Below are 63,748 nucleotides of genomic sequence, written 5' to 3'. Positions count from 1 at the left end.
AACCCAACAAGAACTTAGTGGAAAACTGAAATCCCTCAAATGTAAGAAATCCTGTGGCCCTGACAACATAAACAATGAGATGCTTAAACACAGCTCTCCTGAACTTCAGACTGCATTACTCAAACTCTTCAATCTGACTCTGAGTTCAGGCGTTTCTCCTGAGGTCTGGAACACAGGACTCATCTCTCCTATCTTTAAAAGTGGAGACAAAACAGATCCTAATAACTACAGAGGGATGTGTGTAACCAGTAATCTGGCAAAAGTATTTTGCTCTATAATCAGCTCTCGGATTTCATCTTTCTTAAAGCAGCACAATATCATCAGCAAATCTCTAATTGGCTTCCTCCCTAAACATCGAACCACTGACCATATTCACACACGACACACATTAATAAATCAACATGTACACCTAAAGAAAGAGGGGAACATATTTGCATGCTTCATAGATTTTAAGAAGGCTTTTGACTCCATTTGGCATAATGGATTGTTTTATAAAATCATTCAAAGTGGCATGTAACCCTTAATTAAAAACATGTATAACCAAAATAAATGTGCAGTAAAAACTGGTCAGCAAAGGACAAATGTGCCTCAGCCCCACTTTATTTAACATATAAACTGGCAGATCTACTGGACCAATCAGACAGTCCAGGACTACAATTATTCCTCACAGAAGTCAGATATTTACTGTATGCAGACGACTTGCTAATTCTATCTAAAACACCAGAAGGTCTCCAGAACAACCTTCACATTTTAACTGAATACTGCCTTGATTGGAACTTAGAAGTCAACATCCAAAAAACTAAGATAATGATATTTCAGAAAAAACCCAGAAATCTAGAACATAAACATATTTACTTTAAACAACACCACACTTCAGCATGCTTCACAATATAATTATCTTGGTCTGGTTTTAACTCCCACTGGAAATTTCAATTTGGCAATAAAAGCATTACTTGTAAAAGCCCGCAGGGCCCTGCATGCCATACGAACAAAACTATTCAAAATAGACATCCCATCAGAATCTGGACAAAGATTTTGGATAGTGTCATACTGCCTATTGCCCTGTATGGAAGCGAGATCTGGGGCCCAACGAGTAACTACAGCCATAAAGATTGGCACAAACACCCTTTAGAAGCTCTGCATGTAGAGTTCTGCAGAAGCATCCTTCAGGTGCACAGAAACACACCTAATAACGCCTGCAGAGCGGAGTTAGGCCGTCTCCCCCTAAATCTAATCATTAAAAAAAGAGTTTTAAAGTTCTGGATGCACTTAAACTCTAGTTCTGAAGATTCTCTTCATTTTAAAGCACTAGACACACAAAAAATGAGTGCCCAAAAAAGTCATCTTTGTGTACTGGTGTCAGATCTGACTAACAAAGCACTCAATATCACCAACCCTGAAAAACCTGGAAGAATCAAAGAAATGATGAATGAAGAGAAGGAGACATACATACAGCACTGGAAAGAACAAACCAAAGACCAAAGTGGTCTCCAATGCTATCTGAAACTCAACAGAGAGTACAGTCTGGCTGATTATCTGATCTCAGTCAGGAATATAACTCACAGACATTTACTGACGAAGTACAGACTGAGTGACCACCAGCTGGCCATAGAAAGAGGACCACATAGAAAGACGTGGTTACCTAAAGAAGAGCGAATCTGTAACGAATGTAGATCTGGATCAGTTGAGACGGAGGAACACTTTCTCCTCCACTGAGACAAATACACGTCCTTAAGAGACGCACTGTACAGTCAAATACAGCAGATTATTCCTGAGTTCAAATTAAGAATATTACTCGCTGAAGGACCTGCTTCCTCTTTGGTAGCACAACATATTTATAAATGCCACAAACTAAGAAGTAAAGATTGAACACATCTGCATTAATGTTTATATAAATATATATATATATATATGGATGTATTTTACATTTGTTTTGTTTTGTTTATTTATGGATATATATTATATATTTTTGTTTTTATTATGCTATGTACAATGCTTTGGCAATATGTATCTAAGTATGTCATGCCAATAAAGCAAATGAATTGAATTGAATTGAGTGTGTGTGTGTGTGTGTGTGTGTGTGTGTTTGTGAGAGAGAGAGAGAGAGAGAGAGCCCAAAAGGGGAGTTGTTTAAAGATGTGATTGGGTTAGGCCAATGTCAATTAAGAAAATAGCCAACGGGCTGCTGATTAAATGTCTCATGGGCCGGTCGGTCTGGGGGGGGGGATCCTAAGACGACTTTTTTTGACAAATACATTAAACAGCCGCAAAGACCACAGCGCCGTCAAAGACCACAGCGCCGTCAACTATTTAGGCAGAAAAACTATAGGCTGCTATGAGTTTTATGGGCCGATCAGACAAATATGGTATGAGAAGATTTATAGGCCCGGCCCAAAAAGTACGTCGGCCCAGCGGGAAAATGCCCGGTCTGCCAGATGGCCAGTCCGCCCCTGCCCTCAATACCACGACTGAGGTGCCCTTGAGCAATGCACCAAACCCCCAACTGCTCCCCGGGCGCCACAGCATTGGCTGCCCACTGCTCCGGGTGTGTGTTCACTACTGTGTGTACACTTGGATGGGTTAAATGCAGAGCACAAATTCAGAGTATGGGTCACCATACTTGGCCACACACCACTTCCCTTAATTTGTTAACTTAAGTCAGTCAGTTAGGTGTGTTTCCACTCTTTGCTTTCCAGAACAGTTTTGTCCCATGTAGCCTACCGTACACCTGTGCACTTTTTCTTGAAGTTCGCAGATGGTTTGCTCTTCTAAGATCTTCGAGAATCAGTTCTTCTATGGAACGGTTCCTGTAATCCCAGACTGACTCAATCTGAAAACAGATGTTTGTGATGAGTTTTCTGTGGTTCCTCACAAGAATCAGTGAAGCATCTCAAGTGTCTGGCACTCAAATACTACTTTAGTCATAACTGCACCATTCTTCCCCAAAAATAATCATTTCAAAGTCAAGAGTTTGTTTTATTCAAAAGCAAAAACAATGGTAGACCTATTTCAGCTCGGGCCACTTACCCACATATTCTCACAGCCCTTTGACTGCAGGCAGGAACAGGTTAAGGAATGAATGTTTAGACAGAGCTTAGTTTTTCTTCCTCTGTGTGCAGATGTGTGTGTGTGAGTGTGTCACAGCTAAAGCTCATTACTCTTTTAGAAAGAGTTTTAAATATGCAGATCACACACACATGCATCTTATCAGTGTCTAACTGTGAGCAGCTTCTGTTCAGTGGTAAGACAGAAGATGACCTGAAGCACAGAGGAAATGATAAAGGAGGATTCTTCAGGATTTGAGGTCAGTCGCTGAAGCAGGGTGGACTTCCTCTCCATGTCTGCACACCCAGAACGGGCTGAGAGCCAGGGACACGGTCATAAACGCTTCACTCTCGCTGATCAGTGCAACTGCTGCACAAACTACAGGACTCAGATTCTGCTGTTTATATCAACTACAGAGTTTCGGCATCAAACCCAAGTCAACGTGATTTATTACTACTTCAAATTACACAAATTAATTATATAATTTGATATATATATATATACGTAAAAATTAAATGGGGCCAGTTATACTTTCAATAATACGATTTCCGTATGCATTTGTTTGAGAAATATTCACAGTTACAACATCACTCAGCTCCTGGAAAAACCTCCAAAAGACTAACCTTAATCACATTCAAATATAACAAACATACTTCATTCTGGACCATTTATCCTTCAGTCGACCAGCACATTGGTCTGTCCACACACACACAGGTTTCCATATTTATGGGTTCATTCTATAGGTGCACTTGTTTTTCTACTGTCCAAATTGTATTTTCTATCCCCTCACCCTAACCTACACCTAAACCTACCCCTCACACAAAACTACAGGCATATTTAGATTTTCAGAAAACTTCATTTTGTATTATTTATAAAGCTTGTTTCCTCATAGGGACAAAAAAAAAAAAAAAGTCTTCCCAAAAGGTAAAAATGTATTGGTATTACTTTACTTGTGGGGACATTTGGTCCTCATAACATAGTGAATACCAGTAAGCACACTTGATTTTTTATTTCAGTGGGGATTTTCCATTGACAGAAATCAGTCAACGGAATATATTTCCATCTTCCTGCTATTAATCTAAGAGTCCTGCATTCAGTTACAGTAAATGCAGCTCAGCTTTCACTATAAACAGACACTGTCTGCAATGATGCTTCAGTAACAAGATGAATAAAATCAGCCTTTTACTGTGAAAAAAATCATATGAATTACACACAAGTGTAATTATTTAGCTCTGTGACTGACACTAATGACAAGAATCTCACTGATAACACATGACTGTGATACACCTGAGATTACGAAACGTGAATCATATTCTAGAATACAATCACTCAAAGTGGTCTTTAGAATGCTGATCAGGGCTCATCCTGAACAGGAAGTGAGTTTGCGAGCTGCTGCAGACAGGAAGTGCTCCCCCTCCTCAGTTTCTCTGCAGGGTATCAACCAGTATCTTATTGTACTCCAGCAGTTGTTTGTTGACGTTCTTCATCACTGGGCGGTAATCGCTCTCTACAGCTTTGGAGGCGATGACTGCACAATAGAGTCAAGGAGGGTTACACATCAACTGTATTTACACTTCTCATAGAGATCCATGCAAGATACGAGGATACATTCTTTCATCACAAAGTTGTTCTGCTCAAGATGTTGCCACTTCCTCTCCATGTTGGTCAGCTGGAAAGAGAACAGAGAGCAAAACATCAAATCACAAACATGACACCAGAAAGCGGCACTCCCGTTTAGCTCTATTTTACTCTTGTCATGCAGATAAACAGTTTCAGTCACAAATTCAACTCGTCGACTTTTTTTGTATAGCGCTTTCCACAATACACACTGCTTCATAGCAGCTTTACAGAAAGTCATACTGTTATGTCTATAATACCTTCTATAAAGCACTGTACAAATAAAATGGAGTTGACGTAATGCTTAAACAGAGCAGGTTAAAAACTGGGAAATATATAACGATGGTCAGGGACGTCAGATTCACAGATAGCAGGAGTAAGCATGTTTCTGGGGGTCTGGCATCCATCCCCAGGATATTTTAAGCCTCCAAAATGTAACAACAGGTGTCAAATTGAAATTATGTTATTTTTGGTAAAGGTTGGCTAAAACTATACCGGTCTGTGTTAGACACTAATGTACAATAAGACTTCATTATTATCCAAAAGAAGAATTGAAGTCCACTCTGTCCCCATCCAGTCATCCATCATCCATCCAACAACAACAAAAGGAACCAAAATGACTGTGCTGTGTAGCCAAAATATGTCTTGGATGTTATTTTAAGTGAGAAGACATGCAGGTCAATCACCGACCATTTTATTGATCTCATATCATAGGGCTGAAAACACAGCAAAAGAAACGTATTTGATGTCACTGAATTTCCAAAATTGTTATAACTCCACAAAGATCTCATACAGAGATGAACTCGCTCAGATCCTTGTGCCTGACCTGAATTAATTACAAGATGAAACGGTTGATGAAATATATTTATCTCCATTTGAGAACTGAACTGGTCTGTTTTATGACAAGGTTTGCGATCGTCCCATATTTAAAGATGAAATAAGGAAGACTTGTTTGCGTTCACAGAATATTTTAGAATGCTGCTGTCTCCAAAAACCCTGTTTTCTTGAGTGCATGTAAACATGGTGCCTGAGAGAAACCCACCAGATCACATCTCTGCAGTTCCTGCACTAAAACAGTTATGGGAGAAAATCAAAAGAGTGCATGTACATGGTGAACTCATGATTATTCTCTGTCTTTATCAACACAATGCTATGTCTGGACAGATCGGTTTCCTCTGTAAGACAGAAACGGTCAGTCAAATCTCAGCAGAAACGCATCTGAAGCTGAATGGAGTGTGTCTCTCACCTCTACGTGGGTCTCGTTCTCTTGTAACTGGTTCTTAAGAGACTCATACTCCTCGTTCATTTTGTGTATCATCTTCTTGAATGTGTCCTTCCTCTGAGTGAGTGATACTCGATCCTCCTGCAGTCTCTGATGGGACAAACGGCACCAGTGAGTGCTGCGAGACATCACTAGAACTCTATAATGTGACGTAACCACCACATATATACTATATCATGTTATATATCCATTTTTATAGGGGTTAATATAATTGATGAGATAGGTTACAGTGGAAAAAACAAACATTGCGATTGTGTTTTATTCATCATTGTCATCATCTCTATTTTGTTGGGTTCAGCAGTGTTTAGTACAATGAACTGAGTGACTGTCAGGCGTCCAAAAAAGGGCAAATCGTGGAAGCCTGTTTAGCAGAAGCATCTGGAACCTTAACAGCACAATACTTTGGTGTTTTAAGAACAACAATCTGCATGATTATGACTGCAGACACAAAGAAGAGAACAGTTGATGAAACCTGAAAGCGAATGACATCGGACACAAATAATCATGGTGTCCAAACAACACAGAAGTACTGCAGCACAGAGACAGAAAACCTCAATATTCACTCTAAAGAGCTGGTTTCCACAAAAACTTCACAAAGCCAGCACCCCTGAAAGAGCTGCAACTGCTAAAACTTTAATCAGACAACAATGCTAAAACGTGAAAGTGATGGTGTCATGATCATGAAACCTGAACTGTTGAAGCACCAAGATGAACTTAAACATCTGCCAGACAAATCACCTGACTGAATATGATCACTGTGGACAGTTTGAGAGAGAACAGTGATGGTGTGATCTTACATGACTAGTCATGTTACAGCCCATCTCAAAGACACACATCAGCAATCAAGAATATCATACATTTACATTTCAATGCTACTTAAACATTTATTGGCTAAATTGGAGGTTGAAGAGGTCATCAGATGCTCATTTTCCACAAGCTGATATGATTCTTTAGGGTCTTAACCCTTTGGGGTCGGCTGTATCGCCGGCGATACGAACTCGTTTTTTTAAGATAAGTGCAAAAGACACTAAAAATGCTCTGTTGATTTTGGTCACACAAATAAGTGTTATACATCAATCGAAACTGTTAAGTGTCTACTTTTTTTTGAGTACACTCACGATTACAACAAAACTTTGTGGTTTTGGGGAAAAAAGAAAACAAACAGGATGCGCTCTCGGTCTTCTCCGTCTCCGCGATCTGTTTATAGTAACGTGTCACTAAAATGAAGTGTAACTCAGCGAATACTCAACACAGAAACATGAGAGTTATATCTATAGAAAGCCTGGAGTGTCTGCTTTCAACTGAAGTAAGTGTTGTCGAAAACAAATGTTCTGTGATAAAGTAATCCATATGAAACCGACACGATGTTCAGTCTGTCCAGTCTAACTCATTATTTCTAATGTGATCCCGCCCCCTCGTGTTCACATGTAAATAACCACGTGACGCGCGCGCTTGGAGACGCCCAACAACAAACACACAGTCACGAGACTCTGCTGTTAGTTTCTGGAAGAAGCCGCGAGTAAAGGCTGGATTTACCTCAGAATAAGAGCAAGAGTTCATCCAGAAGACATCGATCGATCTGAGTAAGTAAATGCTTGTTTTTGCATTAGTTAGCGTGTTATTGTGACAAACCTGAACGCGTTTAGTTGGGTTTTCCCCAAACGACAACATGATGAATGCTACGCATCTAAGAATGTTTAATGTTCACAAATAGATTTAATATCGTGCTAAACAATAACAATTAGTTTCTCAGATATAAAATATCCTTTTTTTAAATGGTACAAAGTACATCCTTTTGTAGTTCACAGCATACGTGAGTCTATGGCTGCAGAATCATAACAGCTTCTATAAAATCATGCATACTAGGCTATATGACTGCAAAATCATAGTTGTTTTTTTTTTGTTTTTTTTTCCCCAAACTGTTGTTTTCATGCTCTATATAAAACAATAAAAAGTCTATAACATGCTTTGGTTAAGATTTCTTAATGGTAGTGTAAAAAACACTCTTTTACCCTGTCAAAACAGCTCTGTTCACAGTAACCTGTTCTGTTGCATGTCCCTTTAAATGCTAATGAGCTTAGCTGACCCAACCCCCTCTCTTCTGTGGGGCGACGAGTCATTCTCATGACATTGTTTACTTTAGCTGCATTTAGCCACGAAACTTGCTAATGAAACAACGGCAGACTGATGAAACTCACTCAGGGCGGGTCTAAGTTAAAACACCAGTGTCAATCACCAATCGTAGGCGGGGCCTGGGTCTGTGTGACGTCACACAGCTAAGAATCTGAGAACAGCTTGATTTGAGAAAGGGGATATTATTTATAGGCATTTTAAAAAAACACTGGGTGGATTTTTATCATTATAGGGTGGATGTGCCAATACACATTTATGTTCAAACAACATGTAAAAGGGAATTTTGCATCCGATGACCCCTTTGAGTCATGTTTTAAGCCTTGCCCGTTTGAATCCACATTTTCGTGCTAAAACTGATATTTCAGAGTGAACAGAAATGGTTCTTAAACTAACAGAGCTGCTGAGTGTGTAAAGGGTGTATTCCTGACCTTCTTCCGGTCCTCTCCGGCAGCTCTAAGAACGTCCAGATCTCTGTATGTGTGGATCTCTTGCGTCATGAGCTTGAGCTGATCTCTCAGAGTTTGCAGCTCTGCGCTCACTTTGCCTTCCAGCTGCTCCACTTTCAGCAGATCCTGCTGTAGACGCTCACTTTCTGCATGAAGAAACACGTCACAATACATCACTACAACATCAGCTTTTCTAATATGAAAGCTGTATTTGGACTGTGCAGAGCTGCTGTTTATCCTACAGGTGTCACTACAAACACATACGGAGTCACCTCTATTACTCTCTATAGCACTTCACACAATACAGATCGTTTTGCAACTTCACAGTAATACACAAGAAAATAACAGAATCAGTGACACAAACTTCATTAAATATGAGACAAATCCAAATCTGCAGTAAAGCAGCTCTTCAGAAGACAACAGTGCCATTAAAGCGACACCAAACATCATGAAGCTTTACCCATTAGGTGACTTTTAACATGATGACTTTGGCTCATTTCCACGATCATTTTTGTGCCACGTGAACATGTGTAACTACAGTGTGCTGCTTGTGAGGAGAGCAGGAAGCAGTACAGAGTTCAGAGGTCATAATCTATTACCTTTGGAAACGATTACAAGCAGATTTGGCTACTCTGTTAAAGAGAATCACGACACACTGAAACAGGCTCCGCTGCAGACACAGAAAACGGATGTGCCTGCTGGTCAGTGTGAGACTGACCCGCTGAGATGCCCGTCCTCGGGGACATTGAGCCCTAATCTGTGTCCCACCAGAAGACCTGCTGATCTGAGTGCTGGGGGGGGGGGGCATTATAGGAAGGAAGTGGAAGAGGCCCGCTTCCCTCTGATAGGCAGAGGGCCCAGCTCACTGTTTGGAGAGAGAGAGAGAGAGGGTGTGTGTGTGTGTGAGACAGTCAAAAAACCCCATCAGCACTTCTGAGCATTCCTTCTCTAGGGGTCCTTTCACCAGCGATCCAATCTGACCATCAACACACAGACACAGACACACACAGATACAGGGACTCTCCATAGGCGTAATGTCTCTATCTTTCCCTTCACCCTACCCCTAGACCTTGACACTCAAACAAAACATTCAGGATATTCAGATTCTCAAAAAAATAAAAAAAACACTGTTTAGTATGTTTTTTAAACCATTCAGCTTACAAGGACACAGGAGGTGTAAAGCTCATGTATTATGACATTACACACATTTGTGTCCTTATAATACATACAGTGGGTCAAATAAGTATTTTATACACTGCCGATTTTTCAAGTTTCCCCACTTATAAAGAATGGAGAGATCTGTAATTTTCATCGTAGGTACACCTCAACTGTGAGAGACAGAATATAAAAATAAAATCCAGAAAATCACATTGTATGATTTTTGAATAATTAATTTCCATTTTATTGCATGAAATAAGTATTTGATACAATATAAAAATAGAATTTAATATTTGGTACAGAAACCTGTGTTTACAGTTACAGCGGTCAGAGGTTTCCTGTAGTTCTTGAGCAGGTTTGCACACACTGCAGCAGGGATTTTGGCCCACTCCTCCATCCAGGTCTTCTCCGGATCTTTCAGGTTTTGGGGCTGTCGCTGGGAAACACTGAGTTTCAGCTCCCTCCATAGATTTTCTATTGGGTTCAGGTCTGGAGACCGGCTAGGCCACTCCAGGACCTTGAAATGCTTCTTACGGAGCCACTCCTTAGTTGCCCTTGCTGTGTGTTTGGTGTCATTGTCATGCTGGAAGACCCAGCCACGACCCATCTTCAATGCTCTTACTGAGGGAAGGAGGTTTGTTATATCTCACGATACATGGCCCCATCCATCCTCCCCTCAATACGGTGCAGTCGTCCTGTCCCCTTTGCAGAAAAGTACCCCCAAAGATGATGTTTCCACCCCCATGCTTCACAGTTGGGATGGTGTTCTTGGGATTGTACTCATCCTTCTTCTTCCTCCAAACACAGCGAGTGGAGTTTATACCAAAAAGTTATATTTTGGTCTCATCTGACCACATGACCTTCTCCCATGCCTCCTCTGGATCATCCAGATGGTCTTTGGCAAACTTCAGACGGGCCTGGACATGTGCTGGCTTGAGCAGGGGGAATTTGCGCGCGCTGCAGGATTTTAATCCATGATGGTGTAGTGTGTTACTAATAGTAACCGTTGAGACTGTGGTCCCAGCTCTCTTCAGGTCATTGACCAGGTCCTCCCGTGTAGTTCTACGCTGATCCCTCACCTTTCTCAGAGCCAGAATTCTTGCTGGTTGGTAGGTGATCAAATAATTATTTTAAGCAATAAAATGGAAGTTAGTTATTTAAAAATCATACAATGTGATTTTCTGGATTTTATTTAATATTCCGTCTCTCACAGTCGAGGTGTACCTACGATGAAAATTACAGATCTCTCCAGTCTTTGTAAGTGGGAAAACTTGAAAAATCGGCAGTGTATCAAATACTTATTTGCCCTACTCTATATACCAGAACACGCACAGAAGAGCACACACACACACACACTTCACATATTTCCACAGCTGCTTTAACCTCTGGGATTTGAATTACTGGAAATATTTATCCATGAGCAGCAGTCATTATACAGATCACTGCATGTTTATTAATGTCGCGTAGTGCAGCTTTGACTAACAGTTAAAGTTACTCCTCACAGATATTGCCTCGCTCTCTCTCTCTCTCACACACACACACACACACACCTCACACACACAGCAAATGTCTTCAAAATCTGTGTTTCTGCTGGACTGTGAATATGAAATAACACAAGATAAACAAACAGAGACGAACAATGTCTGACTGCTAGGAAGAGGGACACTCAGAAAAAGCTGTGGCACGTTTCTCAATGACTCTGAGGAGATAAGACCATGTTGGGGAATTAGAGGAGAACGTCTTATACAAAAGAAGAAAAGGATCTTCTCTGGGCAGCAGCTCACACCTTAATAAATGACAGAGAGAAAGAGAGAAGGATCTTTAGCTGTTAATGCTGTTATTTTCACACAGTCTGATCTGACTGTGTTCTGTGTTCATGGGTTAGTCTCAAGTAGATCAGCAGACTTACAGACAGCAGTGAGCGAGGGACAGCACTGGAACCAAACAGCTTCTCACACACAGACAGACACAGCAGAGAGAGACTGACCTGAGGAAAGGCCTTTCGCTGTGCTTTGAGACTTCTGCATCTCCGTCTCTTTGAAGCTCAGATCTTCCTGCATGGACCGGAGCTCTTGAGCTGTGACCGCCGACAGCTGCTGCAGACGATTGATGTTCTGGAGAGAAAAACACACTGGATGAACACGACATCTGAGTCTCTCTTCTGATCCAGTCTGGCCTGATGTGAGTTCAGATGTGCCGTACCCTGCTGGAGTGCTCCAGTAAAGCCACGATGCTGCTCTGTGTGTCTCTGATCAGCTGCTGCTCCTGAGATTTATTCTCCTCAAATGAGTTCAGATATGCTGCAAGAAAACACACGATCAGCTCATCAATCAAATAATCAACACATGGACATTTAATTAGACCTGAGGTGTCCAAACCAGGGCCTGCGGGCCAGAGTTTTTGTTTACAGAATGTGTGTGTGTACTGTGTATATTTATTATGTATATATAAATACACACAAATGCATACATACATGTATATATTTAAGAAAAATGTTGTTTATATATTAAATATATTTTTAATATAATTTAAATTATATGAATATAAAATTATATACATGTAAATATTTTCTAAATATATACTGTATGTGTGTATTTATATGTACATAATATACACAGTACACACACATATTCTGTAAACAAACAAATTTTTGATGCAATTAATCGCGATTAATCATTTGACAGCGCTAGTAATTACATGTCTATATTTTTATTCATATCATAAATAAATATATTTAATATATAAACAGAACTTTTTGTTTTTAAATATATACATAAATTTGTGCGTATTTATATATACATAATATATGCGTGTGTGCGGTGTATATTTATTATGTAAACAAAAACTTATTTTGGATGAGATTAATCGCGAGTAATCGTTTGACAGCACTAAAAAAAACAAGTGAACAAGTTTTTTATTACTAAAAAATTATTTAAAGTAATAGATTTGGATTAAATGCAACATTTACATTCAGTATTTGTGTGAAAGTGACAAAGACTCACAGTCGATTTCCTCTTCTCTCTTCTGCAGCTCCTTGTACTTTTGGGTTCGTTCCCCTGTAGATATTAATAAATCACATTATAAACCACACTATGTAACCCTTTTTATTCACACTATTTATACCAGCGCTTCTCAACTCTGGCCCTTGAGGTTGACTTTCCTGCAGAGTTTACCTCCATCCTCGATCAAACTCATCTGCCAGTAACTTTCTAGTACTCCTGAAGACCTTGATTAGCTGGGTCAGGTGTGTTTGATTAGGGTTGGAGCTAGTCTCGCGGCTGAAGGTCTGGAATCCATGGCAGCTTTCTTTGGCCAAGGCCCGCCCATGAGGCCTTTCGACCGACATGTCAAACAAGCAATCGCAGTTCGTTTCGTTCAGCGTCACGTTTAGGGGCATGGAAATGTTGCCAGAATAACAGACCGGTGTGTAAAACTCTCGGACGTATTTTAAAGACTCTATGCTGCGAAGTTGAAATTTTTCACATACTTTTGAAAATCCAACGTTTAGTTGATCTTGATAAGAGCGTGTTGTCACAGCTGTAAACACAACTGCTTTCTTCTTTCATGAGGGGGTTTGGCGCCACGGCAACTTTGTTTCCAAGTGGAACGTTAAAGAACACGACACACACGTCTCCCGGAAATCCTGTATAATTCAACCAATCCGACGAAGTGTTTCCAGATAAGTGTGCCGTATGCATCAGATGTTCAGCCAGTGGACCGAGAGCGAGACGTCTGAGGCTGAGACTAGGTAAGAGCTAAACTCTGCAGTACCACAGCACTCCAGGACCGATGCTGCCTAACCCTGGAGTAGTGCATAAGTATACACAAAAATTGGGAAGCAGACATCTTTGGTCTGTTCAATCACGCTGAGGTACTAAGAAGGAAGTATCATAATTAAAAATTATTTAAATTATTATTTAATGCTAGAATAGATATTACTTCAGTTTGTGTCCAACTAACAGCAGTATCTTGAAACTTCCATAAGCATTCTGAATATCAGCAGTCATAGTAATATTTGTTCTATTAAAAACACATTAAAGTTATTTTATGCATTAATAAATATGAATGTAATGCACTTATGGCTGAATGCTCCATCAGTACAGAGCCAGGAAAATCAGTCCAAATAGTCTGATCGAGTCCTTACCCTAGTTGTCAAGTTCACAAAAATGTCTTTTTTATTTTAGATTGTAAAATGCACTTTGTATGATCAATGAATTGAACCAGCAGCAGACACAGAAGGTCCAGCGCACACAGCTTCGTTGGTCATGTTAGAGGTGTTTTCATTTGATCAAAATATTAATTTTACAGCTTGCCATTAAACTTCAAATGCTTCACTGACTGTGTGCACAAACCTCAACCGATAAAGAGATTGTGATCAATCTGACAAATAAATTCATTTTGATCAAATATTTTTAGGTTTAAAATTAACAATATTTCATTGAAATGCAATATACAATGCAAGACTATTTTTGAGACGTACATTAGATACTGATATAAGTGTAGCAACTGTACACAGTCTCATTAAAATAAAAATGCGATGCTTAGATGGGCCACCAGAGCCTGAATCAGGCTTGTGTCATCTACTAGTTTCCCCTTCACTATTCCATTCCCTCTAAATCAGCACAGACTATGATCATCCCAATCAAATGAACGTATAGTAAACAGCACCTTGATGTTCCTCCATGTCAGCGTCTAGTTGTCGCATCTCTTCTGTGAGATGGCTAATTTTCTCACGTACCTCGGACAGCCTACATAAAACAGGATGTTAATTTCAGGTTTCTTTATGTATCGATCATAAGAGGCACAAATAAATTTGATAAACTGATACAAAATTTGCAAACAACACGTGGGCATTTTCAGTGCAATGATGTGCATCTACTAACCAACTGTGAGTGAACATACACATTTGAACAAAACAAACATTCATGTTTTAGAAATACATACTGTCGTTCCATGCTGGCTATTTCCTGGTTGTTTTCTTTCACCTAAAACCAGCAAAAGAGCCATCATGAAGTAAAGTCACTTGAAATATTTCAATGCAAAATATAAATAAATCATATAGAGACCTGTTTGAAGAGGCTTTCTCGCTCCTCTTGTGGAGAGCCCATGCTCCTGTCTTCCACCAGCATGGCGTCTCTGCGGGTCTCCAGCTCCAGTAGTTTCTCGTGCAGCATAACTGCTTCTTGTTTGGCCTGAGAGTGAACCAGATCCTGCCAGCACAAGACACAAGAGTATGAATGATTGTAGAGCAGTGATTTCTAATGTGACATACAGTGTACAAATCAGGCAGTTTTTTCCACTTCATTAAAGCTCTCCACAACTGAACTCATTTTAGGCAGCTGCCGTAAAAGGATTCGACAATAAGCACAGAATGTAGGTCTACTGTCACTCTGTCAAAGGTTTCAACAGTGAAGCAGCTGTGTATAGTAACCTATAACAAACATGTCTGTTGAGTGCATGAATAAAGTTGCATCTAACACACTAACAAAGTAGTAAAGTGTTTCCTTACAACTAAATAAAGTCCTGATTCATCAAGAGTTCACTGGTGTGTGTGTGTGTGTGTGTGTGTGTGTGTGTGTGTGAGTGTGTGAGTGTGTGAGTGTGTCCACTCACCGCCTCAAACGTCTCCTTCCTACTCATCAGAGCGTCCAGTTCCTCTTGAAGGGAATCCAGCTCCTGGATGCAGATGAGAGGAGACGGCGGATGCGTCGTGTCAGTGAATAACAGTCGACTTCACCCTCATAAATCATTCATAAACTTCAATTTAATGTTTGGAGTTAGTAGTGAAGCTGTTACCTGAAGTAAACTAGACTTTATGTAGACCTGCGTTGCTTACTGATTTTTGTTTTTAACATTAACATCCATTTGGCATACACCTTTATCCAAAGTGAACCTACACTGTAAAAAAAAAAGTTGAGCCAACTTAAAATTTTAAGGCAACCAGCTTCAGCAGATTTTTGAGTTTTCTCAACTTGTTGTTTTAAGTTTATACAACAAAAAGTTGAGAATCTCCTACAAAAATAAGTTGAGAGAACTAAAAAATCTGCAAAAAGCTGGTTGCCTTAATTTTAAGTTGGCTCAACTTTTTTTTTTTACAGTATATGACACCCACCATGTTTACTGTTAATGTAATATATGATTCAGTTGAAAACATCCTTTAAAAAGTAAACTGAGGATGTTAAATGCAAGTTTTTTCCTTGTATTTTCTTCTCTCCCCAGGCCAGTAAAATGCAATCTGCCCAATTGTGTGAAAACAATGAAAAAGTAACAAAACAAAAAAGTTAATATTTATCAAAGTAAGCTAAAACAAAGAAAATCAACATTGGTTCAGGTACTATAATGATTCAGTAACTCACTGAACACCAGTCTATTTTTATTGAAAAATAATAAAAAGTATAATAAATAAATAACAAAAATAATTTCCTCAAATATACAAATATAAGCAACACAACACAACATACTAACATTGTTAGTAGTCCAGATCTTAAAAATTTATAAAATACCAAATTCCACCCATTTCCCACCATACTTGGTATCTTCCACTCCCATAATGCATCACAGAAAAGGCATAAAAATACTAACAAAAGTTCTTTCAAGTCTTTTAACAAGTCAGGATGTGAAAGTCAACAGTTAGTTGAAGCAATATAAATTAAATTTATAATTTATATGGCCAGTCTGAGACACCATAGATAGTTGTGTGTGTGTGTGTGTGTGTGTCCAACCACTCTCCACATCAAGGTTTTTTTAAATCATGTATGGGTTCATATCTTTATCTAAAGTGTGTTAATGAAAGGGAATCCGGGGAATGGAGAGCCAATGACACATTAGTGCTGTTACTTGCATTCTGCTGAAATAGTTAGCACACTAGTCCTTAGTGTGGTATTACTGGGAAATGAGACAAACCTGCATTCGCTCTTCATTGGTGGCTTTCATCTCAGTGTACTTGGCCTGTTTATCAGCAGACATCTTCTGAATTATGTTTTGGGCAGCCTGTTTCTCTTGAACTATATCATCCTCCACAGCTCTGATCATATCCTCTTTCCTAACAGAGAGAGAGAAAGTTGTTAGTATAGAGAGCATAATCATCCATCATCATAGGACTGAATGTGTCTGCAGCTTTCATCATCCTCTCGACACTAGGAATCACAGAAGCCGCACTCCTCTGGAGGTACAGGTATATTCTTCAGGGAATCCAGAAGAGGAGCAGTGTCTACAGGTGTTTTCACACCTAGCTCGTTTCAGCCCTCCAAACACTCTCAGAGCTCGTATATGTCAACAAACCAAGTGATCTCAGACCCTCTAAAACAGGGGTGTCCAAACTACGGCCTGCGGGCCATCTGCGGCCCACTATCACTCCTGTGACGGCCCGCAAGGGATTTTTACAAATGAAACGAATCTGCAGAAGGTGGGCAAACTACGGGCGTTTTCATCCAGCCCGTGAGGCAGTTGTTCCAAAATAGCTAATTTGATGCAATATCAGTAATATCCAATAGATGGCCCTGTAGCCTATAGTGTAGTACATAACCCCTGATTTACACTGTCCCGCCGCTCCGACGCAGCCACTCCAGTCAATCCGCAGCACGTTTCAGAAGCGGCTCTCCGAACGGCTTCACCAAAGATAGGCGCCTAGTCTATTTTTGACAAACGCCGCATTCAAGCCGCACATCGAATACAAAATAAAAAGTCAAAATAGCTATATACACTACAAAACTGGCACCATTGTAAATAAGTTACATGTTTTAAAAATGGGAAAGTGTTCAGTTGTTTTGAAAAATGCCTTGTATTGGAACTGTTTTAAAAATGCTTAAAAGACTTTCCAGTATCAGAACAAATGCCAAGCGTTATCCTCCTGCTCACGGGTGCTGTAATTTTGTGGGGAAAACATGGAAATAATTTGTCATTTTATCTTGCAAAGATATGCTTTCTTCTGTTTTCCACACACATTTTTATGAAAATGGATATAGTACTGTTTGTCTGGATTATAAATTGCATTTTTTCATCTGAAACGTGCTGCGATTTCCAAGGCGACTTATATAAAGCAATCAAGTTAAAGCGCAAAGCGCGCACATTAGGATTGGTGATGAATGAGAAAAGGCAAGTGAGTTTGTTTTGAGAATATAAATACATGTTTCTAATGTTTGTAAATGTTTTGTTTATTTTACCTTATTTCTGAATGAAATTATAAAATGTGTCTTATACATCGACTTGTACACCGATGCAACTTATCTGTGTGCCATTAGGTGCTCATAAAAATAGGTAGAGATGGTACAAGAATAGAACTGCCATGTATGTACAAGTATACATAGTACAGTAGTAAGTGAGTGCCAATTTAGAATAACAAAAAAAAAATAAAAATCAAAGCTTCATTTGTCATAAACTATGCTCACTTAATGTGGAAAACTTGATGTGGCCCTCGAGTCAAAAAGTTTGCCCACCCCTGCTCTAAAAGGACCGAAAAGCGAACTGTCGTCAGACCACTGTACGGTTCGTTTGTGGTTCGAATTTGAAATAATTTAAAACATGAAAAAAAATGTGAAATTAAAACCGCTAGTAGGTGACAGCAAAGACTTTGGTGACAGAAAGTGACCATTAATGAATGAGTGAATCACTGAATCATTTATTCAACCGATTCATTCAGGAACAGAGTATTTGACTGTGTTAATGAGTGAATCACTGAATCATTTATTCAACCGATTCGTTCAGGACCAGAGCATTAGACTGTGTTAATGAGTGAATCACTGAATCATTTATTCCACCGATTCGTTCAGGAACAGAGCATTTGACTGTGTTAATGAGTGAATCACTGAATCATTTATTCAACCGATTCGTTCAGGACCAGAGCATTTGACTGTGTTAATGAGTGAATCACTGAATCATTTATTCAACCGATTCATTCAGGAACAGAGCATTAGACTGTGTTAATGAGTGAATCACTGAATCATTTATTCCACCGATTCGTTCAGGAACAGAGCATTTGGCTGTGTTAATGAGTGAATCACTGAATCATTTATTCAACCGATTCGTTCAGGACCAGAGCATTTGACTGTCTTAACGAGTGAATCACTGAATCATTTATTCAACCGATTTGTTCAGGACCAGAGCATTAGACTGTGTTAATGAGTGAATCACTGAATCATTTATTCCACCGATTCGTTCAGGAACAGAGCATTTGACTGTGTTAATGAGTGAATCACTGAATCATTTATTCCACCGATTCGTTCAGGAACAGAGCATTTGACTGTGTTAATGAGTGAATCACTGAATCATTTATTCCACCGATTCGTTCAGGAACAGATCATTTGACTGTCTTAATGAGTGAATCACTGAATCATTTATTCCACCGATTCGTTCAGGACCAGAGCATTTGACTGTCTTAATGAGTGAATCACTGAATCATTTTCTGAATCAATTCATTCAAAAAGCGGATTCATTCAATAAGTACACCGTCCATTGCTCAGAGATGAAAAACAGTGCTGTGATCTTTGTTTGGAACTATTTTCTTTGGCAAAATTTAGCAAAAACAAGCAATAAGTCTAAAATGTAAGTCACTTATTGCTTTACTGAACTTGTATGAAATGATTATTAAATGTGTTCATGCTGATATCTGCAGAAAAACGGTACCCTTTGTGTGATATAGATATAGAAGTTAACTATATTATATAAATATCAAAAGCATACAGAAGCATTTTGCCGTCTATAATTTAGAATGCCTGGAATTGTTTAATACATTAATAAATCAAGTGCGTGCACTCTGTGTGTGATTTGATGATATAGCCTACTTAATAATGTCATATCACACATCATTACAACAACACTTACCCTATTATTGCAGAAGATATACTGTATATCACACACAGATATACTGTATATCATCCGCGATTGTGCGCGCACTAGTTTGCATGTATCAGAGTAAAAGTATACGTTTTAATTAGGAAATGTAGTGGAGTAAAAGTAAAACTTGGCTGAAATATAAAAACTCAAGTAGGCTACAGATACTCCCAAAAAATAACTCTCCTCTCATTCTGAGGTAAATCCAGCCTTTAGTCAGCGCGTCTTCTTCCAGAAACTTGTTTGTTGTTGGGCGTCTCCAAGCGCGCGCGTCATGTGGTTATTTACATGTGAACACGAGGGGGCGGGATCACATTAGAAATAATGAGTTAGACTGGACAGACTGAACATCGTGTCGGTTTCATATGGATTACTTTATCACAGAACATTTGTTTTCGACAACACTTACTTCAGTTGAAAGCAGACACTCCAGGCTTTCTATAGATATAACTCTCATGTTTCTGTGTTGAGTATTCGCTGAGTTACACTTCATTTTAGTGACACGTTACTATAAACAGATCGCGGAGACGGAGAAGACCGAGAGCGCATCCTGTTTGTTTTCTTTTTTCCCCAAAACCACAAAGTTTTGTTGTAATCGTGAGTGTACTCAAAAAAAAGTAGACACTTAACAGTTTCGATTGATGTATAACACTTATTTGTGTGACCAAAATCAACAGAGCATTTTTAGTGTCTTTTGCACTTATCGTAAAAAAACCGAGTTCGTATCGCCGGCGATACAGCCGACCCCAAAGGGTTAAGTACTGTAACGAAGTACTGTATTATTACTTCGTTACAATACACCACTGTGTGTGTGTGTGTGTCTTGTGTGTGTGTGTGTGTGTGTGTGTGTGCGTGTGCATGTTTATGTGGTTTACGAGGACACAAATGTGTATAATGACATGGGTATGACAGAGGTATTACAATATGAAGGTGGTTTATGAGGACACTGCCTATGTCCCCGTAATTCAAAAGGCTTAAAAAACATACTAAATGGTGTTTTTTTGAAAATCTAAAAATGCACAAAGTCTCCTGTGAGGGCTAAGTTTAGGTGTAGGGTTGGTGTAGGGCAATAGCACACACAGTTTGTTCAGTATAAAAACCATTACGCCTATGGAGAGTCCCCATAAACCACAAAAACCAACATGTGTGTGTGTGTGTGTGTGTGTGTGTGTGTTGTTTAAAGATGTGATTGGGTCAGCCCAATGTTAATTAAGAAAATAACCAATGGGCTGCTGATTAAATGTCTCATGGGCCGGTCTGTCTGGGGGGGGAAATCCTAAAACAACTTTTTTTGACAAATACATTAAACAGCCGCAAAGACCACAGCGCCGTCAACTATTTAGGCAGAAAAACTATAGGCTGCTATGAGTTTTATGGGCCGATCAGACAAATATGGTATGAGAAGATTTATAGGCCCGGCCCAAAAAGGTATTCAGACAGACCATGATATAATATTACAGAATTCTTTAAAAAAATTATAATAATAATTACCAAAACTGAACAATGAACAGAGGTGCAAAGAGTACGAGAATATTTTATTCAAATAAAAGTACCATTACATTAATGAAATTTTACTTAAGTACAAGTAAAAGTACCAGTCTAAAAATCTACTCAAGTAAAAAGTAGCCAATTTAAAATTTACTCAGAGTAAAAATTACTTAGTTACTTTTTAACAGCGGGGGGAGGCAAAACTGGGATAGACCAAGGGTGTCAAACTCAGCTCCTAGAGGGCCACAGCCCTACACAGTATAGATATAACCCTTATTAAACACACATTATCCAGCTAGTCTAATCATTTAGGCTTATTTGAAAACTACATGGTATGTGTGTTGGAACTAAACTCAGCAGGTCTGCAGCTCTCCAGGAACTGAGTTTGACACCCCTGGGATAGGCCTAATCTCAGACTAGTTGTTTTTAATTAAAATATTCAGTTATTTAGAATAATAAGACATTTGGGCTGTTACAAGGCAAATTAAATCAGTATCAACAAAATTAATCTTTGCAATGCAGAGGAAACACAGACGCTGCGTCTGAAGTGGAATTTAGATGTATTTACACACTGTTTCAAGCAGGACATGAATGCATTTAATCTGCAGTTACAAATGCAGAAATAATGTTTTGATATATAAGACATAAAATGTTGAATACTCATATGAAAAGAAAAAAAAAAAAAGATACTTTGAATGTGAGATTAAAACCGCCAGTAGGTGTAAGTCACTGTTAAAGTGAGTCATTGCGACTGAACCGAATCATTTAAACAGTTGATTCATTCAGGAACCAAACACCGTCATGTTGCTCAGAGACACAAAACAGTGCTGTGGCTGTGTTTGGAATTATATTTGTTGTCGAAATAGAGCAAAAACAGGAAATATGGTGTCTAAAACGCAAGTCTCTTTAACTTCTTGTTTATTGAACTTGAGATTGTTTTTAAAATCTATACGTAATCATGCTGATTTTTGGAGAAAAACGGCACTCTTTGTGTGATATTGATTTACTATATGAAATGATATAAAAATACATTTTCTGCCCCTATATCTTCAATTTTGTGATAATTTTAAATGCATTTTAACAGACTGAATCACTCTAAATGCGCGCGAAATATTGATATTGTCAAATCGCACATTGTTAAAACAACAATTACGATATTATCGCAGACAATATCGCACACCCTGCACCACTGTCTTTTTGGCTAATTTGTGCAAAGCCTTTTGCTAAACTGCCAAAGCTTAATTTTAACCACCAATGCAGCGATGCAAGTATTTACCTCTACATGCTTGTCGAGAGTTTATAAGCTGCTAGTTTGGTCTCCCTAGGCAAACACAGCTTACACTGCATAATAGAGCATAAACATGGCCAGGAGTTCACTTCCTTTCCTTCGAGTTCAGCTTCAGCAGAATACAACAAGGTTTTGTTTTCAGCTGGGTCTGCACCACTAACGCCTGTCTGTCCGTCTGCATCTTTCTTCTGACTTTAGCAACAGTTTGTTCTCCGGCCCATTATTTACTGCAGTACTTTCCAGGGATTAATTACTCAGTAATTAATGTGTTTTAAAATGTAGCGAAGTACAATACTTCAAACAAAATATACTTAAGTAAAAGTAAAATTACAGATTTTAAAAATTACTAAAAGTAGAAGTACACAAAAAAGCTACTCAATTACAGTAACGCGATTAAATGTAATTCTTTACTTTCCACCTCTGACAATAAATACAACTTACTGTGAATTAAAAAAAATGAGCAAAGAAAGGTAATACTATCTTATCTGAGAAAAAAGAAAGCTGAATTAACTTTATACATAATGTTCCCATTTAAGTATGAATGTGACTGAAATGCATTGATAAAGCTCTGTGAATGTCTTGACCGGAGATATGGTCAGGGATCGGTCAGACTCCAGCGTTCCACTGCTGGGATCTGAGCTCTTCACTTCAGTGCTCAAGAGGACCAAACGAAGAACCAGGTTGAGTCACTTTAACTGAAATGGGTTTGGATCTTTTCAAACTAATTATATGTGAAAACACCCAGTCACTTTACTGTACATCTAAAAAAAACTATAACAGTAACCGCAATAAACAACTTTGCTGTCATTAATAATCCAAATTTAGACAATTTACAGTTCCATGGCAACTTTTCTTTACAAATTTAGATAGTTATTTCAGTTTATTAAAAACACTCTAGAATATATCAGCCTATAACGAGAGACTAAAGATTATTTTCATGATTGTGTTAAGAAACTTTGAAACTGTACCAAAGTTCACTTTGTGAATTCGACAGAGACGTTTATCCAAAGCAGCTTACATTGCATTTGAGGAACATTTTTATCAGTTCATGCATTCTCTGGGAATCGAGCCCATGACCTTGGATTTGCTATCATCGTGCTCTACTGCTTGAGATACAGGAACAGCACAATAACACTCATAGTTCACTATCTTAAGTCAGTGACTCTGGTCAATCTTTAGCCAGTCTTTTTATTACAGAGAGCAAAGGTTTGTCTCTGTCAGAGCTCTTTTAAGCATGAGTTAACATAGACGACTACACCGCACTCAAGGGTAAGTGACTCTAACATTCATATCTATAAAGTTTTAACCCTGGCAAAAGTGAAAAACTGATGTTTTATGCAGATTATGAGGCAAAGATACTAAATGCTATCATAACACTTTAGATAGACTCAAAGAAATGTAATAGCAGCCTGTTGAAAAACTGATTACATTATGAAAACCTGGAATAATGCCATATAATGGTCACCACAGGCTTTTCTTTACTTCAAAGGTCCAAAGAGGCTGTTCAAATGATCTATTAAATGCTTAAATGCAACTTAATTTCCATGTATGGTTAAGCATAACCTGTAACAAAACAAAAAATAAGTATAAATTTTGAAGCGAACGAACCATAAAGCAAATGGAGACGACGGGCTGTCAGGTGTGTCAATCAAGACAGATGGGCGGAGCTTCACAGCAGAAGACAATGTTGGGGGGGGATAAACCTCAAATGGGGCGCACAGGACGCAAAACACTGGCACGTAAATATCCAACAGGGCTTGAGTGGTATACAGGCAGTGCAGGTGAAAGACGAAGGTTTTTGGAGGAGGTGAGGAGAAAAACAGAGCTACAATTATCACTAGAGAGTCTTTTAAATCCAGTAATAGGAATTACAACATCACTATTACGACAAATCCCAAAAAACACATTCATATTAAAAGAAGTGGTAATTCAATAATTTGTGACTATATTTGACAACATACTTCAATGACCTCTTCTAAGTCTCTGTTAGAGACCCTGAGAATCGCACACACGAGAGTTAGCGCAAATCATATGACACTGATTCTGCAATTGAGGCGGTGCTGGTTTAAAAAAAAAAAAAAAGTTCCTTTCCAGCCGGTCTGTGATTATAAGATGAGAATGAAACAAGCATCTGTCCTTAATGCAACTGAACATGCATCACAACAAAAAAACACCCTCGCTCTGCTAGAAAACACTGGGTGACTTTGTGTCTCATGCCAGCCAGAGAAGGACATGAGTATCTTTGTGGCTGATGACAGATAACATAAAACAGCAACAAACACAAGCAGAGAGACACGGGACAGCAGCATGCTGATAGCAGAGTGACTCGTCTGCACAAAGATCCTCTTTGTGTGACACTCATGAAGAGGGTTTTTACTTTCTCAAGAACCCTCTCTGCTCTTTATGACCACAGCTCACAGCAGACAGGACAATTTAGCAAGAACTGTGTTTCCTCTTATGGACAGGACACTGTTTGTTTGGTTGATGCGGTCCTCTTATCACAGCTAACAGAGATCATGGCCGGGAGACAGATGCATGTGGTGTGGGTCGCAGCGGTTCTGATGAGCTCAGGTGTGATCGCACGGCAGGTGAGTGTCATTCACACTCAGTTCTGTATCAAAGTGATATTCTAAATCACAGCCAAATCATAGACTGGAGAAATACAAGTTGTTGTGAAATACAGTGTCCTCACGGCTCATCAAGCTTACACTCCGATGTCAAACAAACGTTCACCATTTGTGTTTAAGGTGGACATGAGCAATGCGTCTCTGACAGAGATTCCTGAAGATACACCTACAAACATCACCGGATGGATCCTGAGCAACAACTCACTTGTGATGTCCCCCTCGGATATAAACACCTTACAGAAATATGGCAAGATTACTGTGCTAGACCTTTCTTATAACCACATACAGACGTTGCCTCCTGGAGCCTTTGACAAACTCACAGACCTAGAGACGCTTAAACTGAGCGGAAATAGCTTGCAGACCCTTGACAAAGACATCTTCAAAGGACTGACGAACCTGAGGAGTCTGGATCTGAAGGACAACCCATGGAACTGCTCCTGTTTGCTCATAAGCCTCATCAAAGAGCTGAACGACTCCGGCGTATCAATAGGTGAGAACGAGCGCTTAGGGTGTTTTTATTTTCAGATACAGTGTATATGCTCTGACATATTTAATGTTTGTTTTGTTTGATTTATTGATCTGCAAAATCTCGTGTGGGTCTTGCAGGGAAAGAAGTCACTTGTTACACCCCCCAGAAAACAGCTGTGCTTGATGGAAACCCTTCCTGCTCAATTCAAGCCACAACCGTGAAAACATCTGTGGAGAAATCTCCAGCTACCACAATGAAAACCATATCAACACCAACACCAGCGTCCACCATCGAGACGAACAACAGCAGTCACGTCAACAGCTCCAGCAAAGGTAAACACGCCAGCAGTAACACGCCTGAACGTCTCTAAAACACATTGAGCTTAAACAGAGAAGCTCCAATAACAAAATCAGACGGAGTTACAGGATCCTCTTATTGGACACAGGATAAATAACTGTGTAGCCAGGAGAAAAACATTTCTCACAAACACTGTTGAATATACAGCTGATGTCAGTGGACTCTATTATGCCGGTCGCAATAATCGATTTATCGCACAATATATGTACATGACCTCAATTTTTGGTGATGCAATATATTGCCCATTATTCTTACATAAAAATTAATGTCATCATGTTTTTTGCATTGCACTTGCACCTGTGTCTTTTGCAGCTTCTCGTACATAACGTGGTGTAGTCATGAGCTGCTAGTTCACATTTAAAAACTGCTTCTACAGAAAGAGTTTCATCTGCAGATAAGGCCTTGTTTAGGGATCTGATGGAGATCTGACGGCTAAGTAGTGACTGTGTTTTTCAGCAATAGTGTGCACCCTTAATCTACAGAGAAAAGAAGGTCAGGGGGAAAATCTGTAGATGGATATATCTCCATACAAGTTCTTTGTGCATTTCTCTTTTTTCTACTTGTTACTTTGCACTTTTTGTTAGAAAATATTTATTTACTGTTTATTTAAGATTTTTAAGGTATGTAATATTTTGATACTTAATTTCCATGATTAAGAATTAAAAGTTTGTTGTCATTTGAGAGTGTGTAGATCTTCTTGCATCATGCTGTTATATTATGATTATATATTAAGTGGCATAAAATGGTCTTAAAATGACAATAAAATCGTTTAATCGCAATTATTTCTGGGGCAATATATCGCACAATATAAAGTTGTTATCGTGACAGGCCTAGACTCTATAGAGGCTGATGACATGTTTCTCCTCAGGGTTGATGGTGAGGGACGGTGAGACACAGACAGGAAGCCACAGCTGGAAGTTCCTGCTCGGAGTCGTGGCTCTAACCCTCAGCACTTCCACGCTCATCGTGTGCGCCGTCAAATCTCCCTCGTGGTACAAGCTTCTGTTTAATTACCGGCACCAGAGGCTCCGTGAGGACGTGGAGCACAGTGTCTTCAATACCGGCCGTTTCTCCAACTTCAGTCTGGACACAGAGCAGACGGACACGAGCGCTCAGGAGCTGGACACGGGACTGAGTCTACAGCCCTTTGAGGATGATGATGACGGCTTTATAGAGGACGGCTACATTGAGTCGGGGAACTACAGAAAACACACGGATGCTGACGGATTGCAGAAGAATGAAGCTATGAGCTCTTGCATTAAACTGTGAGGATCCTTTTATTCCAGTGCAATATGAAATAGCCTTTAAAATATCACTGAACTGGAAATACAAATGCATGCATCTCAGCAGGTTAAAAAATTGTGTGTAAAAATTGTCTATCACAGCACTTTATCATAAAGTAATTCAAATTTTTACTCAAAGCTCTCTCTTTTTTAAAAGCTTTTCAGTGATCCTCCAGGATGTAAACTGAATGCATATAGTTGTTCTGCAATATGTAGAATCATTTTAAAAGAAGCTCTGGCATGATTGAGCTGAAAAGCACTCATGAGGAGATTTAGAAATATGTCACAAGTCAGCTGCTGCCCTCTTGTGCTCAAACTCTGCCGAAAACAAAAGCACTTACTCTCTTCTCTCGGTGAATATCACATCCATACTCTGAGCTTCTCTGTCATTCTGTGCTTTCAGCTAAAGAGACAAATATAAGATGAAATTAGCAGGAACATGAGAAGATCAAAGAGGAAGATGTTGCTGTTTAAATAATGTGGTCTCACCATGATGATGTCATTCACCACTTCATCCATCTCAGTGTTTGTGTTCAGCTTGTCAACCAGCTGGTAATTAAAAGATTATTTAAATAATGACATCATGCATCCCAAAATCTAACTCCACAGGTTTTACGGATTCAAAATAAAGAGACGTGTAGTACTGTTTTAAATTAGTGTACCATGTTGTAATCTGCCAGCTGGCCTTGAAGATCTTTGATTTCTCCAGCTAGGACTTCTGCTCTGTTCACAGAAAAAGATTTAAAACATTACATTAATCACTGCATCCTGGTGTCATCAATGCTAAACCACTGAACAGTTAAGGGGTCTTATTAGAGAAAAATCTGTAAAATACAATGAAAATATATAGTTAGATCACACATGTCATTTTAAAAGACTTTACAGTTTGGGATCACAGTGGTGATAAGGACATTATTCTACATTTGCAATATTACATCAGATTTCTATTTCAAATAAACAACGTTCTTCAAACTTAAAAAAAGAAAACTATCATGGTTTCCAAACATTTTCAGTGGTGATTCTGATCAAAATAAGAAATGTTGCTTGTAAAATATATTAAAACAGATGAGAGTTATTTTAAATTGTAATAATAATTACAGTTTTTAATTATTTACTATAAAAGATCACTTGATATTACCCATGTATTGTAATATTTAGTTGATTTTTGATTCTGGTGGATCTAAAAGTTAAATGACCTTTTTTCATAAGAAAGATAGACTGAATTCTCCTGATTGAAGGTGTCGATGTCCTTCTGTAGTTTGCTGGACTCCATCGTCAGCTCATTTATTTTACTCCTGAAACAAACAAAGACATTTTTATCAGTCCATCTTATCTGAGATGTGGTTAAAAAAAAGAAAACCTTAACTCTTCATCATTTCACTTAATTTACCGTAGTAACCCAAGGTAATATGACTTATCCAGGATTTGTCTCTGTGGTCCTAAAGGAGTGAAAATAAAGCAGTCAGTGCAGATCTCACATCACTTTAATGTTTGTTAGAAAAAGGAAAGTTCGTTCACCCTTGATGCCCGTCTTCATCCCGCTGAGACCCTGCTGAGTCACCGGCCGATCGGCCACTTTAATCTGAGCCGATAACACACCAGGAGAAGCCACGGGTCCAGCTCTGCTGCCTGGACGAGCGGAGCCCGGGACCATCTGTGACACACACATATATACATATAAGTGAAGTGAGTGAAGTGACATACTGCCAAGTTTGGTGACCCATACTCGGAATTCGTGCTCTGCATTTAACCCATCCAACGTGCACACACACAGCAGTGAACACACACAGCAGTGAACACACACACACACAGCAGTGAACACACACACAGCAGTGAACACACACACACCGTGAACACACACACACAGCAGTGAACACACACAGTAGTGAACACACACACACACAGCAGTGAACACACACACAGCAGTGAACACACACACACCGTGAACACACACACACAGCAGTTAACACACACCCGGAGCAGTGGGCAGCATTTATGCTGCGGCGCCCGGGGAGCAGTTGGGGGTTCAGTGTCTTGCTCAAGGGCACCTCAGTCGTGGTATTGAGGGTGGAGAGAGCGCTGGACATTCACTCCCCCCACCTACAATCCCTGCCGGCCCGAGACTCAAACCTATGACCTTTGGATTACAAGTCCGACTCTCTAACCTACGACTACGAATTAGGCTACGACTTCCCCATAAATCGTAGCCTAATGGTTATATAAACCCCATATATATATATATATATACACGCACACACACACACACACACAGACAGACACGTCACTACACTCTTATAATGCTGCATGATATCAGAGCGCATGACTGTAGTAATGGTTGCTGACCGCAGTGCTGACTCTGACGGATGTCTGCGGGGGTCTGATGGCTGTAGGCGGTCGTCCAGAACCCGGTCCAAACGATCCTCGGCTCACGGGTCTCTGGCTTGCCATTGTGGTCTGAAAGGTAAAGTTGAAAAGAAAAGAAAAACATAGCACATTAGAATATATTAGATTAGAGCAGAGTATAATACAGCACAGTAGAACAGATTGCAGATTAGTTTTTGTGAAAAGAAATACTGAATATCATAGAGTCAGTGTTAGGATGAGCTCAGATGAACAACACTGAATAAACATCATTCTGTATCCAGGAAACTTTACTTTTACACCATATTTATATATAATTATATATATATATATATATATATATATATATATATATATATATATATATATATATATATATATATATATATACACACACACATCTCAGACTTTACACTTGGGAAACATTACTGATCTATTTTTATGTCAACATTTTTACATACTTATGTACTATGTATTAAATGAAATATATGAAGTCAAAATGAAATTATGAAAAATTCCGGTTCTTGAATACTAATAAGTTTAGAAACACAAGTTAATGCCACTTTCTTTAAAGACACAAAACATAAAACAGCTGTAATTAGATGAAATGCATGATTATAATTACCCAAAGAGCACCATATTAAATTACCATGGTAACATTATTAATATAGTTTACCCAAAGAGCACCATATTAAATTACCATGGTAACATTATTAATATAGTTTACCCAAAGAGTAAAATATTAAATTACCATGGTAACATTATTAATATAGTTTACCCAAAGAGTAAAATATTAAATTACCATGGTAACATTATTAATATAGTTTACCCAAAGAGTAAAATATTAAATTACCATGGTAACATTATTAATATAGTTTACCCAAAGAGTAAAATATTAAATTACCATGGTAACATTATTAATATAGTTTACGAGGTACATGTCCGATTCACTGAAAAGAACCGACTCAAGTGAATCATTCACCAGATGTGCTTCTCCAAACACAGCATTCTGAATAAATACAGAGTAAAATACAGCGTGTTTCAGCTACAAACCAAAGTATAAATCAAGGTAAAGTATGAAAGAAACCCGAGAAAACAACACGCAGAGTATCTTTTACAGGCTAACACATTAGCAACAAAGCTGTTTTCTTTCTTCTTCTTGCTCTCAAGCGGGAAATCTGACCAGTGATTTAATGAGTGATCGCTTACCTTTACCTGTAAACAAGCTGTTTGTTTGTTTGTTTGTTTGTGCTCCTATAGTGTAGCTGCTTTAACAGCCGAACCAAACGCTCGCCTCTGAGTTACCTAGCAACCCCGGCGCGTCATCGCGAGACTTCGAGCGAGAAGTGCGCAGCGCTGCCCCCTGATGTCTGGAAGTGGCACAGCAGCGCATGTACTCTAACATACAGTTTTTACAATCACTTTGCTACTATTTTCAGAACCTTGATGTCATTTTTCAGAACTCTAGACACAAAACACTAAACATTTAACTAGGCAGTCTTTCCCTATAAAAACTGATCCATTCTCCGTACCTCTTATCCTCTGTTGGATCGCGGGATATAGAATATACATATATATTGATACAATTGTTCAACATTCAAAACAATGCAGAGGTAAAACAATATATTGTAATACTAAAATGCAAATGTATATAGTGGATAGCGACAATATTGTGTACCAAAAATGAAAGCATTTTGAATGTTATTTTTACGTTAGGTCAAGTAAGATTTATTGTCTTTCTTCTACTGTATATATGCTGAAACACAGCCTACAGTGGAGAGAAATGCTGTAGCTACCTCTGCAGTAAAAGTTTAAACAAGTATAAAACTACACACAGACAACCTACTGAGAGGAGTAGACTAATCTAATTATACTAATAGACTACTATAATCAAACTAGTTTAAGTTCAGGTGAGCTTTATTGTGATTCAGCTATGTAAATGTACCAAAATATAATCTAAACATTAATATCCCTTATGAAAATTTGCCATGGTTTTACTAAATAAATACCATGGTATTTGTAGTAAAGCTGCCTATATTGAAATGGTAACCTGCAAAAAAACCACACTGTAAATGGTTACCACACTTTTACAATAGTAAAAACTATTTTAATTCTCATAAGGGATATCATAGTTTATCATATTTATGTTTATATATAGTATAGTAATATACATGCCTTGTACAACATTTAAAACTAAAAGTGGCCTGTAAGGAGATATTTCCTATTTCAACCAATATACCAGCAGATTTTAGTCTGACAATAGCCTGTTTGGAAAAATTCAACTAAAATGATGTAGCTATTTATATATGGCCGAGCAACATTTTAACTCATGAAGTTAAGAATAAAAGGCTACCGTCAGGAATTATATTAATAGCTCTTTAAAATGCAAACGTTGGTCATCTGAGTCACTCCTAGAAGAGTCCTCGCTGTCCAGAGTGTGTCTTCACCCGTGTAGCACGCTGTTTATTAAACCACTGCTTATTAAAATGATGAATTTAGTATTATATCAGCGTGATCCTATCACTTGATCCTTCTGACAGGACAAGAGTGACACCAAAAAATAAATATTCATCATTTTGCTAAGCTAAAAAATACGTAATTATTTTAGACAAATGATTGCACAGTTACATCATTTAAAAAAAAAGTTTTAGATATTGCACTAAATAATGTGATTTGTTTTAATTTTTTTATTAATAATTAATGACCTCTTGGGTGATATTACTATATCTGATACTAAATTAAATTGTCTAAGCTTTCATTTTTGGTACACAATATTGTTGCTATCTATTATACATTTGCATTACAAATGTATACATTATACATTACATTGTGTCACAAAATATTGTTTTACCCCTGCATTGTTTTGAATATTGAACAATTATATCAATATAAGAGGTACGGAGAATGGATCAGTTTGCATAGGGAAAGACTGCCTAGTTAAATGTTTAGCCAGGTCACCTCTGATTTTTGAACTAATCAATCATGTTAACAACTTTACAGACTTGTTGTGAATTTCACTGACACTGTAGTAGGGTCGCTTTGTGAAAACATCTAAATGGTTAATTATAGATCTAGTAAGACAGAAACTCACCTGTTCCCCACTCATATTGGTCTGAAAAGGTAAAGAGGTGTTTCAGGTCTCGGGAGACTAACGTAAATTGACCAACAGCGCCATCTGCTGTTTTGGAAAAGAAAGGTGCCTAATTGCACATGTGAGAAAATCTGCCTGCACTCGTGTGAGAAAATCAGCCTGCATGCATTTGTGAGAAAATCAAGCCAAGTTTCCCCATAAAAAGGCAAATGAGTCTCACAGTTGTAACACACAATACATATATTTGTCCATACCTCTGCATTTTCTCTCAAAGAGTTTTGTATTTGAAAATCACTTTGCGTTTGTTTGAAAGTCGAGTTTTTCTTTGCAAAGCAGATTGTGTTTATTTGCAAAACACTGGATTTGTTTGATAAATATTGGCACAAAATTCGCTCCATAGTTATCACTTATATATAACACAGGCTGTCTAATGTTCAAAACATTGCATTGTGCATTCACATCTTTAAAGAAATCTTGCACAATCATTGGTTCAAAAAACAAATTTACTGTGAAATACCATTGAAACATAACTATAGATCACCCACACACAAGCAACTGATAGTTTCACTGTGTCATTGTTCGTACAATCATTAAATATTGTAGAACAAAATAGGTGTTACAGGTTTCATTATGGTACTACATGTACAGTAAATACATCTCTGTAAAAGTACTGCAGTAGTAGAGAGAATACTACAGAAACAGTGGAATCATTGAACAAAGTTTGTAATATTAATGCAAAACACTACAGTGCAATCACAACATAGGTTTATTTGAATCAAAGCAAAAATACAGTAATTAGCTATGAAATAGAAAAGAAAAGACAGTACTGTAAAACATCAAATTCAGTGTTCCTCAACTTGCTTGTACTGTAAGAAACAAAACAGGAGTGATTACTGTACTTCTACATTGTCATCAACTCTGTGTTGTGGATTTGGCCACAGGTTCTCATCTACATCACAAAGGATGTTTTCATTAGCCAAACATCTTGGAAAAAACCTTCGGGCATGGCCAGTCCAGGCCTGACACTGGTCTGCTGTGATGTCATTGCAGGCGTCATCCATGGCCTGGAGAAGAGTGACTTGTTCATGAGGGAGCCTATCGTGAACCTTCCATCTCCATGCGGAGAACAATTCCTCAATCGGGTTAAGGAAGGGAGAGTATGGGCGTAAATACAGGCCTGAAACCATGCTTGCACCACATGAGCATGATGGAACCTGACATTGTCCCACACAATGACATAGGTCACACCTTCAGCTCTACAAACCTGATCGAGCTCATCAAGAAAGGTGACAAGGAGAGCTGCATTATATGGTCCAATATGAGGTCTGCGTCCACCACACCATCTTCTGATATAGCCGCACACATGGTAATGTTGGCCCCACGTTGTCCAGGTACTTGGATGGTTGCCCGCTGGCCAATGAAATTCCAACCTCTCCTCCTTGTCTTGGCCAGATTAAAACCTGCCTCATCCAAATATATGAATTTGTGATGGTCGTCATCAGCATCCAGCTCCATCACCCTCTAAAAATACATTTTGGAAAGAGATTTAGAGATTACTGTACAATGTAGAATTTTTGGGAATGTTTTTACAACAGCCATCTTGAAACTGAACTTACCTGAACATACTCAGTCCTCATTTGCTTCACTCTGTCTGCATTTCTTTCGAAAGGCACACGGTATAGTTGTTTTATAGATACCTGGTGCCTTTTCAGTATGCATGCAATAGTCGGCAAACTTATGGATCCCACATTGTTGAACATGTCTTCATTGTCCAAGATATGCTGGCGAATTTCTGTAAGGCGAATATCATTTCTGGCCCGAACCAAATCGACCACAGCCTGCTCTTGTTGGTCAGTTAGAATTTTACCTCTGCCTCCACTATTTGGCCTGGTCACAATTCTACAGGGAACATTAGAGTAAGAAGACACTTGGTCACATCACCTATTCTGTGATACACATTGGTATGCAGTCATTTGACAATTGAGAGTAGCATAATGTTTAGTGCATGCTGATAACTTACCGGTTCTCATTGCGGAAAGTTCGAATTATTGAGGCCACGGTTGACCTTCTGAGGTTTGGTTGTATCATTGTAGCCGCCTCAGTCATTGTCATGCCATGATATGCCATGGTCTACAACTATTGTCCGAATTTCATTGGACACTCTATGCTGTTGCTGCCGCTGTCTTGATCCGTGGCCTTGTCCTCTACCACGTTCCCCCACACCTCTCAAATGAGGCCCACGACCCCCTCTCAGAAGGCGTGCCTGTCCTCTACCACATTCCCCCACACCTCTCAGACGTGGCCCACGACCACCTCTCAGAAGGGGTGCCTGTCCTCTACCACGTTCCCCCACACCTCTCAAACGAGGCCCGTGACCACCTCTCAGAAGGGGTGCCTGTCCTCTACCACGTTCCCCCACACCTCTCAAACGAGGCCCGTGACCACCTCTCAGAAGGGGTGCCTGTCCTCTACCACGTTCCCCCACACCTCTCAAACGAGGCCCGTGACCACCTCTCAGAAGGGGTCCCTGTCCTCTACCACGTTCCCCCACACCTCTCAAACGAGGCCCGCGACCCCCTCTCAGAAGGGGTGCCTGTCCTCTACCACGTTCCCCCACACCTCTCAAACGAGGCCCGTGACCACCTCTCAGAAGGGGTGCCTGTCCTCTACCACGTTCCTCCACACCTCTCAAACGAGGCCCACGACCACCTCTCAGAAGGGGTGCCTGTCCTCTACCACGTTCGCCCGCACCTCTCAAACGAGGCCCACGACCACCTCTCAGAAGGGGTGCCTGTCTTCTACCACGTTCCCCCACACCTCTCAAACAAGGCCCGCGACCACCTCTCAGAAGGGGTGCCTGTCCTCTACCACGTTCCCCCACACCTCTCAAACGAGGCCCGCGACCACCTCTCAGAAGGGGCGCCTGTTCTCTACCACGTTCCCCCACACCTCTCAAACGAGGCCCGCGACCACCTCTCAGAAGGGGTGCCTGTCCTCTACCACGTTCCCCCACACCTCTCAAACGAGGCCCACGACCACCTCTCAGAAGGGGTGCCTGTCCTCTACCACGTTCCCCCGCACCTCTCAAACGAGGCCCGTGACCACCTCTCAGAAGGGGTGCCTGTCCTCTACCACGTTCCCCCGCACCTCTCAAACGAGGCCCGTGACCACCTCTTAGAAGGGGTGCCTGTCCTCTACCATTCCTTTGACCAACACGTCTTCCTCGTCTTCCTCCCACCACTGCTTGACCTCCATTGTGACCTGGATCACCTGCTGGCTCCATGTTACGTATCACTATGCTCTTGCAATTGGATCCCAATCAACTCTTTATATACTCATTCCACAATGTGCACTCAATCATCAGTAACGAGTTGGTAGAATTGGACAAGCAATTACAAGGGCCTGCATCTATACAGTGCAGTACTGTCAATACTGTAAATAGTCTGAAAAGGTGGTACAGTATTTGGGACCATAGACACAGTGTCTGATGAAGCATTATGATAAAATATTAGGCTACATCCATGGATATTGTAGTCTAATTGGTTCATGCTCCACGCTAATTGGTGACAATGAATCTCGTTACAGTATCTTGAAACTTTCATGATTTAAACATGGAAGATTGTTTGTCTGTTTCCATACAACTATGCATTAAGAGTAATGCAACAGTTACTTATCATGTTGAGCAGTTGCATCAATTGATAGTTAGATCATTGTAAGGAAATGGATAGACACTCATTTGAAATGTAATGTGTGAATTTCCTTTTGAAATAGTAGTACTTTGATGTTAAGTTGATGCATATTGAACAGGTGATTTCTGTTGAATGAACAAATGATCTAAGTTTTATGTGTATTGTATCCAAGCAATTGAGAAAAGGGTTAGAGTTTTGAAAAATATGCATTTTGAGCATTGGTTGTGAGTTTTGTGTCTAGAGTTGTGAAAAATGACATCAAGGTTCTGAAAATAGTAGCAAAGTGATTGTAAAAAACTAATAACTATTAAAAAACCTTCTAACTACATTTGTACAACAACCCAGTTATATGCCAACTTATAATGGCGTATCAGCTGCTATATAGCGGAATTTGGATTTTGGGTTAAAGTTTGCTGCTTAGAAACAATCTGTTATTGTTGTATTTCTTTTTTTTTTCAATTCAATTAAATTCAATTCAAGTTTATTTGTATATCGCTTTTTATGATACAAATCGTTGCAAAGCAGCTCTACAGGAATTTAAGTTTCCACAATATATTTATATATTGCAGAACCTTAATATGTTTGACTTATGGCAAAATTTGGTAATTCTGTATGTTGTCTGAGCATTGGCATCCTCCGAAGTCCTCTGAGGGGTTGGCATCATCTTTTCTCAGGTGTTCGGTCATCTCAGATCATTTAAGGGTTGGATCCAGACTGAAGGTTGTCATTCCTAGTTACCACGGGATGTTAATCAACAGAGAAACAAATAGAGACATAATTAGCGTAGCTGCTGTTCCATCTAAGCGAAAATGATTTGTTCAACCCAAGCTAAAGAATAATAATATTGTACATTTGATCAGATATAACTGCAGTACAACATTATAAGATGCATTATGTGAATGCTTGGCTAAAGAGATGTGTCTTTTAATCTAGATTTAAACAGAGAGAGTGTGTCTGAACCCCGAACGTTATCAGGAAGGCTTTTCAAGATCTTTTTTTTTTTTTATCTCTTTTTCTTTTAATTATCTATCCTAACAGAGCACTGATCAGCTACAAGATCAATGATCATCATCTTACAGTAAGTTGAAGTATCTCTTGCTCGAGCTGTGCCATCTTATTGTCCAAAGAACTTGTAATATATGCAGAATAACTCTGGCAAAACAATTTGATTTGAATTTTGCTAATGTCCCACCACTGGCTCAGGGACTTATACTGCATTTTTCTCTCTCTCCAGATCTTCCAGAAATGAGTGAAAGAGTGCACAAAGTTGTGATCTAATAATAATCTGCTATTAAATTTCCAATAGGAATACTTGTGCTCTCTACAGTGATGACATCAATAGATAGGAAACTATGATCAAACAAAGCAGTAGGAAATATACAGCTGCTATAGAATTGACCTCTTTTACTTTTTTGCACATAAATCCTATCCAGTCTAGCCCCAGATACCATATTGGAGTTTACTTTCACCCAGGTATATTGCCTAACCTGAGGAAATGATTCTCTCCAAACATCAACAAGATCATGATAAACAATCAGAGATCGAAGCACGTGTGTGCGTGTGTGTTTGTGTGTGTGTGTGTGTGTGTGTGTGCGTTTGTGCGTGTGTGTGTGTGTGTGTGTGTGTGTGTGTTTGTGCGTGTTTGTGTGTGTGTGTGTGTGTGCGTTTGTGCGTGCGTGTGTGTGTGTGTGTGTGTGTGTTTGTGTTATCTGGGAGGTAGTTGACTCAGGCCCACACTACAGTATAGTAGGTGGCGGTAATTCACCTTAACGTTGGATGCCGACCGCCATTAAACAACAAAGAAGAAGAAGCAAGCCCAGCATCTCTGCCGCTTTCTGAGCACGTGAGAGAAAGCTCTGGATTTTGCTAGAGAGGAAGTAGCTACAGAAGCGATCTTCACATCAATTTAGAGACAACAGAAAGACAGTATTTGTGATCTGATCTATAATATGAAGGAGCTTGCGAAACAGATCGATGCAGACCCACGGAGCATCAAAGTGACACAAATTAACTTCCTTGTTTGAAAATATATCAGTTCCTTGCCTTGGTGAGTGACAATTCAAACATTAACTTGATATTTATACAAGAAAAGTGCCGTGAATCTGATACAGGTGTGTTTATAGGCCGTGCGAGCTGAAGTTAGCACATGGGCTAAAGCTAACACAGGTGCTAATGAGCTAACGAAGTAACATAAAGTACGCTATTTAAGAGTCAATAGCTGCGCCCCAAATGACACACTATACACTATACACTATACACTTATACACTTATACACTATGCACTTATACACTATGCACTTATACACTATGCACTTATACACTATGCACTCAACCATGTAGTGTATGAATTATATAAGATTATTTTGTCATTAATAATATGAGTCTGATAGCCCCTCCCCCTTCATGACGTAATTAAAGCTGCTACAGTTGAGTTAATGAAGTGTTCATTATTACACACTTCATTTTTTCGGTTATTTAAGTGCATCATCTGGGTATTTAAAGTGCACTTTTTATTTGTGTAAGTGTGAACACACTGCTGTATTTCTGCTACACACCGTCATAGAATAGTGCATGATTTGGGACGCACCTGTGTTCAGTAAGTGTTGAGTTAATGTGTTATCTGAAGTGCATGCATGTGATTTGATGATGAAACAGTTTGAACTGCAGATGTATTATTGTTCTGTCTTGTGTTTCTACAAGGCTGGGTTTATTTGTGAGATTTGAGTTCTTCTGATTATTGCTGGACGCACCAGGAGCAGTTTGTATATGGAACTGTTTTCTCTGTTTTGAGCATCTAACTGTTTGGAGAATTCTTTCTTTCTTTACCTTTGGACAAACAGGACTCGGACTCATTAAGATCATCTTGTTTTTTCTATTTTGTCCCTTTTGATTTCCCAGCGAAAGACATTAACTGTGATCCTGAACTATTCTAAAAGAATCAACAGTTCTCTGAACTCATCTATTCAATTCATGAACTCAGATTAACTCAATTAATTTGTCAAATCTTGAGCCTCTGATTCACATTCGACAGACTTGAGTTTTGAGGAGAAAGTGATTCATTTGCAACTGAAAGTGTAAATTCAGAGCTTCATTCTGTCTGTTGAATCTAATTGATTGTCTATTTGATCACATTTTTTGAGGTTTTCAAGCACGTGTGGATATTATCATTTATTGTACTTTAATTAATTGTGAGTGACACATTTTGAGCAAAAAGCTAAAGAGTACATTTTTTCCTAATCCAAAATCAAACTGAATGAGAAAACAAGACTTTGTATTGATTGTTCAGTCACCTGCTGTGCTGTTCCTCTGATCAGTCGGCCCATTCTGAATGACACGCTACAAACAGCTAGCAACGCTCAGAACGATTGACAACATATTTGTTCTGCTCGTGGTTGCCATTAATATTTGACTTGTTCTAAGTCAGGGGTCTTCAACGTTTCTCAGGGTAAGGACCCCTTAGACGACAGAGGCGTGGAGCAGGGACCCCCGATACAAAATGTGTCAAGCAGAGCTACATATAAAGCATACAGCCTTCAATATTAATATGAACTAATCATATTATGATTAAGAATAACACATTATGCTTGTGAATTTCACCAAGACATATTTTGCAATAATGTAGTCTACTTTATCGGAGATCGCGCGTGTTTCGAAAATGCTAGTCAGCAGGTTTGTTTTGTTTTCATCAGCATGGGTTTGAAAATCATATTTCACTGGTTTGGACTCATACTAGGGCTGGGCGATATGGCCTAAGAAAAAAATCCCCAATTTTTTTTACAAAAAATCTGATTTACGATTTAAATCAAATCTACAGAAGAAATTGTTCAAAACAAGTTTTAACTTCATTTTGTTTTGAGTTTCCCTTCTTGGATTTAATCTGGATTTCCCCCTTGGTGATAAAGTGCAATCAGAAACAACAAGCCAAAAACACAAGATGACAGGCCCTGCCATAGTAAAAAGTGCGCTTGCTTTTCTTTTTAGGAGCGCGTCAAATAAAAAAATAAAATTCTGATCAAAAATTAACCTTCCCATTACGAGGTGATATTTGACTCCTTAAAGTGATTTACAGGGAATTTAGTTTTTACCTTTGTAATGGCATTTTTCTAACTTTATTAAAAGTATGTTATCTTTTGTCAAATTCAAAAAAAATATTAATAAGCTTTTGATCATTTCTAATTAAAACAACAGAATAAAAACAAGTAGAATAAGATACCATTCAAATGAAATCAGTATTTAAGAAATAAATGTGTACTACAGAGGTGGCACAGAAGAACACAAGTGGCCTGTAGGTGTATTTTCAGATGTTTAATGAGGCTCAGAGGTTGCATAAGTGCAATTAAATTCATAAATTCATGTTGAGGTTAATGTTTTAAATATACAATTTTGAATGTAGAAATATTAAGGCCTGGTTTCACAGACAGGGCTTAGAATAAGCCAGGATTAGGCCATAGTTCAATTAGGACATTTAAGTACTTTTTATTAACATGCCTTAGAAAAAAACATTACTGGTGTGCATCTTGAGACAAAAAGGCACTGATATGTTCAGTGCAAGTTTATTTCTGTTGAAACAACTCAGAATTACATTTTAGTCTGGGACTAATCTTAAACCTTGTCTGTGAAACCGGGGGTAAATGATTTAAATAACAGAAAAGATACTTAAAAATTAAACTAAAACCACCAGTAGGTGGCGGTATGTCACTGATTTGATCACTGAATCATTCATTAAATTGACTCGTTCAAACAGCTGATTCATTCAGGATTGAAGTAGACTGTCTTTATGAGTGGCTAATTGAACTGTCACTCATCTTAGTTCATCGCGATCTCACAAAACTGCATTATAATCAACGAAGCTGCTCACACTGTGTAAATAAGAGATGCATGCACTGTCTACACTTCTTTGGTTATGTGATGCATTACTCAACCTGCAAAAACATATAAGTAGGTTAGAAACAGTTAAAGCTCCCTCAGCACAAACACAAATATGCTGATCGGGTCAGTAACTGGTGGTCCTAAATATTTGTTCATAGTCGCACGCAGTAGTTTTCAGTCGCAAATGGGATCACGAGCGCAGGGACGCACTGAAGTTATTTAACAGTAATCAGTTTTTCCACATGTTCATGGCCGTTGTTCCACAGTTGAAAAGAGACGGACATCAAAATTGCTGAGACTGCAACGACAAACGCTCATGTTATCAGTCATGACTTAATGGGGAAAAATAGAGCAGACACTGAACATGGTCGAAGCATTCTAGAGCACGTGCGCCGGCCGCTTCAAATGGAGTAAACTTTGAAAGGCTGCGCGTTCGTGTACAAAAACGAAGTAACGTTAGGCCTTTAACATCATGATGTCTATCAGCCATCAGGCATTGTCTATCGGCCAAACCCTATATGGCAAACGCGCGGGGGGAGGACTGAGCTCATTCGGAACTACGGAAGCTCAGAGGGGAGCATCGGCGCATGTTAAAAAGAAAACCGGTTTTCATTCAAACAAATCGATGTAAACTACACATTCGAGTTAATCGATAAAATCGATTTATCGCCCAGCCCTAACTCATGCTGTGGAGAATTCGATATGAATATATTCATAAAGCTGGAATACTGTGCTTTGTAATAGACCTACAACTTGAGAAGCAGCAGCAGTCGTCCAGAAGAGAAAAAAGAAAAAGGTGCTCCTCTCAGAAAATGTACAAATAAAGATGATTTTAGATTACTATTTGGAGCATTGGGGTCTCTAGAAGAGGGCTTAACTCATTTTTGTGAAAACCTCAAATTCGACCAAAACTGACATTTTTCACTACTTTTGCCTGTAGCTGAAAATTATTGGTCATCTCTTGCTTTCGTTTCGTGGCGCTTATATTTAAAATAGACTTTCTGATGTTTTTTACCCATATTTTAATTTTTGTAACAAAATTATTTGTGATCAAACATTAATTGGTGGACCCCCTGCAGTGCCCCGGTTGAAGACCGCTGTGCTAGAACAAGACATTAAACAAGATGTCTATTGGGACAAATACATCAAGAGCTTTTGGCAGGGACTCATTCTGAATCAGGGGCGTCGCTGGGTTCAGAAGAGATAAAGGTCTTAGCCCCTAAGAACAAGTACCCCCTCCCCACTCCACCCCACTGCCTCCCCCCAACTCATGGATTATTTGCAAGGCAGTAAAATTATTCAGTGTTTCCTCTAGGATTTTTTCCAGCTGTAGAGGCAGGCTGTATTTCCACCGGGGGGTTGTCACAATGACACAATGATTTTCCCGTGGACCATGCCCCTTTTCTTCTGTCATATATAGCAGCATGTGTTTATAGGCAGCTGTCCCTTTAAGACCGAATGCACGAATCCAATATAATGATACACATGCTATTTCTTTCTAACTTGTTTTCGTTCACTGAAGATGAGTGACTGCGTTATCGAGAATGATTGTTGAGACGTCCATTTTCACATAATTCTGTATGTATGCATCTGTTCAAACACAAGGAAATGCGAATGAAGAATGAACTCGGTGTTCGCTCGCTCTTATAAATCTATGCGCGGGCGCCGTGTCCGGCAGCTGTGGCCACAGAAATCAGCGCACGGACACTGAAATAAGTTCTATTCGCCTCGTCTTGCGCTGGAATGTCTTAAAATCACTCAAATGTGTAAATTGGCAAGATAAAACACATACAAATGATAAACGTTCACTCTATGATGGTTAATTTTTGCAATTAGTCTGTTAATCACATGCGAACCGAACCTTGAGGTCTGGTCCGTACGGACCACGGATCAACTGCGATCAGTTTCACAACTACTGTGTAATGTTGGAGGTTGAATCGAATCGTTACACATAACGTACACCACTACTATGATTACACTTAAGTAGGGCTGGGTATCAAGTTCGATACTTTTTAGGCACCGACCGAATTGCCTCGATACCACCGAGTATCGAAAAACGTCTTGTCGTTCGGTACCAAATTTCGATACCTAAGGGGTTAATCTCATTAACGTCAGTGAGCCAATAATCCTGCAGCACTAGGTGTGTTTGACTAGAAGTGACGCGGTGCTGATTGATCAGTGTTTGACATCCGCGAGAGTGATTCGAAAGCGTACGGAGCAGTCTGCTCTCTATATCGCGCAGTTTCGCTTACTTGACACAGACTGAAGCTCGCGTGACATTTCAGCGTCTGCCGTCTCACTAAATGAGGACATAAACACATGAACAACAGCTCCAGAACTGCTCTGAGAGTCACTTCATGAGCATTTTACCGTTTGATTTGAGTAAAACTTGCGTCATATCATATACACACAGAACTGTAAAGGTATTCCCGGTCAAAATAAAAGTTTGGATTAACTTGGAAGACACTGCGGCAGAAATAAATTAATATTGTTCAGCAGAGTGTACATACTGCTACTACTAGGCTACTATTCAAATGATTAAAACTCTTATTTTTAAATTAATGATCACACAACATTTCTTCCATTTTTTTATTTTAATAGTAAAATTTTGTTTGCCAAAATAAATAAATAAAGTTTTATTTTCAATAATTTAAAAGAAAAATGAAATTAATGTTTTATGCCTTCATTTGAAAACCAGATACAGAACACAGAATTTCTGAGGAAAAAGAAAACATTTCATAAGGCTGTTTTAAGAATAAATTATACCTTTATATGTTCTTTGTCCTCCTTGTCTGGCATTTCATTTCTCATTGTGTTTTATTTGTCTATTTCTTTGCTTGTCTTTTTAAAGTCCTGATATCTCGGTCTCGTCTGTTTATTTTGTTTGTATGTGTAGTTGATCTCTCGCCATCTTTGTCATCCTTCTCCTATTGCAGTTTGTATGTCTTTCACAGTAATATTTTTCTTTTTCGTTTTGCCTTCAGTGTGTCACAGACAGCTTCTTTATACATTACTGCTTCGGCCAAATCCAGATTTACTCTTTGCAGATATTTTTGCAACCCATCTGTGATGGACAACAGACACTCAAACATTACCATCATGTAGACCACAGAAAACTTGCACAACTTCATCCTGAGGCCTACCGCAACAGGTGTTTTAATTTCTTCAAGACACTTTAAGACAGCACTGTAGTTTTCTAGCATTGCGGTAACAGATGCAAGCTGGCAGGACCAGGAGTTCTTGAAAGCTGAGCAAGTTCATGGCCGGGTAGTCCAAACTGTTATTATATATAGCAATCAGCTTCTCGTGGTTTACAAGAGAGGTGTTGAAAAATGTGTAAACACACTCTAGGCAGTCAAAAAAACAGCTGCTTCTTGAATTGCCCTGCATGTGTAACACAGTATGAGGTTTAGTTCATGAGCGTAGCAGTGTATGTAAATGGATTCCAGGTGATTGGCTCGGAATAGAGCCTGCACACCACCAGATACACCGCTCATCACAGACGCACCGGCATACGTCTGAGCTACACGTGTCAGATTTCACAACTCGCTGGCATCAAGCAGTGCTTCAGTTGTGTTTGTAATGGTCTTTGCATCAAAAACCTTTAGGTCTTGAAGGCCCAGGAAACGTTCCATCACTTTACAATGATCTGAGTTCACGTATTGTACGCAGACAGCTAATTGTTCTGTTTTGCCATCTCTGGCCTCATCTGCCATTACAGCATACATGCCAGATAACTTCATTTCCTTCATGATCGCATCAGTAACTTCTTCAGCAAAGCTCTGAATGAATTCATTTTGAGAGATTGGGGAGAGAGATGTGGAATTAGAGACAGCCATGTATTTGTGTGTCACAGGACTGTGGCTGGTTAACACATTGAGACGAGTGCAAACCAAACTAAACATTTCCTTTCTAACTGTGTTTTTGATCTGATGTTTCATGGCTGCCAAGGAGGCCAAGCAAGCAACTAAGAAACAACCCAGTCAGAGCACCAAAGTAAGAGATGGTTTTAAAGACATAGTTCACCCAAAAATGAAAATTAGGCCGTGATTTACTCACCCTCAAGCCATCCTAGGTGTATTTGACTTTCTTCTTTCAGACGAATACAATCAGAGTTATATTAAAAGCTCATAATATAATAATTATAATAATATAATTTAAAGTGTGTAAGTGGTCTCATCCGGGGCCTGTACCATGAAGCCGGATTAGCTGGCTCACCAGGGAAGATTCAGTTTAGTTTGCACCAATCCTGGGTTTTAGGTACCATGAAAGTGACTTGGCTTTTAGCGACGTTCATCGCCATAACTTACGCTCCACAGCTGCTCCAGGGCAGGTTATGTTCTGAGTTAGAGATCTCAAACTGAAATTGGACCAATCAGATGATCGCAAAGTGATGCATGTCTGATGCAAAAAAGTTTTTCTCTTGCTCCAAATTAAAGGTCACTAGTACTAAAAAACAAAAACAAAATGTCTGGCTTTAATGATTATTACTTGGTTATTTCATATGATTTATATAATTATAATGATTTATATTATTATTAATCCATTACACAAAAGCAATTTTAGTTTAAGTTATTATAAATCATCTATTTTAATTTTTTTAAATCCTACAATGTGATTTCCTGGATTCTTTCCCCCCATTCTGTCTCTCATAGTTGAAGTGTACCTATGATGAAAATTACAGGCCTCTCTCATCTTTTTAAGTGGGAGAACTTGCACAATTGGTGGCTGACTAAATACTTTTTTGCCCAACTGTATATTACCAGGAATTATTTTCTGAAAGTAATAACCAGTTTTGGGGAAAGTGGGGAAATGCATTACAACAGTGGTAAGCAACGTCGGTCCTGGAGTGCCGGTGTCCTGTAGAGTTTAGCTCAAACCCTAATCAAACACACCTGAGCAAGCTAATCAAGGTCTTCAGAATTACTAGGGCTACAGGCAGGTGAGGTTTTTTCAGGGTTGGAGCTAAACTCTGCAGGACATCGGCACTCCAAGATCGACATTGCCTACACCTGCATTACAATATTGTGCTATGTAAAAAAGTAACTAATTGCATTACTTAGTTAGGAAAGTAATGCATTACGCTACTTTTTTGGTCATCTGAGCTCGGCTTGCTTATTTATATTTAATAACAAAAAGTTATATTTTTGGCAACTGTAAAGAACCTTTCACACCAAAAGTGAAATGAATAAACCTTAGCAAGCATCTCTGTCTCTGCACTTACTCCTGATTTCTCTCAACGCGGGACAGGAGAGCCGTCAGTCAGTAAACGTGAAAACTTGCATTATTTATTTGAAAAATAACACCAATGTTTCTTGTAAATTTTAAAAGTAATGTGTTACTTCAGTAGTTACTTGTAAAAAGTAATCTGAATACCTCACTCGCGTTACTTGTAATGCGCTAACCCAACATTGCTAATATCTGTAAGGGACAACAACATGCAGTATAACTGGATTTAAAAGTAACATTGTGTCTACACCGAACATGACAAAGTGACTGTTTCAAATCAGTTTTTATCTGAGTATTTGAAGAAATGATCGACAGAAGTCATTATTTGCAACCCTGTTTGCTAAAGTATGCCCAGCTTGAGAACAGATTTGCACTGATGTTGAATGCAGCTGGACTACGTGTGTTAAAACATTCCTACAGTACATGTATTTATCTTTCCATGAATCTGGTTATGCATTGAGCTAATGTGACATTTTTGTCCTTCAGGGCTGTGGGATCCCTCGGCCAACTCCAGTCAGAAACAAACGCTCACCCAGAGAGAGTGTTTTTAAGGGTCTTTTTATGAGGTGTATTCTTCAAAGGGTTAGATTTTAAGAAATGCTTCGTAAATAGTTTAATTGAGAACAAAGAATCATGGCTTAGCCCTCATACTCCAGTTCAGGATTTGATCCGATCCATGAGACCTCAGAATCCGGTCCAGGTTCTGCTTCGATCCATGAATCCTCAGAATCCAGTCCAGAATTTGCTCCAATCCAGGAGACCTCAGAATCCAGTCATCCTCAGAATCTGGTCAAGGTTTTGCTCCAATCCATGAGCCCTCAGAATCCAATCCAGGAGACTGCAGAATCCGTCCGTCATCAGAATCCGGTCCGGGTTTTGCTCCAATCCAGGAGACCGCAGAATCCGGTCGTCCTCAGTATCCGGTCCTCATCGTAATTACTTTTCATTGAATCATGGGTTAGCCATCATAATCCAGTTCAGGATTTGATCCGATCCAATCGTCCTCAGTATCCGGTCCAGGTTTTGCTCCAATCCAGGAGAACGCAGAATCCGGTCGTCCTCAGTATCCGGTCCGGGTTGTGCGCCAATCCAGGAGACCGAAGAATCCGGTCTGGGTTTTGCTCCAATCCAGGAGACCGCAGAATCCGCTCGTCCTCGGAATCCGGTCCGGATTTTGCTCCAATCCAGGAGACCGCAGAATCCGCTCGTCCTCGGAATCCGGTCCGGGTTTTGCTAAAATCCAGGAGACCGCAGAATCCATTCGTCCTCGGAATCCGGTCCTGGTTTTGCTCCAATCCAGGAGACCGCAGAATACGGTCGTCCTCGGAATCCGGTCTGGGTTTTGCTCCAATACATGATTTATGAACATGTCCATCTGAAACACATGATTTTTGAAAACAATTTCCATCTGAAATCCATGATTTTTTAAAAGGACTTCCATCTGAAATGATTTATGAAAACAATTTCCAATGTGAAATACATGATTTATGAAAATGTCCATCTGAATTACGTTTAAAAAAAAAATTCCATCTGAAATACATGATTTATGAAAATGTCCATCTGAAACACATGATTTTTGAAAACAATTTCCATCTGAAATATATGGTTTATGACAACGATTTATGAAAATTTCTATCTGAAACAGGGTTAGGGCTTAAAAAAAAAAAAAAAAAAAAAAAAAAGGCAAATTCCGGTCATCCTCAGAATCCGGTCCGGGTTTTGCTCCAATCCAGGATACCGCAGAATCCGGTCGTCCTGAGAATCCGGTCAGGGTTTTGCTCCAATCCAGGATACCGCAGAATCCGGTCGTCCTGAGAATCCGGTCCGGGTTTTGCTTCAATCCAGGATACCACAGAATCCAGTCGTCCTCGGAATCCGGTCCGGGTTTTGCTCCAATCCAGGAGACCGCAGAATCCGGTTTTCCTCGGAATCCGGTCCGGGTTTTGCTCCAATCCAGGATACCGCAGAATCCGGTCTTCTTCGGATTCCGGTCCGGTTTTTGCTCCAATCCAGGAGACCGCAGAATCCGGTCGTCCTCGGAATCCGGTCCGGGTTTTGCTCCAATCCAGGAGACTGCAGAATCCGGTCGTGCTCATAATTCGGTCGGGGTTTTGCTCCGATCCAGGAGACCGAAGAATCCGGTCGTCCTGAGAATCCGGTCCAGGTTTTGCTCCAACGATTTATGAAAATGCCCATCTGAAACAGGGTTAGGGCTTAAAAAAAAATTAAAAGAAAGTCCAATTCCAATCGTCCACAGAATCCGGTCCGGGTGTTCCTCCAATCCAGAATACCGTGATTTATGAAAATGTCCATCTGAAACACATGATTTTTTAAAACAATTTCCAGTGTGAAATACATGATTCATGAAAATTTCCATCTGAAACACAGGATTTTTGAAAACAATTTCCATCTGAAATATATGGTTTATGACAACGATTTATGAAAATGTCCATCTGAAACAGGTTTAGGGCTTAAAAAAAAAAAAAAAAAAAGTCCAATTCCGGTCGTCCTAAGAATCCGGTCTGGGTTTTGCTCCAATCCAGGAGACCGCAGAATCCGCTCGTCCTCGGATTCCGGTCCGGGTTTTGCTCCACTCCAGGAGACCGAAGAATCCGGTCGTCCTGAGAATCCGGTCCAGGTTTTGCTCCAATACATGATTTATGAAAATGTCCATCTGAAACACATGATTTTTTAAAGCAATTTCAGTTTGAAATACATGATTTTTGAGAATTATTTCCTTCTGAAATGCATGATTTTTTAAAACAATTTCCAATGTGAAATACATGATTTATGAAAATGTTTATCTGAAACACATGATTTAAAAAAAAAAATTCCATCTGAAATACATGATTTATGAAAATGTCCATCTAAAACACATGATTTAAAAAAAAAAATTCATCTGAAATACATGATTCATGAAAATGTCCATCTGAAACAGGGTTAGGGCTTAAAAAAAAAAAAAAAAAAAAAAAAAGTCCAATTCCGGTCGTCCTCAGAATCCGGTCCGGGTTTTGCTCCAATCCAGGATACCGCAGAATCCGGTTTTCCTCGGAATCCGGTCCGGGTTTTGCTCCAATCCAGGATACCGCAGAATCCGGTCTTCTTCGGATTCCGGTCCGGGTTTTGCTCCACTCCAGGAGACCGAAGAATCCGGTCGTCCTGAGAATCCGGTCCAGGTTTTGCTCCAATACATGATTTATGAAAATGTCCATCTGAAACACATGATTTTTTAAAACAATTTCAATTTGAAATACATGATTTTTGAGAATTATTTCCTTCTGAAATGCATGATTTTTTAAAACAATTTCCAATGTGAAATACATGATTTATGAAAATGTTTATCTGAAAGACATGATTTAAAAAAAAAATTCCATCTGAAATACATTTATGAAAATGTCCATCTAAAACACATGATTTAAAAAAAAAATCTATCTGAAATACATGATTCATGAAAATGTCCATCTGAAACAGGGTTAGGGCTTAAAAAAAAAAAAAAAAAAAAAAAAAAGTCCAATTCCGGTCGTCCTCAGAATCCGGTCCGGGTTTTGCTCCAATCCAGGATACCGCAGAATCCGGTCGTCCTGAGAATCCGGTCCGGGTTTTGCTTCAATCCAGGATACCGCAGAATCCGGTCGTCCTCGGAATCCGGTCCGGGTTTTGCTCCAATCCAGGATACCGCAGAATCCGGTCGTCCTGAGAATCCGGTCCGGGTTTTGCTTCAATCCAGGATACCGCAGAATCCGGTCGTCCTCGGAATCCGGTCCGGGTTTTGCTCCAATCCAGGATACCACAGAATCCGGTTTTCCTCGGTATCCGGTCCGGGTTTTGCTCCAATCCAGGATACCGCAGAATCCGGTCTTCTTCGGATTCCGGTCCGGGTTTTGCTCCACTCCAGGAGACTGAAGAATCCGGTCGTCCTGAGAATCCGGTCCAGGTTTTGCTCCAATCCAGGATACCGCAGAATCCGGTTTTCCTCGGTATCCGGTCCGGGTTTTGCTCCAATCCAGGATACCGCAGAATCCGGTCTTCTTCGGATTCCGGTCCGGGTTTTGCTCCACTCCAGGAAACCGCAGAATCCGGTCGTCCTGAGAATCCGGTCCGGGTTTTGCTTCAATCCAGGATACCGCAGAATCCGGTCGTCCTCGGAATCCGGTCCGGGTTTTGCTCCAATCCAGGATACCGCAGAATCCGGTTTTCCTCGGAATCCGGTCCGGGTTTTGCTCCAATCCAGGATACCGCAGAATCCGGTCTTCTTCGGATTCCGGTCCGGGTTTTGCTCCACTCCAGGAGACCGAAGAATCCGGTCGTCCTGAGAATCCGGTCCAGGTTTTGCTCCAATACATGATTTATGAAAATGTCCATCTGAAACACATGATTTTTTTAAAACAATTTCAATTTGAAATACATGATTTTTGAGAATTATTTCCTTCTGAAATGCATGATTTTTTAAAACAATTTCCAATGTGAAATACATGATTTATGAAAATGTTTATCTGAAACACATGATTTAAAAAAAAAATTCCATCTGAAATACATGATTTATGAAAATGTCCATCTGAAACACATGATTTTTGAAAACAATTTCCATCTGAAATATATGGTTTATGACAACGATTTATGAAAATTTCTATCTGAAACAGCCTTAGGGCTTAAAAAAAAAAAAAAAAAAAGGCCAATTCCGGTCGTCCTGAGAATCCGGTCCGGGTTTTGCTCCAATCCAGGATACCGCAGAATCCGGTCGTCCTGAGAATCCGGTCCGGGTTTTGCTTCAATCCAGGATACCGCAGAATCCGGTCGTCCTCGGAATCCGGTCCGGGTTTTGCTCCAATCCAGGATACCGCAGAATCCGGTCGTCCTGAGAATCCGGTCCGGGTTTTGCTTCAATCCAGGATACCGCAGAATCCGGTCGTCCTCGGAATCCGGTCCGGGTTTTGCTCCAATCCAGGATACCGCAGAATCCGGTCGTCCTGAGAATCCGGTCCGGGTTTTGCTTCAATCCAGGATACCGCAGAATCCGGTCGTCCTCGGAATCCGGTCCGGGTTTTGCTCCAATCCAGGATACCGCAGAATCCGGTCGTCCTGAGAATCCGGTCCGGGTTTTGCTCCAATCCAGGATACCGCAGAATCCGGTCGTCCTGAGAATCCGGTCCGGGTTTTGCTTCAATCCAGGATACCGCAGAATCCGGTCGTCCTCGGAATCCGGTCCGGGTTTTGCTCCAATCCAGGATACCGCAGAATCCGGTCGTCCTGAGAATCCGGTCCGGGTTTTGCTTCAATCCAGGATACCGCAGAATCCGGTCGTCCTCGGAATCCGGTCCGGGTTTTGCTCCAATCCAGGATACCGCAGAATCCGGTTTTCCTCGGAATCCGGTCCGGGTTTTGCTCCAATCCAGGATACCGCAGAATCCGGTCTTCTTCGGATTCCGGTCCGGGTTTTGCTCCACTCCAGGAGACCGAAGAATCCGGTCGTCCTGAGAATCCGGTCCAGGTTTTGCTCCAATACATGATTTATGAAAATGTCCATCTGAAACACATGATTTTTTTAAAACAATTTCAATTTGAAATACATGATTTTTGAGAATTATTTCCTTCTGAAATGCATGATTTTTTAAAACAATTTCCAATGTGAAATACATGATTTATGAAAATGTTTATCTGAAACACATGATTTAAAAAAAAAATTCCATCTGAAATACATGATTTATGAAAATGTCCATCTAAAACACGATTAAAAAAAAAAAATCCATCTGAAATACATGATTCATGAAAATGTCCATCTGAAACAGGGTTAGGGCTTAAAAAAAAAAAAAAAAAAAAAAAAAAAGTCCAATTCCGGTCGTCCTCAGAATCCGGTCCGGGTTTTGCTCCAATCCAGGATACCGCAGAATCCGGTCGTCCTGAGAATCCGGTCCGGGTTTTGCTTCAATCCAGGATACCGCAGAATCCGGTCGTCCTCGGAATCCGGTCCGGGTTTTTCTCCAATCCAGGATACCGCAGAATCCGGTCGTCCTGAGAATCCGGTCCGGGTTTTGCTTCAATCCAGGATACCGCAGAATCCGGTCGTCCTCGGAATCCGGTCCGGGTTTTGCTCCAATCCAGGATACCGCAGAATCCGTTTTTCCTCGGAATCCGGTCCGGGTTTTGCTCCAATCCAGGATACCGCAGAATCCGGTCTTCTTCGGATTCCGGTCCGGGTTTTGCTCCACTCCAGGAGACCGAAGAATCCGGTCGTCCTGAGAATCCGGTCCAGGTTTTGCTCCAATACATGATTTATGAAAATGTCCATCTGAAACACATGATTTTTTTAAAACAATTTCAATTTGAAATACATGATTTTTGAGAATTATTTCCTTCTGAAATGCATGATTTTTTAAAACAATTTCCAATGTGAAATACATGATTTATGAAAATGTTTATCTGAAACACATGATTTAAAAAAAAAATTCCATCTGAAATACATGATTTATGAAAATGTCCATCTAAAACACATGATTTAAAAAAAAAAAATCCATCTGAAATACATGATTCATGAAAATGTCCATCTGAAACAGGGTTAGGGCTTAAAAAAAAATAAATAAATAAATAAAAAGTCCAATTCCGGTCGTCCTCAGAATCCGGTCCGGGTTTTGCTCCAATCCAGGATACCGCAGAATCCGGTCGTCCTGAGAATCCGGTCCGGGTTTTGCTTCAATCCAGGATACCGCAGAATCCGGTCGTCCTCGGAATCCGGTCCGGGTTTTGCTCCAATCCAGGATACCGCAGAATCCGGTTTTCCTCGGAATCCGGTCCGGGTTTTGCTCCAATCCAGGATACCGCAGAATCCGGTCTTCTTCGGATTCCGGTCCGGGTTTTGCTCCACTCCAGGAGACCGAAGAATCCGGTCGTCCTGAGAATCCGGTCCAGGTTTTGCTCCAATACATGATTTATGAAAATGTCCATCTGAAACACATGATTTTTTAAAACAATTTCAATTTGAAATACATGATTTTTGAGAATTATTTCCTTCTGAAATACATGATTTTTTAAAACAATTTCCAATGTGAAATACATGATTTATGAAAATGTTTATCTGAAACACATGATTTAAAAAAAAAATTCCATCTGAAATACATGATTTATGAAAATGTCCATCTAAAACGCATGATTTAAAAAAAAAATCCATCTGAAATACATGATTCATGAAAATGTCCATCTGAAACAGGGTTAGGGCTTAAAAAAAAAAAAAAAAAAAAAAAAGTCCAATTCCGGTCGTCCTCAGAATCCGGTCCGGGTTTTGCTCCAATCCAGGATACCGCAGAATCCGGTCGTCCTGAGAATCCGGCCCGGGTTTTGCTTCAATCCAGGATACCGCAGAATCCGGTCGTCCTCGGAATCCGGTCCGGGTTTTGCTCCAATCCAGGATACCGCAGAATCCGGTCGTCCTGAGAATCCGGTCCGGGTTTTGCTTCAATCCAGGATACCGCAGAATCCGGTCGTCCTCGGAATCCGGTCCGGGTTTTGCTCCAATCCAGGATACCGCAGAATCCGGTTTTCCTCGGAATCCGGTCCGGGTTTTGCTCCAATCCAGGATACCGCAGAATCCGGACTTCTTCGGATTCCGGTCCGGGTTTTGCTCCACTCCAGGAGACCGAAGAATCCGGTCGTCCTGAGAATCCGGTCCAGGTTTTGCTCCAATACATGATTTATGAAAATGTCCATCTGAAACACATGATTTTTTAAAACAATTTCAATTTGAAATACATGATTTTTGAGAATTATTTCCTTCTGAAATGCATGATTTTTTAAAACAATTTCCAATGTGAAATACATGATTTATGAAAATTTTATCTGAAACACATGATTTAAAAAAAAAATTCCATCTGAAATACATGATTTATGAAAATGTCCATCTAAAACACGATTTAAAAAAAAAAATTCATCTGAAATACATGATTCATGAAAATGTCCATCTGAAACAGGGTTAGGGCTTAAAAAAAAAAAAAAAAAAAAAAAAGTCCAATTCCGGTCGTCCTCAGAATCCGGTCCGGGTTTTGCTCCAATCCAGGATACCGCAGAATCCGGTCGTCCTGAGAATCCGGTCCGGGTTTTGCTTCAATCCAGGATACCGCAGAATCCGGTCGTCCTCGGAATCCGGTCCGGGTTTTGCTCCAATCCAGGATACCGCAGAATCCGGTCGTCCTGAGAATCCGGTCCGGGTTTTGCTTCAATCCAGGATACCGCAGAATCCGGTTGTCCTCGGAATCCGGTCCGGGTTTTGCTCCAATCCAGGATACCGCAGAATCCGGTCGTCCTGAGAATCCGGTCCGGGTTTTGCTTCAATCCAGGATACCGCAGAATCCGGTCGTCCTCGGAATCCGGTCCGGGTTTTGCTCCAATCCAGGATACCGCAGAATCCGGTTTTCCTCGGAATCCGGTCCGGGTTTTGCTCCAATCCAGGATACCGCAGAATCCGGTCTTCTTCGGATTCCGGTCCGGGTTTTGCTCCACTCCAGGAGACCGAAGAATCCGGTCGTCCTGAGAATCCGGTCCAGGTTTTGCTCCAATACATGATTTATGAAAATGTCCATCTGAAACACATGATTTTTTAAAACAATTTCAATTTGAAATACATGATTTTTGAGAATTATTTCCTTCTGAAATACATGATTTTTTAAAACAATTTCCAATGTGAAATACATGATTTATGAAAATTTTTATCTGAAACACATGATTTAAAAAAAAAATTCCATCTGAAATACATGATTTATGAAAATGTCCATCTAAAACACGATTTAAAAAAAAAAATCCATCTGAAATACATGATTCATGAAAATGTCCATCTGAAACAGGGTTAGGGCTTAAAAAAAAAAAAAAAAGAAAAAAAAAGTCCAATTCCGGTCGTCCTCAGAATCCGGTCCGGGTTTTGCTCCAATCCAGGATACCGCAGAATCCGGTCGTCCTGAGAATCCGGTCCGGGTTTTGCTTCAATCCAGGATACCGCAGAATCCGGTCGTCCTCGGAATCCGGTCCGGGTTTTGCTCCAATCCAGGATACCGCAGAATCCGGTCGTCCTGAGAATCCGGTCCGGGTTTTGCTTCAATCCAGGATACCGCAGAATCCGGTCGTCCTCGGAATCCGGTCCGGGTTTTGCTCCAATCCAGGATACCGCAGAATCCGGTTTTCCTCGGAATCCGGTCCGGGTTTTGCTCCAATCCAGGATACCGCAGAATCCGGTCTTCTTCGGATTCCGGTCCGGGTTTTGCTCCACTCCAGGAGACCGAAGAATCCGGTCGTCCTGAGAATCCGGTCCAGGTTTTGCTCCAATACATGATTTATGAAAATGTCCATCTGAAACACATGATTTTTTTAAAGCAATTTCAATTTGAAATACATGATTTTTGAGAATTATTTCCTTCTGAAATGCATGATTTTTTAAAACATTTTCCAATGTGAAATACATGATTTATGAAAATGTTTATCTGAAACACATGATTTAAAAAAAAAAATTCCATCTGAAATACATGATTTATGAAAATGTCCATCTAAAACACATGATTTAAAAAAAAAAATTCATCTGAAATACATGATTCATGAAAATGTCCATCTGAAACAGGGTTAGGGCTTAAAAAAAAACAAAAACAAAAAAAAAGTCCAATTCCGGTCGTCCTCAGAATCCGGTCCGGGTTTTGCTCCAATCCAGGATACCGCAGAATCCGGTCGTCCTGAGAATCCGGTCCGGGTTTTGCTTCAATCCAGGATACCGCAGAATCCGGTCGTCCTCGGAATCCGGTCCGGGTTTTGCTCCAATCCAGGATACCGCAGAATCCGGTTTTCCTCGGAATCCGGTCCGGGTTTTGCTCCAATCCAGGATACCGCAGAATCCGGTCTTCTTCGGATTCCGGTCCGGGTTTTGCTCCACTCCAGGAGACCGAAGAATCCGGTCGTCCTGAGAATCCGGTCCATGTTTTGCTCCAATACATGATTTATGAAAATGTCCATCTGAAACACATGATTTTTTAAAACAATTTCAATTTGAAATACATGATTTTTGAGAATTATTTCCTTCTGAAATACATGATTTTTTAAAACAATTTCCAATGTGAAATACATGATTTATGAAAATTTTTATCTGAAACACATGATTTAAAAAAAAAAATTCCATCTGAAATACATGATTTATGAAAATGTCCATCTAAAACACATGATTTAAAAAAAAAATCCATCTGAAATACATGATTCATGAAAATGTCCATCTGAAACAGGGTTAGGGCTTAAAAAAAAAAAAAAAAAAAAAAAAAAGTCCAATTCCGGTCGTCCTCAGAATCCGGTCCGGGTTTTGCTCCAATCCAGGATACCGCAGAATCCGGTCGTCCTGAGAATCCGGTCCGGGTTTTGCTTCAATCCAGGATACCGCAGAATCCGGTCGTCCTCGGAATCCGGTCCGGGTTTTGCTCCAATCCAGGATACCGCAGAATCCGGTCCGGGTTTTGCTTCAATCCAGGATACCGCAGAATCCGGTCGTCCTCGGAATCCGGTCCGGGTTTTGCTCTAATCCAGGATACCGCAGAATCCGGTTTTCCTCGGAATCCGGTCCGGGTTTTGCTCCAATCCAGGATACCACAGAATCCGGTCTTCTTCGGATTCCGGTCCGGGTTTTGCTCCACTCCAGGAGACCGAAGAATCCGGTCGTCCTGAGAATCCGGTCCAGGTTTTGCTCCAATACATGATTTATGAAAATGTCCATCTGAAACACATGATATTTTAAAACAATTTCAATTTGAAATACATGATTTTTGAGAATTATTTCCTTCTGAAATGCATGATTTTTTAAAACAATTTCCAATGTGAAATACATGATTTATGAAAATGTCCATCTAAAACACATGATTTAAAAAAAAAAATCCATCTGAAATACATGATTCATGAAAATGTCCATCTGAAACAGGGTTAGGGCTTAAAAAAAAAAAAAAAAAAAAAAAGTCCAATTCCGGTCGTCCTCAGAATCCGGTCCGGGTTTTGCTCCAATCCAGGATACCGCAGAATCCGGTCGTCCTGAGAATCCGGTCCGGGTTTTGCTTCAATCCAGGATACCGCAGAATCCGGTCGTCCTCGGAATCCGGTCCGGGTTTTGCTCCAATCCAGGATACCGCAGAATCCGGTCGTCCTGAGAATCCGGTCCGGGTTTTGCTTCAATCCAGGATACCGCAGAATCCGGTTGTCCTCGGAATCCGGTCCGGGTTTTGCTCCAATCCAGGATACCGCAGAATCCGGTCGTCCTGAGAATCCGGTCCGGGTTTTGCTTCAATCCAGGATACCGCAGAATCCGGTCGTCCTCGGAATCCGGTCCGGGTTTTGCTCCAATCCAGGATACCGCAGAATCCGGTTTTCCTCGGAATCCGGTCCGGGTTTTGCTCCAATCCAGGATACCGCAGAATCCGGTCTTCTTCGGATTCCGGTCCGGGTTTTGCTCCACTCCAGGAGACCGAAGAATCCGGTCGTCCTGAGAATCCGGTCCAGGTTTTGCTCCAATACATGATTTATGAAAATGTCCATCTGAAACACATGATTTTTTAAAACAATTTCAATTTGAAATACATGATTTTTGAGAATTATTTCCTTCTGAAATACATGATTTTTTAAAACAATTTCCAATGTGAAATACATGATTTATGAAAATTTTTATCTGAAACACATGATTTAAAAAAAAAATTCCATCTGAAATACATGATTTATGAAAATGTCCATCTAAAACACGATTTAAAAAAAAAAATCAATCTGAAATACATGATTCATGAAAATGTCCATCTGAAACAGGGTTAGGGCTTAAAAAAAAAAAAAAAAAAAAAAAAAAAAGTCCAATTCCGGTCGTCCTCAGAATCCGGTCCGGGTTTTGCTCCAATCCAGGATACCGCAGAATCCGGTCGTCCTGAGAATCCGGTCCGGGTTTTGCTTCAATCCAGGATACCGCAGAATCCGGTCGTCCTCGGAATCCGGTCCGGGTTTTGCTCCAATCCAGGATACCGCAGAATCCGGTCCGGGTTTTGCTTCAATCCAGGATACCGCAGAATCCGGTCGTCCTCGGAATCCGGTCCGGGTTTTGCTCTAATCCAGGATACCGCAGAATCCGGTTTTCCTCGGAATCCGGTCCGGGTTTTGCTCCAATCCAGGATACCACAGAATCCGGTCTTCTTCGGATTCCGGTCCGGGTTTTGCTCCACTCCAGGAGACCGAAGAATCCGGTCGTCCTGAGAATCCGGTCCAGGTTTTGCTCCAATACATGATTTATGAAAATGTCCATCTGAAACACATGATATTTTAAAACAATTTCAATTTGAAATACATGATTTTTGAGAATTATTTCCTTCTGAAATGCATGATTTTTTAAAACAATTTCCAATGTGAAATACATGATTTATGAAAATGTCCATCTAAAACACATGATTTAAAAAAAAAAATCCATCTGAAATACATGATTCATGAAAATGTCCATCTGAAACAGGGTAAGGCCATACAGGCTGTTTGTGGGAATTTTTCAATGCAAACTAGTTGCCAACGGACGCATAGGCTGGACATGGGCTCGCGCTCACTATTTGGACGACACTCGCTGCTTATTCTAATGGTGGCGTGGACGTTTTACGAAAACGCTAATAAGGCCGCCAAATCACCAAAAGGCTCTGTACGGACGCCTCCGGGGGCGCCCTCGCGCTGCGTGGCACCTTATTCTTCATCGTAGTCTTCCTCAGTGACACGGAACGCCTATTTTGACCACTCACCACCTAAACTTCACCGTAGTCTTCCTCGGTGCCACGGAAAGCCTTTTTTTGACCAATAACCACCTAATATCTTCACCATAGTCTTCCTCAGTGACACGGAAAGCCTATTTTGACCACTAACCACCTAAATGACCACAAAGTGCCTATTTTGACCACTGTCCACCTAAACTTCACCATAGTCTTCCTCAGTGCCACGGAACGCCTATTTTGACCAATAACCACCTAAATGACCGAAAAGTGCCTATTTTGACCACTGTCCACCTAAACTTCACCATAGTCTTCCTCAGTGCCACGGAACGCCTATTTTGACCAATAACCACCTAAATGACCGCAAAGTGCCTATTTTGACCACTGTCCACCTAAACTTCACCATAGTCTTCCTCAGTGCCACGGAACGCCTATTTTGACCAATAACCACCTAAATGACCGCAAAGTGCCTATTTTGACCACTGTCCACCTAAACTTCATCATAGTCTTCCTCAGTGCCACGGAACGCCTATTTTGACCAATAACCACCTAAATGACCGCAAAGTGCCTATTTTGACCACTGTCCACCTAAACTTCACCATAGTCTTCCTCAGTGCCACGGAACGCCTATTTTGACCAATAACCACCTAAATGACCGCAAAGGGCCTATTTTGACCACTGTCCACCTACACTTCATCATAGTCTTCCTCAGTGCCACGGAACGCCTATTTTGACCAATAACCACCTAAATGACCGCAAAGTGCCTATTTTGACCACTGTCCACCTAAACTTCACCATAGTCTTCCTCAGTGCCACGGAACGCCTATTTTGACCACTAACCACCTAAATGACCGCAAAGGGCCTATTTTGACCACTGTCCACCTAAACTTCGCCGTATTGACACGGAACGCCTTTTTTGACCACTAACCACCTAAATGACCGCAAAGTGCATATTTTGACCACTGTCCACCCAAACTTCGCCGTAGTGCCACGGAACACCTTTTTTGACCCGTAACAACTTTTTTTTTTGTCAAAGCAGGATGTATCTATATCTTGGCTTCAAAAGGTCATAATACCTCGAGATTCTATACAAGGGTAGCCGAGGGGGCCCCGATGTGAGATCCAAAGTTTCGAGTTTCTACGTTGTTCCAAAAAATGTGACAGTGTCCGATCGGCCCGAAATTGATATATATGTCACGTCACGGTCCCCTGGGACAGCGTGTGGAGTTCCGTGTCCGTATCTACTTAATTGGCCGAAAAAAAACCCTTGACCACAAACCACCTGTGAAGTTTCCATTGAAATAAGTTGCAAGTGGTATGTTGGGTATACAGGGGTCAAAAGGTCACAGGACCTCGAAATTCGGCATGGTGGTAGCCTAGGGGCCCCCGACTCGGGGGCCAGAGTTTCGGAAGTATAGATCACTTCTAAGCATGTGTTTCTGCAGTTCATAAATCTTTTCACGTCAGGTCACTTCAGTTAAATCAAAAGGGTTTTAGGCCCTATGTGAGCAACAGGCCTGTGTGAGAGATTTTTTCCAAAATGTGCACAAACAACTTGGCGTTCGGGTAGACGCTCGTCCACTCAATATGGTATTCGGGGGCCCCTAGGCTACCAGCACGTGAAGTTTGGGGCCCCTAGGACCCCCAGGGGCCGAACGGGAGCCATTGACACGGGCAACTTATTCCATTCATTTTCTTAGGTGTTTTGTGGACAGAGAGACAGGAAGGTCAGATCGCCCCGAAATTTACATGTGTGTCACGTCACGGTCCCCCGGGACAGTGTCCGGAGTTCCGTGTCCGTATCTGCCTCGATCGGCCAAAAAAGACCCCTTGACCGCAAACCACCTATGAAGTTTCCATTGAAATAAGTTGCAAGTGGGATCTTGGGTATACAGGGGTCAAAAGGTCACAGGACCTCGAAATTCGGTACGGTGGTAGCCTAGGGGCCCCCGACTCGGGGGCCAGAGTTTCGGAAGTATAGATCACTTCTAAGCATGTGTTTCTGCAGTTCATAAATCTTTTCACGTCAGGTCACTTCAGTTAAATCAAAAGGGTTTTAGGCCCTATGTGAGCAACAGGCCTGTGTGAGAGATTTTTTCCAAAATGTGCACAAACAACTTGGCGTTCGGGTAGAGGCTCATCCTCTCAATATGGTATTCGGAGGCCCCTAGGCTACCAGCACGTGAAGTTTGGGGCCCCTAGGACCCCCAGGGGCCGAACGGGAGCCATTGACACACGCAACTTATTCCATTCATTTTCCTAGGTGTTTTGCGGACAGTGAGACAGGAAGGTCAGATCGCCCCGAAATGGACATGTACGTCAATGGACATGTAATTTATCTTATTAATAAAATATGACCTATTAATGCATTGTCCACGGAAAGCCTGTGGAGGCCCCGTCAAATAAGTTACAGGTGTCACTTTCTTATATTGGAATGCATTAATAAGTCATATTTTATTAATAAGATTATTTTATTGCATATCTGGTATTAAAAAAAATATGAGCTTTTTATTAATGTTAAGCATTTAATGATAGCATACAAATTTCCAGGATTATGAACAAAATATATGTTGTGATTTGGTCATATTTAGGTTGAATATTGGTCCATTTGCAGCACATGTGCTGCGTTGCATTTTTATGCAAATTAAGCCATTTTAATACTTACAATGTACACGAAACAGTTGTACAGTGTTTACTGAGCACAGTACTTTAGATTTTATGCAAAAAAATAATCTTATTAATAAAATATGACCTATTAATGCATTGTCCACGGAAAGCCTGTGGAGGCCCCGTCAAATAAGTTACAGGTGTCACTTTCTTATGTTGGAATGCATTAAAAAGTCATATTTTATTATTTTATTGCATATCTGGTATTAAAAAATATGAGCTTTTTATTAATGTTAAGCATTTAATGATAGCATAAAAATTTCCAGCATTATGAACAAAATTTATGTTGCGATTTGGTCATATTTAGGTTGAATATTGGTCCATTTGCAGCACATGTGCTGCGTTGCATTTTTATGCAAATTAAGCCATTTTAATAGCTACAATGTACATGAAACTGTTGTACGGTGTTTACTGAGCACTGTACTTTAGATTTTATGCAAAAAAATAATCTTATTAATAAAATATGACCTATTAATGCATTGTCCACGGAAAGCCTGTGGAGGCCCCGTCAAATAAGTTACAGGTGTCACTTTCTTATGTTGGAATGCATTAATAAGTCATATTTTATTATTTTATTGCATATCTGGTATTACAAAATATGAGCTTTTTATTAATGTTAAGCATTTAATGATAGCATAAAAATTTCCAGGATTATGAACAAAATTTATGTTGCAATTTGGTCATATTTAGGTTGAATATTGGTCCATTTGCAGCACATGTGCTGCGTTGCATTTTTATGCAAATTAAGCCATTTTAATAGCCACAATGTATATGAAACTGTTGTACGGTGTTTACTGAGCACTGTACTTTAGATTTTATGCAAAACAATAATCTTATTAATAAAATATGACCTATTAATGCATTGTCCACGGAAAGCATGTGGAGGCCCCGTCAAATAAGTTACAGGTGTCACTTTCTTATGTTGGAATGCATTAATAAGTCATATTTTATTATTTTATTGCATATCTGGTATTAAAAAATATGAGCTATTTATTAATGTTAAGCATTTAATGATAGCATAAACATTTCCAGGATTATGAACAAAATATATGTTGCGATTTGGCCCTATTTAGGTTATATAGAGCTGTTTTTAATTAATGCAAATTTGACAGTAGCATTTTGTTAATATTTCAGGAAATCTTTATGGTAATTTTAAAAGGTTACCATCAATGTAAAGCTCATTATCTAAGCTTTCCAAAGATATATGATATGTTGGTATAGCCTGTTTATAAATGGAGAAAGCACAGGTCACATAGAGCTGTTTTTATTGAATGCAGTGCTTAAATTTGACAGTAGCTTTTTGTTAATATTTCAGGAAATCTTTATGGTATTCTTAAAAGGTTACCAGCAATGTAAAGCTCATTATCTAAGCTTTCCAAATATATATGATATGTTGGTATAGCCTGTTTAGAAAGGAGAAAGCACAGGTCAAATAGAGCTTTTTTTATTGAATGCAGTGCTTAAATTTGACAGTAGCTTTTTGTTAATATTTCAGGAAATCTTTATGGTAAATTTTAAAGGTTACCATCAATGTAAAGCTCATTATCTAAGCTTTCCAGAGATATATGATATGTTGGTATAGCCTATTTAGAAATGGAGAAAGCACAGGTCAAATAGAGCTTTTTTTATTGAATGCAGTGCTTAAATTTGACAGTAGCTTTATTTTTATATTTCAGGCAATCTTTATGGTATTTTTAAAAGGTTACCATCAATGTAAAGCTCATTATCTAAGCCTTCCAGAGATATATGATATGTTGGTATAGCCTATTTAGAAATGGAGAAAGCACAGGTCAAATAGAGCTGTTTTTATTGAATGCAGTGCTGAAATTTGACAGTAGCTTTTTATTAATATTTCAGGAAATCTTTATGGTATTTTTAAAAGGTTACCATCCATGTAAAGCTCATTATCTAAGCTTTCCAAAGATATATGATATGTTGGTATAGCCTGTTTATACATGGAGAAAGCACAGGTCACATAGAGCTGTTTTTATTGAATGCAGTGCTTAAATTTGACAGTAGCTTTTTGTTAATATTTCAGGAAATCTTTATGGTATTCTTAAAAGGTTACCAGCAATGTAAAGCTCATTATCTAAGCTTTCCAAA

The 63,748-nt window shown here is 39.8% G+C and overlaps 2 protein-coding genes across 4 annotated transcripts; one reads left to right on the top strand and one right to left on the bottom strand.

The window, feature by feature from the left end:
* Nucleotides 1-3,441: 3,441 nt before the first annotated feature.
* LOC306869550 (intraflagellar transport protein 74 homolog) lies at nt 3,442-30,703 on the bottom strand. Its single transcript, XM_079416303.1, has 20 exons — nt 30,592-30,703; nt 29,365-29,475; nt 28,540-28,675; nt 28,412-28,460; nt 28,218-28,316; nt 27,684-27,744; nt 27,511-27,570; nt 27,363-27,424; nt 16,585-16,723; nt 15,295-15,357; nt 14,748-14,891; nt 14,626-14,666; nt 14,350-14,429; nt 12,684-12,737; nt 11,884-11,981; nt 11,669-11,795; nt 8,506-8,669; nt 5,909-6,034; nt 4,654-4,714; nt 3,442-4,573 (listed from the first exon to the last, which is right to left on the bottom strand). Exons 2-20 carry the CDS (start codon nt 29,467-29,469, stop codon nt 4,464-4,466), a joined length of 1,779 nt encoding a protein of 592 aa, XP_079272429.1. The 5' UTR covers nt 29,470-29,475; nt 30,592-30,703; the 3' UTR covers nt 3,442-4,463.
* Nucleotides 23,336-27,670, top strand: LOC306869551 (leucine-rich repeat-containing protein 19-like). 3 transcript variants are annotated; one of them, XM_079416306.1, is made up of 5 exons: nt 23,336-23,554; nt 24,790-24,873; nt 25,033-25,402; nt 25,519-25,713; nt 26,607-27,591. In XM_079416306.1, exons 2-5 carry the CDS (start codon nt 24,802-24,804, stop codon nt 27,005-27,007), a joined length of 1,038 nt encoding a protein of 345 aa, XP_079272432.1. In that variant the 5' UTR covers nt 23,336-23,554; nt 24,790-24,801; the 3' UTR covers nt 27,008-27,591. The 3 variants fall into 3 exon arrangements, with proteins under 3 accessions (XP_079272432.1, XP_079272431.1, XP_079272430.1); XM_079416305.1 differs by having other exon boundaries at nt 23,419-23,554; nt 24,751-24,873; nt 26,607-27,156; XM_079416304.1 differs by lacking the exon at nt 23,336-23,554 and having other exon boundaries at nt 24,578-24,873; nt 26,607-27,670.
* Nucleotides 30,704-63,748: the final 33,045 nt, after the last annotated feature.

This window comes from Barbus barbus, assembly GCF_936440315.1.
Source record: "Barbus barbus genome assembly, chromosome: 5".
NCBI classification, from domain to species: Eukaryota; Metazoa; Chordata; class Actinopteri; order Cypriniformes; family Cyprinidae; genus Barbus; species Barbus barbus.
This window is presented reverse-complemented; position numbering and strand designations above follow the sequence as displayed.

Excerpts from the sequence above, each read along its gene's own strand:
- LOC306869551 (XM_079416304.1), top strand. The coding sequence starts at position 24,646 with ATGAAGAGGGTTTTTACTTTCTCAAGAACCCTCTCTGCTCTTTATGAC. Across the intron at positions 24,874-25,032 it reads CAGGTGTGATCGCACGGCAG|GTGGACATGAGCAATGCGTC; the intron begins GTGAGTGTCATT and ends TTTGTGTTTAAG. Across the intron at positions 25,403-25,518 it reads CGACTCCGGCGTATCAATAG|GGAAAGAAGTCACTTGTTAC; the intron begins GTGAGAACGAGC and ends TGGGTCTTGCAG.
- LOC306869550 (XM_079416303.1), bottom strand. The coding sequence starts at position 29,469 with ATGGCAAGCCAGAGACCCGTGAGCCGAGGATCGTTTGGACCGGGTTCT. Across the intron at positions 28,461-28,539 it reads GATGAAGACGGGCATCAAGG|GACCACAGAGACAAATCCTG; the intron begins GTGAACGAACTT and ends TCACTCCTTTAG. Across the intron at positions 4,574-4,653 it reads CAACTTTGTGATGAAAGAAT|TCATCGCCTCCAAAGCTGTA; the intron begins GTATCCTCGTAT and ends TCTATTGTGCAG.